Source organism: Adiantum capillus-veneris, chromosome 8 (genome assembly GCF_014529385.1).
Source record: "Adiantum capillus-veneris isolate H3 chromosome 8, ASM1452938v2, whole genome shotgun sequence".
In the NCBI taxonomy this organism is placed as follows: Eukaryota; Viridiplantae; Streptophyta; class Polypodiopsida; order Polypodiales; family Pteridaceae; genus Adiantum; species Adiantum capillus-veneris.
This window is the reverse complement of record NC_140938.1, coordinates 115,768,733-115,840,821: the sequence shown is the minus strand read 5'-3', so window position 1 is coordinate 115,840,821 and position 72,089 is coordinate 115,768,733. Positions and strand designations below refer to the sequence as shown.

Below are 72,089 nucleotides of genomic sequence, written 5' to 3'. Positions count from 1 at the left end.
GAGACCAAAATGACCACTAGGAAAGAAACCAACAAGGAAGATCGTCATGAGCCACAATGGCCAAGACCCAAGAAGAAGATAGGAACTTACCCAAACCCTATAGAGGAGATCGAGCGACTCAAGCAATTAAGGAGTTTGATAGAAGAGACCCAAAGGATCTAGAGCGAGCACTTAGGCAGATCTAGATCACAGACACAGTATTCTCTACGCAATAGCAACCTCACAAAGTCCATAGACCCCTATCCATTCCTAGTGTCATCCAAGAAGAAAGTGAATTAAAGTCATGGGAAAGTTGTCGTACTCACTTCTTGTTGAAGAGAATGTTTACAAAGGGACTACCTGACCCTTTTGAAGAAATGGAGATTTCATCTTCCCCACATCAAGGGACTGAAGCCCAAAAGGTACCATTAAATATTGTCAAATTGATGGATTTCATGGCTTTAGAAGTTAGAACCACCATCATGTCCAAACTATATAGAGACCCCGAGCTATTCTTAGCTCTTCGAGCTTTCCTCAATGGAGAACTGAAAGTCGGGCTACCACAATTTTTGCAGATGGATGGAGCTAGGGAGATGCCAATAGAGGAGGAATGCTTAGATCCACAACCCAACCTAGATGAGAACTCTGTTGTAGAAATACCCGTTAACAAGTTGGGACAATACTTTGAAGGCGATGAACCCAATGCAACCAAACCAATCACTAGGTATTAACTATGAAGAGAATCCTTGATGGTGGCACTGGGATTAGCATTGTGACTAAACATTACTGCGAAACTATGGGAAGACCTCACCTAGGGACTACAAACAAAGTAGTAAAGATGGCCAATGGGACTATTGTCAAGCCTGTTGGGATGCTAAAAAATCTCAAGATCAAGGTCTTTAGACACAAAATAAGGAATACCTTCATTGTTATGGATTTATCCAAGCACACTATGTCATCTGAGATAATCTTAGGACGTCCTTTCATGAGGGAAACAAAAATGGTGCATGACTGGTCTAAAAACCGTGTCTACTTGCAATTCCAAGATTCTGTCATTCGACTTAATCTTGTAACTGGTCGGGCACATCCTCTAGAAAACCGATTTATAATTGATCATAGATCTGACACCACAGCTCAATTGGCCCCATTACAATATTGTTACACATGTAAAATGGACACTGATGTTGGGGAAGATTCTCCTTATATGGATGCTCTACCTGGGATGACTGAGTCTGACAATGTGGATTGGGTCCACCTAGCAACAACCATAGACACTTGGAGAAATAGGAGGACGACCTGGGTAACACCTGAGGGGGATGAAATGCCACAACTTGTACCCTTAAATATGATAGGAGCAATGCATATAGCTTCTGATGACCTACAAGATGAAGACTTGACTGGCATTGGAATCAATAGCGTCTCACAAGACTATAGCCTACAGGATTTAGATTCAGAATCATCAATTGAAATTGACTCTGAGGATGAAGAATCTGAGTCAAATCTCAATGCAAATGTGGGGACAAATCATTCAGGGCCTAGTGGTATCCTAGATGACAATATATCCAGGAGAGCAGAAGACACAAGTAGCAATTCATCTAGTGCTCTTCACTAGAGGAAGGTCGCGATTGAAAACTAGACAAGAAGAGTGAGAGATATAAGAGGTGATGATATCAAGCAAATGTGGGTGCTAGAATAAATAAAAAGAAATCTACCGCAGAATGGCTTAACTTTATAGGGGCATGTGATGCTCATCGTAAGTTGGTAGATAACTGGGGTGAATACCTTCAAAGCGTTATGTGGTGTAGTCCACAACCCATTGACATCGCACAGCTAGAGGCTACAAAGAAGCCAAAGTTGAGCCGTACCGTAAGGAGACGACAAAATCAAGAGTTAGCTCAACAACAAAAGGAAGCGAAAGAGAAATCACAGTCCATAGAACAACAAGACCCCACAGACTTACACCCTGCACTTGATCATTTAAAATCCTACACCACAGAGGAGCATAAGGTTTTGTATACAAAGGCTCAAAGAAAACCTATCAATGGAAGCAATGGAATCTATGACGGTCTAGTGATAGTTAAGGAGATAGAGTTAGCAAACCTAGGAGAAGAATCCAAACTTGTTTTCATTGCCCAAGATCTAAAAGAGACTGAGGAGTATGTACTTAAAGAAATTCTCCAAGGAATTCAAGGATATATTTGCTTGGACATATCATGATATGAAAGGTGTTCCACCTTCTATGGTGAAATACACAATTCCCATGAATACCATGGCTAAACCAGCCCAGCAAAGACCCTACCCAATGAATCCTAAGTATGCAAAGATTGTTCAAGAAGAGATTGAAAAGCTTGTCAAATGTGGATTCATATACCCTATTGAGCACTCAGAATGGGTGTCTCCAATAGTTATTGTGCTAAAAAAGAATGGGAACTCAGAGTGTGTGTGGATCTCAAAAAGGTCAATGCCATTGCTAGAAGGGACCATTACCTCTTTCCATATTCAGAACATGTGCTTGAAAGAGTTGCAAGGAAAGAAGCTTATAGCTTTTTAGATGGGTAGTATGGATACAATCAAATCACAATTGCACTAGAAGACCAAGCTAAAACGGCTTTTATAACCAAATTTGAGTGTTCGCATTTTGTGTTATGGCTTTTGGCCTAATCAATGCTCTTGCTACATCCCAAACATTAATAAACATTGCTTTTAGAGAATATTTAAGGGAGTTTTGCGAAGCTTTCTTAGATGAACTTTGTGTTTATTCCTCTTGAAAAGAAAACCTATCATGTTTATAAAAAGTTTTTGAGAAGTGCAGATTGTATCGCATCTACTTAAACCCTTTTAAATGCCAATTTTGGATTAAACATGGAGTCATTTTAGGGCATATAGTGTCCAAAAATGGGATTTCCACATGTGAGAGAAAAATTAAAGCCATTACTGATTTGCCACCACCTACAACCTATAAAGGAGTTCAAAGGTTCATGGCCATGTTGGTTATTACCAACGGTTTATTTTAAACTTTGCCAAGATAGCTCGTCCTTTGTACAAGCTTCTTATTGAGTTCCACTGGACCGCGGAGTGTGACTATGCTTATGAGTCATTGAAAAAGACCTTGACAAGCGCTCCCATTCTACGAGTGCCCGATTGGAATGTAATTTTGCATGTACATATTGATGCATCGAACTTTGCTATTGGGTGTGTTCTAGCTCAACCAGGAGAACATAAATTGGACTACCCCATTAGCTTTGCAAGTCGTCAATTGAATGATGCTGAGGGAAACTACACCACTATAGAGCGGGAAGGTTTAGCTATGATTTATGCAGTAAAAAAATTCGCTGCTACCTCCTTGCCAACAAGTTTGTTTTCTATGTGGATCATCAAGGCTTGTTGTATCTAGTAAATAAACCTTGTTCAATGGGAAGAATTACACGATGGTTGTTCATTCTTCTTGAGTTTGATTTTACCATCTGATGAGACCTAGTAAAAGACATATCATGGAGGATCATTTGTCTCGCATACCCAATGGTGAAGCCCCTACTGGAGTCGATGATGAATTGCTCGATACTTCCCTATTCCTAGTTGAGACCATGCCTGAATGGAGTGAGAAGATCGTGAACTTTTTAGTTAACGATTTTCCACCCAAAGAGCTTCGTAAGGATATAGCTCAAAAACTGTTAAATGAATGTGAACCTTATTCTCTAATTGCAAGAACTCTTTACAAGCTACAGAAGGACGATATTCTTAGATGTTGTGCTCATGAGGATGAGTACTTATACATATTGCAAGAAGCCCACATGGGTATAGTTGGAGGACATTTCTCAGGGGAACTAACTACTAGAAAGGTGTTGCAATCGGGCTATTGGTGGCCTACCTTATTCAAGGATGCATCACTTTTTGCAAAGGGGTGTGATGAATGCCAACGTTATAAGATCACACGATGAAAGGATAAGATCCCTTACATCCTGTTAAAGTGACTCAACCATTTGAAAAATGGGGTTTACACTTTGTAGGCCCAATTAGTCCGACAGCTCGTAACACTCAATCTCGATATATTATTGTTGCCACTGACTATGTGACAAAGTGGGTGGAAGTGGCAACACGCAAGGTTAATGCAAGGTCAACTGTCAAGTTTATCTTTGAGAACATTATTACAAGATTTGGTTGTCCCTTTGAAATTGTGAGTGACAATGGTACTCATTTTATAAATGGAGTGATAAAGGAACTCACAACAAACTTCATGACAGCTCACGATAATTCTACACCATATTACCCACAAGAAAATGGACAAGCTGAGAGCACTAACAAGACCTTATTTCTATCTTGACCAAAACAGTGGAAGCGCATCGCACAGATTGGGATTTGAAGCTGACATCAGCTCTATGGGCTTACTGTACTTCTTACAAAGTGGCTATTAATTGTACACCATTCAAAATGGTATATAGCCCAAAAGCAGTTATGCCATGGGAGTTCGTAATTCCTAGTCTGTGCATAGCTTCATAAGAAGGTTGGGACAATAATCGTTTAGTTGAGAGTTTATACATCCTTGAGAGGTTAGATGAGGAAAGGCAATAGGCTGTGAAAAATGCACTTGTGGAGAAAGATAGAAGAAAGAAATGGTTTGACCGTCATCTAAAGAAAAAAATATCAATGTTGGTGATAAAGTCCTTATGTATGGAGTGAAAAACGAGAAGAAAATTTTGAAATATGCGGGAAAAGTACCATATAGAGTATGCAAAATCACCCCACAAAAAGGTACCATTCGTGTGGAAACTCTTGATGGAGTTGAAACCATTGGATTCCTCAATGGGAGAAAATTTAAAAGATACTATGATCCTTTAAGCTAAGAGGAGCTACGTACCATCCATTAAAAAAAGGCAGCCAAGGCACAAGTAGAATTGAAGAAGACATAAGCTCAAGATGAGGCTAAGGAGCGACAACAACGTATAAGGCGCCAAGGAGAGGCCAGCCTTGGATTCACACATGCATTTCACGTTGAAACAGAGAATGATTGGTTAGACTCTCACACACCTCTAAGATACCCTATTGAGCTAAGTAGCACCAATGGAAATGTAACATTGAATGGCCTAGTAACTTGTGTGTAGCGAAAAATTGCATGAACATAGTGAGCATTTCATTAGAATAGGTTCCTAATGAGCATAACAAGAGTGCTTGGGTGGAGAGAGTAACAAAAAGCATAACACCTAGTTAGATAGCATGAACAATACATCAAAAGAGAGAGGGAGAGAGAGAGAGAGAGAGAGAATAAGCTATTGACAACAATTGAGGGCCGGATTTACATGGAGCCGGTCCCCCCTCCAAAAGGCTTTGTATTATAGGTTTCTCTCATCAAGAGAGACATTTTACAATACAATTCTTTTTGTTCCTTCAATAACTAGCTAGTGCAATGAAGATGGAAACTTCAACCACTAAGCAAAATGCTTATAAAACACAACATCAATTCCCTCACGGTCTCAGACCCAAGACCTCACACACCTTCGAAGATGGTGAGAGCTTAGCGGGGTATGAGAGTAGATTGAGAGGAAGAAGGAGTAGTCTTACGAGAAAGATATACATCTCCTCACATAATTACTCATATTAGCATAGCATAGCTTAGTAATTAGCATGGTAGAGGAGGTGAGCATGCATTGAAGCTTGTCTCTTGGTTGGATTTGCATCACAAAGCCAAGATTTGTTGGTGTAGGCCTCCCTTCGCACAAGCTTGGAGTAGGTGATAAGCTTTCCATTAAAGCTTGAGAAGGAGAGAGAGAGAGTCTTCTTGCTTCACACATGAGCTAGTGTGAGTGTGTGTGGAATAATACCTTTGAAAAATCAGTCTCCTCCTCTCTCTTGGTCGACCCCTCATGCTATTTCCTCATGCTAGCTTCCCATTGGACCCCTCCAGGCTTAGCCAAAAGGATTTAAGGAGCATAAGTGATAGTCTTATGACATGTGTCCTCATTTCCCCTTTTGTGAGAGCTTTAGGTAAATAATTAATACAACTAAACTCTCATTGGACCCCTTTGTCTCGTGGCCAATAGGAATCAGGCAAGCCATTGGGCTGTTGAATGCTCATTGGACCCCTTGGGAGACTGTCCAATAGTCTTCTAGAGAGCTTAATTCTTATTGGTTCTTTTAATAAGTGTTTTTAAATTTATTAAACTAGATTTACTATGGATTAATTATCATTGGTCCACCTCCATGGCCATCCAATAGGAATTGAGTACATCTTGTGGGCATCTGGGCTAGGGAGCTGACATGTGTCCCTCATTCCCTTTGTGTAAAGGAAGCTTGTGAGTGTGTGTGTGTGTGTGTGTGTGTGTGTGTGTGTGTGTGTTTCTCTCTCATTCCCTACTTCAAGGGCTCACCCCCTCCTATGTAGGACTCATTGAAGACTTTTTGTACACACACAAACCATCCAATTTTCCTAAGCTTTGACCTTTGGACACAACCTTTGAATTTTGGAACCTTAGCATTTTGGAAGTCTTAATGGGCTGAACCTTAGGTTCTTTAAAGCCCATTGTTGCACATTGATCTTTTGCAGATGGCCCCCCTTTGGATCCCTATTTTCCCTCTTATGGATCCCTATTGTGACCGGTCTGCTAGCTTAACCAATATTCTAGCTTTTGCTCCCCTGGCACTCTCCCATATTAAATGATCAGTTTAACATAAGAAAATCATTTAGGAGAATTAGATATTAGTTATTGTGACAGGACAAGTGCTATATAATGCCTTATTGGACACGGGTGCTAAATATAATCTGTTGTCAGATGGGTTGGGATGTCAGTTAGGAAAGCCATCTCTATCTGAGAGTACTATCCAAGTCAAGGGTGTCCACAAGAAAAAAACCACGGTTTTTGGGATCTAACTTCTGTCAGTTATGACAACAAGGTTGTAGCTCAAGACTTTTTGGTCATGCCTGCGAGAACTATGGAAGGTAATATAAACCTAGGACGCAAGTCGAGGAATTGAACCATATGTCCCTATAACCCAACTCTCTAGAGCTTCAACTTTTGTAGTTGAAACAAGAATTGAGACACACAAGATCCATTGCAATATAACTAAGAAAACATACAAATGGGTCCCTAAAGCTTCTTGGACAACCACTATTGATGCTCAATTTGGTTCTAAATAGAAGCCTCGTAAGAGACGTCCCACTCGCCCCAAGAAATGTAAAGAAACGTTACGCTGGATCCCTAAGAGATAATTAGCAACCCAAGGCTACTATGACGGAAATGATCAAATCTAGGTACCTAAACATACCTTGTGTTCTCTCCTATCACCTACTAAAGATCCATGTAGACCAAATCATGTAACTCCAAAAAGGATTTGAAGACCACGGAAAGGAAAAAATCACAAAATGCGACACACCTACTCCAGAGCTAGTTTGGGTACCGGAAAATGAACGATTTGTTCCACCTACCTCAGGAACAAGGGAGAAGCTTCTTGCTCTTCATGTAGTGGTTCAAAAGAAACACATCACAACCTCCACCTACCATTGTACATATCCATACAAATGAGAAAGAATTTGCACCTTCCATTGTAAATTCACCACCTACAACAACGTTGCAAATAAAATCATGGCAAAGTACTTTACCACCCTTGCAACCAGATGAAATGCCTAGGACAATCGAAAACTATTGGTCAAAGTCTTCACCCACAACAACTTGGAACAATTGGTTTCAAAAGGTGACGACATCATTCCAAAAGGTATGATCTATCCAAGGAAGGGGGGAGTGTTTGCTGACATCCATCATTCACTTACTCCCCTCTTAACCTTCCTCCCTGACCTCTCAATCTTCCAATCTTAGGGAATGTATATATAAAGCCATACACACAAAAACAAATATAAAAAAGTAAAAGAGCAAGAGCCACCAAACAAAAATTTGGAAACCTACAAATTCTAGTACATGACCTAAAATCATAAAAAAACATTATGCACAAGGACACGACTCTTATAATATTTGCACTCTAGAGTCATCCACTCCTACCTTGGGTGAGAGGTACCCTCTTTACTTTTCACAAATGTTTCACATAGTCTACCCGGTGCTTGCCTGTGAATGGGATTTGGTAGGTACGCTAGCATGTGAGAGGAATTTCGAGGAGTTAGAATGGCTGATATGTCTCTTGACCACGACTGATCCATACTTAGTAGAGAGTGTCTCTCCCATTGCACAAGCCTACCCTTTTGACCAAGAAGACTATAGACGTCTAGTGACCTTCTTAGGAAACATTTGTGCCTCTAATGATGAAGAAGATTTACATGATTAGATGGATGGCACGTATGGTCTCACGGATGATGACTTTGTTTTTCTCAACGATGACGAGGATAGGGATTTAGCCTTAGGTTACCTCCCAATCTCTACAATATCCTATTCCCTTGACTCTCTAGGGAGGTGCAAATAATTAGGTTAGGGTTCCTTATGTTTTTTGATTGTGTTCAATAAAGGTTGGTGCCTCTTCCCACTGATGTGCCACCTCGAGGTATTCCTTGTGTTTTCTAGTGTATACAGGAACGTGTTGCTTTTGTTAGGATTTGGATCATCAACACGAACAAGTGTTTCTTGTCCATTAGCATTGCCCCTTGTCTTTATTTTTGCATCCATTTTTTTTGCTTTAAATGTGATTGGTAGCACAATATTCAGCACATTTGCTTAGATTAAACATTCGATCCTATATAATTTTTTGTCACCCTTGTCTAGGTTTAAAAATTAAGCATTTTGACTAAGCTAGTTTGACCAAGTTAGGCGTAAGAGATCTTCTCTTAATACCATGGGGAATGCCTTCCTAATAATCAATGGTAACTTTAGGTTCTTTATTTGATTTAGACAGCATTGTGTCTAATGTACTAGGGCTTTCTAGTGGGCTTAGTCCCTATTAACCATTAGCTTAAGTATTATAAAGGGAGTGTGTGATGAGCCTGGAGAGGGTAATAGTGTTATATGACCTCCCAAAGTTACAAAATTGAAATGCTAAAAATGAACAAAAAAAAATTCAAAACTATCGCAATGTAAAATCTTAAGCTGGAAGAGAAATCCCAACTTGATCTGGTACTTCACACACATGTATCACCTATGGTACTAGAGTCCTAGAGGTTCCTAGTGTGGGCCTTTGTCCTTGAAAAGCAAAAAACCCAAGGCATACAAATTAAGCACACATATCAAAATTGAATCAATGTGAAAATACTTTGGGGCGTCAAAGAAAAGGGAATAAGTCAAGCGACTATTTTATGAGCAAGTCCTTTTAGCGTAGCTTAACTACAAGGTCTTCTAGGGATAGCCTCTAGTCAGCCCTCGGACATGAAATACTTGGCTCTCGCGATTAAACAACTTAATTGACCAGAGAAAATTGAGAAGCTTGCCCATGGTATTAATAGTTAACCTCTAGTGCTTTTCAACTGTTAAATTAGCGACCCCGGACTTGTTTAGTTTTTGACCTTTACAATTGTTTATGCGTTTGATTATATTACAGTTTAATATTTACTACTGACAAATTGTTTAATATTTTGTTACCAATCAATTTGTGTGCCTACAACTACATATGATTTTTAATTGTATATGAGAATGCAGTTACTATGCCAATTTTGGTTGATTTTGCAGTTATTAAAGAAGGTTAAGGACATTCAATCTCGGATGCTCTTCCACTTTGACAAACAGACTTCATCTCAATAGCTTCCGAGGATGGAATCTACATCAGGAAGGGGGACATGCTAACCCTCACGAACACCCTATCACCTTCGACGGACGCATATTATTTATTTGATTGAGTCATGGAACGGATTTATCGGTCCAATAGGTGTGTAGGTGATTGCCGATGAGAGGCGCACCACTTATCTTATTTTTACAATGGTTTTGCAATGATCGGCCATTGTGGGCGCCTATATGTGAATGGGTCAAACTCTTATAAAAGGTCCATTTGACCTAAAAATCCTCATTCTTGGCGGTGTAAGCTAAGAAGTGCTCTTGCTCCATCTCTGTCTCCTTCTCCTTCGTATGCTCACGTGTGTATGTGTGTGTGTGTGTGTATACTAGAGAGAGAGAGAGAGAGAGAGAGAGAGAGAGAGAGAGAGAGAGAGAGAGTAATCAAGCATCGCGGCGGCGAGGCGGTTGAGCGCGGCATCGACGGCCACTCCTTCTTCTTTTCAACACAGAATCCTTCACATGATGGAAGCATTGAGCGGTGAGTGACACACCATTGTTTCTTTGAGCTTGCTAGGACTCTCTAGTTGTTTGCTTGTAGCCTTTTGAGGCTCGCACATAGTGCACAGGCAAGTTCCCAGTCTCCGACACGTGCGGCAAAGCGCACACCAACTCCTTGGGTAAGTATTGATCTTCTTCCTATGTTCCATGGGTTGTGTCTTTTCTTTTCTAATGGTCGTTTTAGACTCCATGGTCTCACCTAATCAAAATCATTTCCAGCGTCGTTCATATACACGAGGTCATCACCAGTCCCTATGTTAGTCTTTGAAGTGGGGTTTGACGTTGTTACCTTTTGTGATCTCTTCCTTTGTGTTTTCTTCTTCTTCTTGGATTGGGCGATTGATGCCACGTCTCTTTCTTCAAGAATATAATTTTGGTTTTGGAGCATTGATCGTGTGAGTAGATTTATTGGTACCACCAGTGAACTTTGTGATGGCACCTCAATAATCTCAATTAAGTTCAATGGTGTGATCCTTGGTGCATTCAGATTATTAGGAACTTGGACAATCAAATTATCTATGCCACATTGATTACACATGAGTCTCGGCATTGTAGATATGCTCCCTTGATTGGTATCCACTAGTGTGGTAGTTTTTTGTAGTCTAATAGGACACTCAGCTACACGATGTGGACCCTCACACTTGTAGTATTCAAGAGGTGATTTCTTGGCAGTGAGATTGATATTTTTGCCTCTTGCTACAAGAGCAACTACTTGATAAACAGGTTTGACTCATCCCCAATAGTCCTCCATGTAGTATTGTGGACACTCTTCAAGTGCATCCATCCCATAGGAAATATTAGGGTCTATATCTTCCTCACAACCTTCCAAACAAGTGCTAGTGGCTCATAACCCATATGATTCACAGGGGTAACTCTTGGATGTGGGGGTTGCAGTCCTAGCACTCGAGGTGATAGCGGTGTAGCTTGAGCAATATTTTGGGCTCTAGGAACCGTGTGTTATGATAGTTGTTCAATTGGTGGGACGTGCATCAATCCAGAAACTTGAGGTCAATCCATCTAGGCCAAGGGTGGTCTATTTTCCATCACACGTTTGAACATTATACAATCCTTAGCTTGGTGACCGTACCTACCACATGCATTCCAATTCCTATTGAATTTTACTCTAAATGTAGGCATTCACTAGTACTATGTGGACCAAAGCAAACTGAGCACCATTGTTGTTCCCTTCTTGGATACTTATGATTGTTTTGTGAAGCACGATTATATCTAAGAATTTCTTGAATGGCCTTGGTGAGATCTGCTAAAGTCATCTCAGATATCTTTGGCTCTTTAACAATAGGCTTTATGGTCATTGGCTCATGCCGCGATGCTTGCGAGCTAGTAGATTTAGGCTCAGTAGACACTCTTTCTCATTTAATAAATTGTCCTCCAATTGGATTGCATTGGTGGTGACTGCTTCCCAAGTGGCGATACCTCTAATGACTAGGCCATTATAGATATCCTCATGTTGTAGTCCCCTAATGAATCTATCAAGCAATTGGTTATTATTGAAGCGCTCATTTGGATTACAACGAGAATTCAAGTGCTTCAAGCGACTAATAAAGTCTCGCACTGACTCCCCTTCCTCTCGTTGGATAATAAAGAGCAAGAGCAATTAGCAAACGAGTATGCACAATAAAAATCAAAACATTGACCCAGACCTACACATTCACACCCGGTACACTGAAACAAAGACCTATGTCATTAAACACCTTTGATCCTCATCACTCGAGTGATGGAGGGTAGGTAGGATTAGTACAATAGGAGTGTTTCTGTTTTAGAGTTTAGTGATCAACAAAGTTATTTCTTCCCACTGATGTGCCTCCTAGAGGTATTCTTTGTGTTTCTTAGTGTGTACAGGAACGTGTTATTGTTGTTAGGATTTGGACCTTCATGGGATCTTTCTCTCATTCACACTTCAAATCAAACATGACCATCAACACAAACAGGTGTTTCTTGTCCATTAGCATTGTCCCTTATCTTTTTGCATCCATGTTTGTCTGCTTTAATTGTGATTGATAGCATAATATCCAACACATTTGCTTAGTATCAAACATTTAATTCAATGTAATTTTTTGTCATAATCACTTGTCTAGGTTTAAAAATCAAGTAGTCCGACTAAGCTAGTTTGACCAAGCTAGGTGTTAGAGATCTTCTCTTAATACCATGGGGAATGCCTTCCTAATCATCAATGGTTACTTAGGTTCTTAATCCGATTTAGACAGCATTGTGTGAAATATACTAGGTCTTTCTAGTGGGCTTAGTCCCTATTGACCTTTAGCTTAAGTATTATAAAGGGACTTTACTAGTGTGATGAGCCTGGGGAGGTGTAATAGTGTTATATGACCCCCCAAAGTTACAAAATCGAAATGCTTTCAAAAAAAAATTAAAAAATAAAAAAATAAAAAAATCAAAGTGCCACAATGTAAAATCTTAAGCTGGAAGAGAAATCTCAGCTTGATTGGGTACTTCACGCACATGTATTGCCTATGGTACTAGAGCCCTAGAGGTTCCCAGTGTGGGCGCTTTTCCTTGAAAAGCAAAAAACCCAAGGCATGCAAAATAAACGCACACATCAAAATTGAAACAATGTGAAAAGACTTTGGGGGGTCAAACAAAAGTAAATAAGTCAGGCAATGATTTCATGAGCAATTCTTTTATCGTAGCTTAACTACAAGGTCTTCTAGGTATAGCCTCTAGTCAGCCCTCAGACATGAAATACTTGGCTCTCCCGATGAAACAACTTAATTGACCAGAGAAAATTGAGAAGCTTGCCCATGGTATTAATAGTCGATCTTTAGTGCCTTTCGACCATTAAATTAACGACCCGAGACTTTTTTAATTTTTATCTTTACAATTGTTTATGCATTTGATTATATTGAAATTTAATGTTTATTGTTGTTGACAAATGGTTTAGAATTATGCTACCAATCAATTTGTCTGCCTAAAACTGCATATGCTTTTTAATTGTATATGAGAATGCAATTATTGTGCCAATGTTGTTTGATTTTGCAGTGACTGAAGAAGGCTAAGGACATTCATCTCAAATGCTCTTCCACCTCAACGAACGATCTTCAACTCAATAGCTTCCGAGGACGGAATCTACATCAGGAAGGGGGGCATGTTAACCCTCATGCACATTTCTATCACCTACAACGTACGTCGTATTATTTACTTGGTAGAGTCAGGTACTTGGCTTGTCGGTCCAATAGAAAAAGGGTAAGAGTGATCGCCGATGAAAGGTGCACTCTAACTGGAACATTCAAGGGATTAGTTGGCTAAGCATGGGCGCCCAAGTGTGAATGGGGCGAGCTCATATAAAAGTCAACTAAACCTAAAATTCACTCATTCTCTCATTTGTGCAATTGAAGAGTGCTCTTGCTCCATCTCTAACTTATTCTTCTTCATCTCCTTGTGTGTGTGTGTGTGTGTGTGTGTATGCGTGAGAGAGAGAGAGAGAGTGCGATGAGGCATTGCGGCGGCACGACGGCGGCGAGGCGGTTGAGCGCGGGGTAACGGCGTCTCCCTCTTCTTCGCGACGAGGAGTCCTCCACGATAGCAAGCGTAGAGCGGTGAGTGACACACCATCGCCATCTTTGAGCTTACTAGTTTATGCTTGTTGTGTGCTTGGAGCCATTTGTGGCTTGCACACAGTGTATCGACAAGTTCCTTGCATTGACACGTGTGACATATGCGCACATTATGTCTTCAACGATGGATATTATTTGGAAAACTGGACATGCTAAAAAGGGAGGTCACCTTATGTCTGTCAAGAGGCTTTATTCTCCCAAACAACATGGTGGTTTGAATATTCTTGACATACACTTTCATGCATTGAAATGAAAGACCTCTTTGCTGCTCGAGTTTGTGACTCATAAAACATCCGTGTGCTTTTATGTTGGAAGACTTGTGTGTTAAGATGTCTTCTACATCTTTTGGCAATCCAGTTTTTAGTCAATTTGATGGTAAGATTCCCGTTTGTTCACTCTTTACAGAACTCATTTTAGCTTGGAAAAATTTTGCAAAGTTTCTTTGTTGGACTCCACGTTTGTATAATGGTTCTAGATCACTGTGTTGTGGCAAGTATGCATTGGAGCACAGTTTTTCATAAACCATTGGCTGCCCAAGAGCCTAAGAGGGCTTATTGTCTTACAAAAAAAAAGTGTCGACTTCATTAAACATGTATTGGATGATAGAGGTGAAGTGCTATCTTTTGTAGATGATTGCGCTAAATTTGGCCTAGCTCTCATTATGTCCTTTATGGCGAAAGATTTGAGGATTTGTTGGCACCTTTTGAGCCTATTCTTCTTGTGGATGAGCAAGAAAGATTGGAGCTTATATCAAGCCACCCTTGCTCATGGTCCTTTTGCTTTGCTTCAGCTTTCTGTGCATTTAGTTTATACTTTCATCCTTCCATTATGCAAATAGCATTTGTAAAATGCATAAGCCTTTGTCGTGATTTGTTGTGGTGGAGAAAACAACTCGCGATGATATGGCCTTTAAAATGTTGGCTTTTTCTATGGAGCTATCTGCTCGCAGTTCCTCCAATTGGGTCCTTTTTTGGCAAAGCACCCTCTCTTTGTTACATTTGTGGTGAGTCTACTGAAAACGGTTCTTGATCTATTATGGAATTGTACTGCCTCTCGCAGTTTGCTGGATCTGATAGCAAGGCTTTTACGAGCTCGTTGCCCTTAGCCTTTCAGAAAATATTTTTTTGTTGCGTGGCATTCTTGCTCCGGCTTTCAGATAGCGTAGAGCATTTTTTAATTGGCTCCGGTATTGGGCCATGTGGACGATTCGGCAGTCAAGAAATCGGTCTTTTTTTGGTGAGTCATTGATTCATACCTTCTTTTTTCGAGCAATCTTTGCAGGAGTCTTGCCTGTCTCTACAAGAGCTTGACCCATCATTGTATGCCCTTATCTCATACTAGTACGGCCACCCGCCTTTGGCGGCCTCTCTCTCTCCCCCTCTCTCCCTATCGCATGCAAAGGGGCTTGTTTTTGTTTTGGACTTTAGCCTTCACGTCGCAAATTGCGACAAGTGTAAAGGGCTCCCCCTTCCACCATATTATGTTAGTAGATGTGCTTTGACTATGCCTTCTTTCACTATGAACTTGGGCATTGTGGGTTTTCCTCATTTTGAGGTTTCCAACTAGTAGTTCAAATGTGATTTATATTAAAAAAAAAGAGTTTACACACGGGCGAGAGAAAGAGAGAGAGAGAGAGAGAGAGAGATATGAATTGAAATGTTACTATGAGACTAACAAGTTACAACGCGATGAATCTGATACAATGTCTAAGTACCAAAAATAAAAAGGTACTGGAAAAAAATGGTACTAAAAAGGTGTGTGTGTGTGTGTGTGTGTGTGTGTGAGAGAGAGAGAGAGAGAGAGAGAGAGAGAGAGAGAGAGAGATGTTGCACCACCAAGACAAGGTCTAATAGATCACTTGTGAATAAGGCGCAAACTTAATGAGTTGCATGAGCCTCTTCTACACAAGCTAACACTTTCAGTAAGCCCTTTTGGATGTACAGGTGCACTGTGTCTCACTTGAGCTCGGACATCCAAAGCGCATTGTAGTGTGACCCGTTGTGATGAGGATGAAATCTATGCTCTTGGACTGATGTTCGTTCTCTTGTCCCTCTCAAGAACAGTTGAAATCAGCCTTGGTCCAGCCATTCCTTGCTCCAACATAATGAGTGGAACTCCTTGAAGGGAGTTGAAAAACTAAGAAAATAAGACTATCTACATATAATTTAGTTGCCTAGATCTCTTCCTGGTCTCATGGGGGCCTCTGCCCAGCTTATCACCACTCCTCTGTCAAGTGTGAAACCTGTGGAAGATAAAGCCTATAACAAACTTGGACACTCCTAGTCAAGACTCTACCGCGACACAACAGAGATTCACTTCAAAATAGTTCACAGAGATGGCACGGCCCGGCGTAGTTCCGTGCCCAGAGGTATCGGTCCCAAAGATTAGCACCCCTTTCGGTGTTTCTTTTTATATTAATATGTTTTCAAAGTACAAGAGAGTTGGTGGGTGCTCACTCTCAGACTCTGCGTCTAGATGCTCTGAGAAGTGAGGCCCTACCAACTTATTTATTGGTACAAGGGATGCCCAAAAGCAGAGCCCCAAAAATCTTCTATTTGAATAGCTTCTTACTCAAAAGCATTGAGCCCAAAAGCTCCTAATAAATCAACCAACGTAGATTGCGCAATTCCGTACAGCCTGCCACGTTAGTAGCATAATTTGCGGCGGAAATATCGGGCGTCCGTACTGGCTGCCACATCATCAGCGTGATTTCCGGTGTTCCATACGACCTGCACGTTTCATTAAGCATGTCCGGGACTGAGCCCGCAAGAGTGTGTGTCCAGGGGCTAGCCACGTCACCAGTTGTGACATACCCCCTCTTGAAAAAACAGGCAGAGGCCATAAACTGTCTTAGTAGACACTGACTGTTAGTACCGTTGCACTAGGCACAACACATCTAGCACATGTACCAATCGAAAGTCAAATCACCGGACATCACAGGACATCAGATGACAAATCACATTCAAATTCATTCCAAATCTCAGACCATGATTAATCGGCAACGTATTTAGTAATCGCATCTAGATCCAGTCGGGCCCTCACAGATGCCCGATTAACTAATCCATATTGCAATCATGTCTATAGAGATTTATGAGACCGAAATGACTGGACCGAAATGTTGCAGTCATTTCGTCTTTCAGTTCCTACACTCAAACAAGTCAAGTACAAATCAATCAGTATCAATTTCATAATCAATAATTTCAGTTCATAAAGTCATACAGCAGAATACGGTCAATCCAGTAGTATCCCTGAAACCCAAAGGGACCTTAGTGACTCTATATCAAAAATCGGGGTAATCTGTTGACAAAGGAGCGGAGTGACTCCCCTCTTTTGCAAACCCGCTGCAATAGATTCACCCATGCTAAAATCGAGCTTCTATCGGAGTAGACTATGCTAAGCCAAATGCTTCAAGGTAAAGTTCCACAATCTGAGGAGTATCTGCTAGGTCCTCCTCCTCCATCCACTTCGCATCCAATGCAGGATAGTACTTGAATTTAACCAAGACCACCTAATCACTTTACCTTTAATCTTTCTATCTTTATGTGCCAATATCTAATCTGGAACGAGGATCTCCTCGCTTTCCTCCACTTTGGGTTGCTCATCTGGCTCCCCATCATCGGGCACATCGTCTTTAAAAGTCTTCAAGAGACTCACATGAAAAGCATTGTGAATTCTCCAAGTATCGAACAGCTTCAGTCTAAAGGAGACATCATCTATCTTTTCTTTTATCTGGAAAGGTCCATAGTATCTCATGCTAAGCTTTGGAAAAAGCTGCTCCTTTCCCTTTTTCTTTCTCAGGCGTGCCTTCTCAAATCATAAGAGCACCCAATCGTCTTCCTTTGATTTCAATCGCAACGGTGTCAACTTGCTGCCTTCTTGTGTCTTTCTTGAGATTTTGCTAAAGCCTCCCGGACCTTGGCAAAAGCAGTGTCCAAGTCGTTGGTGTACTGGATCGGCTTCAAAAATCTTATCTTTCGTGCTTAGGAAGGGTGGAACCTTCGTAGCACCTTCGATAATCTCAAATGGCTCCTTCCCCGTCGAAGAGTGGATTGTGTTATTGTAGGCAAATTCCACCAACGGCAAAAACTTTTCCCATTGAGTCTTCTGATCAGAAATGTAAGACTTCAATAAATCCAATACGTATGAATTTGCAATCTCAGATTGCCCATCTATCTGCGGGTGGAAAGATGACGAGAACTGCAACCGTGTACCAATGTTCTCCCAAATAGCCTTCCAAACCAAACTCGTGAATCAGGGATCTCTGTCAGAGACTATTGTCTCAAGCACGCCATGTAATCTGAATATCTAGGCAATGAACACTCTCGCTAAATGATTCGGCTTGACTGTCTTCTTCACTGGAATGAAATGAGCTTGCTTGCTAAATCTGTCAATAATAGTCCAGATACCATCGTGCCCACTCTGTTTCTTTGCAAGATCGAAAATGAAATCCATAGCAATACTTTCCAGGGACGGGTGGGAATGGGTAAAGGCTGTAACAATCCCTGTGCTTTATGCATGTCAAACTTGACCTTCTGGCATACGAAGCAACTGCGTACAAACTCGGCCACATCCTTCTTGAGTCTCGGTAAGAAGGAATAATGCTCCACACCTTTCAAGGTGGTGTCAATGACACGGTGACCCGTAAATGGTGGACAATGGCATTCAGTTAGAACCTTTTCTCGCAACGGTTGTGTAATGCACAACATCATTTTCTTCATAAAGTAGCCATCCCATATGGAATATCTTGCTACTACCTCCCCATTCTGTATTCGAGTGAATACATCAGAAAAATATGGATCTGTGCCATACTAATCGATCATGTCCTCCAAGCTTCTATGACGAATCGCGGAGATAGCCAAGACTAACGGCTTCCGGGACAAAGCATCTGCCACCAAGTTCTTTTATCCCTGTACATGGACAATCTGGAAGTGAAACTGTGACAAGATGTTAGCCCACCGTATCTACTTTTCCGAAAGCTGCTTCTGTGACAAGAAGTAGCGTAAACTCTGATGATCAGTGAAGATCATAAAATTGGCTTGGAGTAGGTAATGTTGCCACTGAGTAAGAGCATGGATAACCGCCAAAATCTCTTTCTCATAAATCTGTGTTGTCAATTCCGGCCTTGAAAACAATCGGCTCTCATAGGCAATGACATGTGGCCTTCTTGCATTAAGACCGCACCCAGACTACGACCATAAGCATCACAATATACTTCGAATGACTTTTGCAAATCCAGCAAAGTCAAAACTGGTCACGTGGTCAATTTCTCTTTGAAAGTCTAAAAGGCAGTCACCTCTGTGGGTCCCCACGAGAAAGGGACTCTTTTTTGTGTCAGAATGTGCAAAGGGGAAGCAACCTCTGCAAATTTTCTAATGAACCACCGGTAGTAAGAACATAAGCCCAAGAATCTTCTAACTTCATGAACATTCTTCAAATTGGCCAATCACGTATAGTGTCAATCTTGGCCGGGTCCATCTATACTCCTGTTGCTGAGACGATGTGTCCCAAAAAGTGTATCTCCGGTAAGAAAAACTCACTCTTCTTGGCATTGATTACTAACTTGTGATTTTGCAATGCCTGAAAAACCAGTAGCAGATGGTGTTTATGTTCTGCCTCATCCTAGGAGATGACTATAATGTCATCAAAGAAAGTGCCAAACAAAAGATATGTACTCTCTGAAAATCCTATCCATCATTCGGTTGAAAGTCGTTGGAGCATTAGTAAGGCCAAAAGGCATCACCAAAAATTCATATAAACCGAAGCTCATCCGAAAAGTTATCTTGTAGACATCTCCCGGAGCAATTCGGATCTGATGATATCCGCTTTTTAAATCAATCCTGCTGAAACAAGAGGATCCATGTAGTCTATCAAGAATATGATCGATCCTCAAAATCGAAAATCTATTATTGATGTTGATTTTATTGAGAGCTCTATAATCAATGCACATTCTCCAAGATCCGTCTTTCTTTATAACAAGCAACACCGGAGAGCAGTAGGCTGAAATACTTGGTTGGATAAGGCCCTTTTCCAAGAGGTCTTTCACTTGGTTCATAATCTCTTCATTCTGGGCTCGGCTCACATGGTAAGGTGGCCAGTTTGGTGGTGTGCTTATAGGTATCATATCAATATTATGATCCTCGGGACAAGATGGTGGCAACTCGCCTGGCAGGCCCTCAGAAAAGCAATCGGCATGAGTGTGGAGAAGATCTTGGCATTCTTTATCAAGTTCAAACATATTCGTCCTGTGTTCATCATTTAACTCTTTCAAATAGATCCAGTAAACAAACAGACTGGATTTCATTAATTTGAAAATGGCCAAAGTCGATCCAATAGGGATAGACTCACCCTTCAGCTTCACATCAAGCACAATTTTTCGGCCCTTTTCATGTGTCAATGTCGCTTTCTTCTCCCGGTAATCGACATGGCGTTGTTCTTATGGTACCAAGGGACTCCAAGGAGGACATCACAACCTTCCAAGGGCATTATGTAAAAGTCCTCGTGCCCCAAATACCCCTGATAATGCAACCAAAGTTTGCCAATGATAGGTATGTGAGGCCCATGTCAGCCTATGAGACAAATCAAGTATACATGTGTGTATGTCTTTTGTCTGTCATAAAAGACAATAGTTCATCAGACTGGTACAAAATAAAAGATAGAAGGACGTCTAGTGGGTGATGAAATCTATGGGGATTGGTGGAGCACTAGTACTAGAGATATGTGCATGTCTTTATGTTGAGGGTAGTACAACCATGAAAATGCATCAATCTAGCTAGCTCCATCCTGTGCTAATGGGTTTGGAGGGGGGGTGGGGGGGGGGGGGGGGCTATCCTTGGCAATTGGCAACTCGATATGCTCGAGTCTAGATCTCCTCGTTCTGTCTGCGATGGAGTCGTGTGACCTTGCCTCTGGTGGCCCGTCCTCGTCGTCGGGCCCGGCTCACCTCAGCCTGCTTAAGGGTCACTCCACTCGGTGGGTCTGGGAGTGGAAGGGTTGTAGCTCTCTCAAAATAAATTCTAAGTTGTCCCGCCTCCCCGGGGTCTCTGTAGGTGGTTGTAGAAGTGTGTCCCTGTGCCTCTGTATCTTTAGCAAATAGCGCCCCATCTGTCTGTCTCTGATCTCGAGAGTGCATGATATCTCGGAATGTCACCAGCATTTGGCTACTATCTATCCTTTTTGTTGATTTCTTTCTTATTATTTATTTATTTTCACTTTTTGGAAACACCCCTCTGGAAATCTATTTGCCCTGCATTGCATAGCTAGTGTGGAACTGTTCAGAGGGAGTCCAGGCCTGAGGGCAAGAGAGCACTAAGGTTGGACAAGGACTATGGTTAGCCAAAGTGGGGTCATTGATTAGCCAAAGTGGAATCCTTTGCTAAATAGGCTACATTTGAGTTCTTGGCTGCAGTGTACAAAGAGGGTCAGATGACCTAGAAAGATACAATGACAGCATCTCCTAAAATTTGGTGAATTGCTATTTTGGACTTGAAAATGTGTTCGCGTCATTAGCTCTGGAATGACAAGAGGAACATTTTATTGCTCTGCTGCAAAGTCAACTGATGCACCAGTTGAGATATTTTTAGCCGGGAATGCCCAAAGTCGGAAAGTGTGCCATGTGGCACTCCGTGAGCATTCTTCTACTTCTGGCAGAGAGGGGGCACCTAAAATGAGAGAAGAGACTCATTTGCAAGTTGGACACAGGTTAAGAGCTATGGAGTGCTTGCTTACCCTCTATGTACAGTGAAGTGCAAGAATTGATGCCTTGCAGAGCTCTCACTGCTCTCTCTCTCTCTCTCCCCTCCGTGCAGTTATGTGATGCCCCTCTAGTGGGCTACTCAGTTGACCAATGTATACAGTTGTGGGTTCATGCTTTTGTGCTGAGGCAAGAGCCTCCTTAGCAGGAACAGCTATAGCTAACTGCTACACCAAAAGTAGGAACCGGTGAGGCTAAATACCTCACCAAACAAGTGCAAATTCAGCGCAGCTAGGCTGCTGATTTTTGCTGATTTGGGATTGTTTTGGTGCCCTAAAACTCTCTCGATTCAAGGGGCAGCTACCCCAAGGTGCAGGGGACAGCATAGGGGCTACATGGAGCTGAAAACAGTGAAAAATCAGAGAAAAACCAAAAATTACAGAGGCTGGTTATTCTCTGTTTTGCTCAGTTTATGGTTGATTAGGGACAAGGACAGTGGTCTCCTTAAGATTCCCTACTTGCAGACTGATTTGGGCAGAGTTCTGCACCGTTATGCTGCCAAAATTCCCACATACAGGTTAAGAACTGCGGGATACAGGTTAAGTGCTATAAGCACTCTTTGTACTTCCTCTTAACTGTTAAAGAATATAGAAATACCGAGGGGGCGCTTATTTAGGGGCCAATCTGGTGTCGGTCTTCTCATACAAGTGCAATCTAGCAACCTGTATCCCTTTCCCCTTTGTTGTGTCTTGAAAGTACAGGTAAAGTGGGCGACAAATTAAATGGGTGAAAGCAAATAAAGTTTAAGTCTAAGGCCTTCCGCCCTTTTTGGATTAAACAGGCCGGTTACACGGATGGTAGGCTGCCCTCTGAATAGGGACTCGTATTTGTTTGCAGGTGTACTTCCTCTTAGTGAGGGAGTAGGAGTAGAGAAAGCGCTATGAGAAATTAGAGCCAGATCAGCCCAAGGGTTTCGTACCCAAGTTTGGGAAGCAGATCCACGGATCGAAGAGAGGTAGAGTCTCGAGATGTGATCTGGAAGTTGAAATTCCCAAGGGAAGGACTTCGTGTCCAGCAAAGCGGAGTTATTCTGCAGGAAGAGGACTCTGGAAACAAAGTCGGAAAAGAGTTGCAGGGATGCCATGCCCTGCGCCTGGAAGGTGAGATCCAGAGGCGAGAACCTTGATTCTCGAGGATTTGGAATAAGGAACGGAAGTTCCTTGAAATAGGATTTTGCCCTAGGAATAGGAAGCCGAGGCTTCCGGGAACCATCAACTATTATTCTAGAACGAACGTGGTAATACGTTCGGTTCAAGTGCTTGTATAGACTTCTCCTCAGTAATAAAGATACTATTACGGAGGGGGACCAGCCCATCTTTTGGTCCCCAGTACTCTCTCTCTCTCTCTCTCTCTCTCTCTCTCTCTCTATCTATATATATATATATATATATATATATATATATATATATATATATATATATATATATATATATATATATATATATATATATATCCTCTGGCTTCAGTAATAAGTCATAAATCTTATATATCCGAAAGGATTTTATATTGCTATGCGCTCCCGTTTGTGACAATGGTATCAGAGCATGGTCTCCTCTCTTTCTCTGTAACGGAGGGCGACTCTAGGAAGATACGGGAAGAAGCCTTGACAAGCCAAGAGAGAAGTAAGCAGGCAAAACCCTAAGTCTTGCAATGAAAAGCTCGCAGAGTTGGGAAAATTTTTCTATCTGCAAGAAGTCAACACAAGATGTGGGACTCTCTGAGAGGGCGACAAGAGCATGATGCTCAAGAATCTAGAGAGTCCAAGGAGCGGAATGCTCAAGATGTTTCAGAATCCAAAAAATATCCAAGAACACCAATCCAGAACTATAGCCATGAAATCCCATCATTCCGAGAAGGATATGAAGTAGGTCTCTAGTGTAACGGGGACGTGGCAACTGTTAACTATGTCACGAGGATGTGGCAACTGCTAACTTTAGTTGTTGGTTTCTTTCCAAGGGGTTTTGTTTTATTTTTTAGACCCTCTTCTTGAAGTAGCAAACGGTCGGACATTGCATGGCCAATGTGAACGGTAGTTTCACCCGCAGATGGGTAGTGGTCGGCACTGGAATTCGTATGGTAAGAGGACGTCTAGGCTCATAGCAAGATCATATAGGTCCCCCCGTCGCACTTAGCAAGTTGGTGGATACTAGGAAGTGAACTCAATAAAGGCATAAAGTCAAGGTGGGACTACCAACAGAAAGTATCCGACAGTTGGGCCACATTGCACTTTTGGATGTGGTCCCAATGAGGATAGATGGTCAGATGACCACAGGGAGCCCAATGGAATCATTTCCTAGAATTTAGGGAACTGCTATTTTGGGCAGTGAAATGTGTTCGCGTCATTACCTCCGGTATGACTAGGGGAACACTTTACAACTCTGCCGCGAAGTCAACTGGGCAACCGGTCAGGAGATTTTTAACACGGGAAAATGCTTGTAAATGCGCCAAGTGTCAAATTTTCATGCACTTTCCTCCTACAGAAAAAAGGGCGCTGATTTTTTATGCTGGGAGAGGCCTCATTCACTCTCTGTCACACAGGTTAAGAGCTATGGAGTGCTTCCTTTCCCTCTCATGTACAGTGCGGTGCCAGGAGTGATGCCCTACACTCTACGCACTGCTCTCTCTCTCCCCTACGAGCAGTATGTTATGCCCCACTAGTGGGCTTTTCATTTGACCAATGTACAGTTATGTGTGTTCATGCGCGATTGCCGAGGCAAGAGCCTCTTGCACAAGTATTGGATTAACTAGCGGCTAATCCCCCGCAGGTAGTACAGGTGAATTCGGAGAGGTTTCACACCGGAAATCTCGTCTGATTCAAAGGGCAAGTAGCCCTATAGGTGCGGGAGCTCGAGGTCTTGCTATAGATGGATTGGCACGCGAAACGGAGCCCAAAACAAGGAATTACAACATTTTTGTAGGTTTAGGGTTTCGGCCCTAAATGGACCCTAATACCCCCCAGGAGGTTCGGGGACGCGAGGGGACCGCTGTACAGGTGAACTGACACATTTTCGGGGCAGAAAACAGAGAATTCAGCGTGCTGCAGATTCTCGCCAGGTTTTGCAAAGTGTCCGTATGCATCAGGAAAGTCACCTATTGCGTGGGGATACTGATTGTGAAGCGTCCTAGTACAGTTATGCTGCCAAAATCGGGCATGAACAGGTTTCTTAGCCTAGATTGTGCAGGGCAGCTTGTAGGAGATCACATGTTTTATTCCCTCTGTTAAAGAATAAAGAAATACAAAAAGGGGAGACAATTTTGGGGCCTACAGGTTGTCGGTGTCTGCTCGGAGCATTCTAGCTTCCAAGCTGTGTGTGCTTAGGTGTTAATCCTCTTACAGGTTACCTTTGCAAAGTGCTCTGTGTGTGTGTGTCTAAAGTAAAGAATTTAGGGTGAAAGCCAACGTCTACCGCCCTACGGGCCGGTTTCATGGTTCTGTTGCTGGGATATCAATCACTTTTTCCTTAAAGAGTGAGCCTGGATTGTTTTGGGTAAAGACACAGAGTGCAGGAACGCGGGATTACACTATGGCCGACAAGGGGAAGGGCATTATGGAAGAGGGTTCCTCTTCAAAGGACAGGCAGGAGATCCCTATGGTTTTTGAGATTGGCGAGAGCTCACGGCCACGTCAGTCTGTGCCTCCCGTCAACGTGAATTTCCCTCCAATAGTATAGGGATTTATGACTGGGCAACTTGAGGATGATGCGTTCAAGACTCAGTTAGTTGCCGTGGTGAATGTGTTTTCGCAGCAGCTGGTGCAGAATCCAAGGTTTATGGAGTTCTTGCAAGCACCACCAGTGCAACAGCAAAATAGGTAACCTACATCGCGTACGGAGCTTGTTGATGCTCAAGCCCAGGTACTTCATGCGGCTCAGGAAGAAAGGGAACACTCGCATGTTGCGGAGTCAAGGGCTCCAAAGTAGGTTCCTCCTGTGCTTGAACAAGTGGCTAGAACGCATATTCCACAAGTTATGCCAGTTTAGCCCGCCACCTTTCAGAGCCAACATGCTGTCTTGAATGGACAGGGAGTTGGATACTAGGCAATGCACTCAGATTTTCCACCACCCACGGTACTACATCCTAGGTATTTCGAGGGTGGATCATTGTTCCAAAGTATGGCTGGTTATGCGCCTGGAAGTCGACCTCTGACGCAAAATGTGAATGGCCAAGATGTGCCGATCATGCCTACTACAGTGCCCATGTTGCAGACCATTCCATATGACAACTTGGGGGCACTAGAGAAGCCGAAGGCTTACAAAGAAGGTGGTGCAGCGGTAAAGTTCAGTACCTTCTGTGGTTTCGAGGATAAGACAAAGGCCCTCACTTTCCTCCAGCAGTTTGATACAGCTTATGCGGGAGGGAATTTTACAGAGGCCTAAAAGGTCAGGAAAGCTGCCACTTTCTTAAAGGACAATGCGCTTACATGGTGGACGACATTGTTAATGCAAGGACAGGCACCCGCCACTTGGGTTTACTTCAAGCAAATGTTTGCATCTGCTTGGTTGTCAAATGAATTTGAAGCTGATGTCATGACAGATTGGCACCAGCTTACTTCAGCTTCGTGCAAGAGCTTGCTGGAGTACAATAGGAGGTTTTGTAAAGCGTTACTCTCAGTGACCTATAGATTTGTGTCATTGACAGAGTAGATAGAGAAGTACTGTTGTGGGCTACCTAAAGGGCTTCACGATTACTGTACAAACAACAGAGTGGCTACCCTTACTCAGCTTATGGAAGTTGCGAACACTGGTCTTGCCTTGTTGAAAGGAGAGGACAGTGGATTTCCGAGTAGTGACAAAGGAGGGCAGCAAAAGAAAAATTCAGCGAAGAATCCCTTTGTGAAAACAGCTCTTGATGCATCACATGGGTCAAAAAAGGTCACCAAAGACAAGGATTCAGCCGAGACTTCTGGAGCGCAGGCAAAGAAACAAAAAAGGAAGCCTCTTGTGCGCAAGTCGCTCGAGGAAAAGAAGGTCCTAATGGCTAAGAACAAATGCTTTATATGCGAGCAGCCTGGTCACTTTTCTATCAATTGTCCACAAAGGAAAAGACCAGCTGACTCAGAGGATAAAGAAGACCAGAAAGGCTAGAAGCCTAAACCCACGGCAGGTTTAGTGCTAGACATGGTGGGTGACAGGCCCAGCACAGATGCCATTGAGTTATGCAGGGCATGGGGTAAAGTTAGGGATCAGACGTCACTCATCTTCTTTGATCCAGGTGCCAAAGCCAACTTTATCTCACTAGAGTTAGCTATGAAGCTGGGCATCAGAGCTGAAGAGATGGTACACAGCAGAGGCAGGGTTGGCATGTCCTGGCAACTCAGAGTGTGTTACTCCCATCATTGGAAAACTGCGTCTGCATATTCAGTCGTATGTGGACACTGAAGAGTTTTACATCATGCCGCTGGAAGGTTGTGACGCCTTGTTGGGGATCCCATGGATGTTCCGAGTGCATGGAGTCTTGGATGCCTACAATTAAAAGATCACTATACAGTATAGGGGCAAAACTCACATCTTGGATGTAAAGCTTAAAGGAGAGTCAGTCCCTATTGTATCTGCTTCTGCTATCACTTCTGTAATAAAGAATCATCTTTCTGTGTACTTGATTTTTGCACATGTGTCTCAGATAGTGATCAATCAAATTTCTCTGTGTTAGATAAAGAAAGGTCAGCATTTTTGCAAAAGTTTAGTGACTATTTTTCTAATTCATTACCGTCGCAATTGCCGCCAAAAAGACCTGAGGACCATCGGATAGATTTGGTGCTAGGGTGTAGCCCACCAAATAGACCTCCCTACAGGGTTAGTGTGGCACAACAGAAAGAGATTATGGGCCAGGTTGAGGAGTTATTAGAGAAGGGGCTGATTCAGCCTAGTTCTTCACCCTTTTGCTCCCCAATGCTCCTAGTGCAGAAGAAGGATGGCTCATGGCGCATGTGTATTGATTACCGTGCGTTGAATAAGAATACCATCAAGAATAGGTTCCCTATTCCTAGAATTGATGATATTCTCGATCGTTTAGAGGATGCTGCAATTTTCAACAGGATAGACCTTAAGAGTGGGTATCATCAGATTCGTAGAAGGCCAGAGGATGTGCACAAGACTGCGTTTAGAACGACATTTGGTCTTTATGAGCTTCTAGTGATGTAGTTTGGGCTAACAAATGCTCCTGCCACGTTCAACAGAATGATAGACTGGATTTTCCACTCGCATCAACAGTTTGTTGGAACGTTCTTCGATGACATGATAGTGTATTCAAAGAATGAAGAGGAGCATAGGCGTCACTTGACCATTGTGTTCGAAGAGCTGCGCAGTCATCACAGGTTACTTGTCAATCCTAAGAAAAGTGAATTCTTCCTCGAAGAGATCCACTTTCTTGGCCATATAGTCTCAAAGGATGGTGTTAGAATGGATCTCACAAAGGTCGAAGTTATCAAGACATGGCCAGACTTGAAGACTGTGCACGATGTCAGAAGCTTCTTGGGATTGTGTTCCTACTATAGAAGGTTTATCAGAAATTTTGAAGAGATAGCATCGCCTCTTCACGCTTTGCAAAAGAAAGAGGTCACTTTCAGATGGACCCAAAAAGAGATTTCAGCTTTTAGTCTCTTAAAGGAAAAGTTGACTTCAGATCCACTTATTGTTTTGCCAGATCTCAGGAAGTCATTTGTGGTCCAGTGTGACGCGTGTGGCAGTAGCATCGAAGCAGTGCTAATGCAAGATGGACGGGTAGTAGCTTATGAAAGCCGAATTTTGCAAGGGCCAGAGAGAACTATGCAAATCTATGAGAAAGAGCTCTTGGCCGTGATTCATGAGCTTTCTAGCTGGAAGCACTACCTCTTAGGTGCTGATTTTGTTGTCCAAACAAATCATCAGACCTTGCGATACTTCTTGACATAGTCAAAGTTATCCGAAAAACATATGCGATGGGTAAACATTCTTTCCATGTTCCACTTCCAGATTATGCATGTGGAAGGTAAGAGAATATTGTGGCTGATGCGTTATCAAGAAAGCCACAAATTTCAGCTGTGTCAATTCCTTATCATCATGAGTTAGATAACATGAAGGAACAATATACTGCTAATGAAGATTTTGCAAGGATCTTTGAAGAGTTACAAGAGGGGCAACATCACGAGCACTACCTCTTCAGAGATGGTTTTATGATGATGCATGGCAAACTTTGTGTCACTAGGCCACTGCGACATAAGGTCATGGAAGAGAGTCATGTCCCACCGTATGCAGGGCATTGTGGCATTGATGCAACAGTTAAAGCGGTAGAGACATTCTTCTATTGGCCTACCTTGAGGAGAGATGTGGATGCCTTTGTGCGAGCATGCATAGTTTGCCAAAAGGTCAAGTTTGGCAGGCAAAAGGCACCAGGGTTGTTACAACCACTGCCGATTCCGGATAAGCCATGGGAAAGCATTTCTATGGACTTTATCTTTGATCTTCCAAGAACGCCAAAAAGGGAATGATGGTATATGGACCATTATCTGCAGGTTCAGCAAGCAGGCCCATTTTATCCCTGTTAGGAAGAAGATAAAATCTGATCAGATGGCACGCTTGTTCATGTACAATGTGTTTAAGTACCATGGTATGCCACAATCGATTATCAGTGATCGTGATCCTCGCATGACCAATTTGTTCTAGAGAGGATTGTTGAGAACATGGGCACTACGCTCAAGTTCTCGTCTTCGTTTCATCCACAAACTGATGGACAGTCAGAAGAGGCTAATTCTATTGTCTTAGATCTGCTGAAATGCTATGTGTCAGATAATAAGGGCAAGTGGGAACAGTATTTGCCTATGCTTGAGTATGCGTACAATAATACGGTGCATTTGTCTACTGGTAAAGCACCTTTTGAGATTGTTGAAGGCGGCAAAAAGGTTCCTCCCATTTTGCATACAAAGGAGAAGATCTTTGAGGTAGATCGATATGTTGAGAACATGGATGAGATGTATAAGAAAATTAAAGTTGCCTTGGAGAAGACTCAGGAAAAGCAGAAAAAGGCTATTGATCGTCACCGTCGTGAATTTCTATTATCACCTGGTGATTGAGTTCTGTTAAGGTTCGAAAATGCAAGGTTAAAGAAGATGAGGGGCAAGGAACAGCTATTTCCTAAGCTCATCATGCGTTACTCTGGGCCTTTTCAAGTGCTTGACAATGTGGCTTACAGGCTGAAATTGCCTGATGCGTGGAAGATTCATAATGTGTTTCACGTGAGTCTTCTTAAGACCCTTCGTGGGTGATGTGCCAGAAGATATGCCAGATGAGAATCAGCCAGAAGTTGAGGAACTTGACGAGATCCTGGTACCTGAGCAAGTTTTGGCACATAAGGACAGAAAAGTTAAAGGACAAGTTGCAAGACGCTATTTGGTGAAGTTCAAGAACTATCCACCTATGGATGCAAAGTGGATGGAAGAGCATGAACTGTCAGAGTCACCAAATGTATTGCAGCTTTACCTTGAAGCCTTTGGGTTACAGCCTACTTATGCCCCAACTTAACGTGTGCAAAGGAGGGCTAATGATAGAGCTAGTACATCAAATGTACATATGAATTCAATGGAAATGACAAAAGTATGAAGGCCTCATTAAGTCATTTGTATCTATATGTTATGACCTTTCTTGCGGATACATGCGATGATAAAAGAGTGTTAATAGCACAAGATCATCAGTGGCGTGTATTTATGGTATGCAATCGAGGACGTTTGCGATTTCAAGAGGGGGGTATGTCACGGGGACGTGGCAACTGTTAACTATGACACGAGGACGTGGCAACTGCTAACTTTAGTTGTTGGTTTCTTTCCAAGGGGTTTTGTTTTATTTTTTAGACTCTCTTCTTGAAGTAGCAAACGGTCGAACATTGCATGGCCAATGTGAACGGTAGTTTCACCCGCAGATGGGTAGTGGTCGGCACTGGAATTCGTATGGTAAGAGGATGTCTAGGCTCATAGCAAGATCATATAGGTCCCCCCGTCGCACTTAGCAAGTTGGTGGATACTAGGAAGTGAACTCAATAAAGGCATAAAGTCAAGGTGGGACTACCAACAAAAAGTATTCGACAGTTGGGCCACATTGCACTTTTGGATGCGGTCCCAATGAGGATAGATGGTCAGATGACCACAGGGAGCCCAACGGAATCATTTCCTAGAATTTAGCGAACTGCTATTTTGGGCCGTGAAATGTGTTTGCATCATTACCTCCGATATGACTAGGGGAACACTTTACAACTCTGCCGCGAAGTCAATTGGGCAACCGGTCAGGAGATTTTTAAGCGGCGAACCCGAAACACGTAAATGCTTGTAAATGCACCAAGTGTCAAATTTTCATGCACTTTCCTCCTACAAAAAAAAGGGCGCTGATTTTTTATGCTGGGAGAGGCCTCATTCACTCTCTGTCACACAGGTTAAGAGCCATGGAGTGCTTCCTTTCCCTCTTATGTACAGTGCGGTGCCAGGAGTGATGCCCTGCACGCTACGCATTGCTCTCTCTCTCCCCTACGAGCAGTATGTTATGCCCCACTAGTGGGCTTTTCATTTGACCAATGTACAGTTATGTGGGTTCATGCGCGATTGTTGAGGCAAGAGCCTCTTGCACAGGTACTGGATTAGCTAGCGGCTAATACCCCGCAGGTACAAGTGAATTCGGAGAGGTTTCACACCGGAAATCTCGTCCGATTCAAAGGACAAGTAGCCCTACAGGTGCGGGAGCTCGAGGTCTTGCTACAGATGCAACCGGCACGTGAAACGGAACCAAAACAGGGAATTACAGCCTGCTGTGTATTTTTGCAGGTTTAGGGTTTCGGCCCTAAACGGACCCTAATACCCCTAGGAGGTTCGGGGACGTGAGGGGACCGCTATACAGGTGAACTGGCGCATTTTCGGGGCAGAAAACAGAGAATTCAGCATGCTGCAGATTCTCGCCAGGTTTTGCAAAGTGTCCGTATGCGTCGGGAAAGTCACCTATTACGTGGGGATACTGATTGTGAAGCGTCCTAGTACAGTTATGCTGCCGAAATCGGGCCAGGAGAGGTGTTTCTTAGCCTAGATTGTGCAGGCAGCTTGTAGGAGGTCACAGGTTTTATTCCCTCTGTTAAAGAATAAAGAAATACCGAAAGGGGCGCCAATTTTGGGGCCTACAGGTTGTCGGTGTCTGCTCGAAGCATTCTAGCTTCCGAGCCGTGTGTGTACTTAGGTGTTAATCCTCATTACAGGTTACCTTTGCAAAGTGCTCTGTGTGTGTGTCTAAAGTAAAGAATTTTGGTGAAAGCCAACGTCTACCGCCCTACGGGCCGGTTCACTCTAGACCTAGGAACACTTCAGTCAAGTTTGATACTTTTGACGGGAGGAAAGATACCTCGAAAGCTACCGCTGTCATTTGACAGTTTGAAGTTGCCTTTGCAAACGGCAATTTTTGAAAAGCGTCGAAGGTGAGGCATGTGACCAAACACCTCAAGGGGGATTGCAAGTACTTGGTGGTATACCAAAGCTGTGCAAGGAATTCACAACAAGACTTGGATTCAATTCAAGTACGAATTTTTGGACAATTTTTTTTCCTCTATGCTTTGAGGAAGGCATCAAAGAAGATTGGGATCGGTTTGTCCGATAGGAGCACGAGCGAGTCATGGATTATGTGAATCAATATTCGTTCACTCTTTCCAAGGTGGCTCCATTCTTGAACCCCTTTGAGGAAGAAACGATAAAGAAGTTTAATGAAGGACTTTTGCCCGAATTTTGTAAACGCATCCGCCAGATTCTTTGCAGCGTATGGTGGACTCAGCAATACAAGCTGAAAGTGTACATTCAGTGTACATAGAATCTAATCCCCGTAGTGGGACGGGAACCATTGAACACAGAAACATCTCCTCGAAGGATATGTTGCTAACCGGAGAAAGTTTGGAGTAAGGGAATTCATTCTAACTCCTGAAGTTTTGAATGGAAGACTCTTAAACTTCAAGTGAGAGGGCAGTTCTGATCAAAGTTACATCTTTGAGGAAATTACAAAGTGCATTTTCTTTTTCGCACAAGGAATGTATATGTCTAACCAGGATTGATCACTCTTGAGTGTTTATGAGAGTAGGGTTGAGTCAGAACATTGTTTTATACGATGAACTACTTTGCTTAACCATCCAAAAGGTCCATGATTGATCTGGTCTCCGATAATTCTCGAACAGATTACCAGCTCTACTGCGGGTAAGAAATTATGAAGGAACCATTAATCTTGAGTACACTTTAAGCCCACACCCCCTACCCGGTAAGGGAAGATATGGTAGTGCTTTTCGCACAAGTGAAGGAATACTCTCTTTATGAGGGAAGAAGCAAGAGACGGCCTTGGCCTATGCTCGTAGAATTCCACATTTGAAATCTAAGTTTATTTGATGAGCGGGTTTTGCTCTAAGATCGAGCCAAGGGATCGTCTGTTTGAGCGTCTTCGTTATAAGGATCTTACAAAGGGAAGGTAATTTCCCAGGTTCACAGAAACTCTAACACAACTTAAGAATTATGTACACCTTTGGGTACATGGATAACACACGAAGATGCAGACCTATGCCAAGGTGGGTCATCTACCAATCAATTTTTTTTTCTGTTGAACGGAATGAGATGAACTAACTTCCTTTTCAGGAATTGGACGGGAGTTCTTTATACTCTCTTGAGCGCCTTTTTGCGCGGAAGGATATTCCGACATGAGAATCTCTATTTGAGATATGCTCGCTAGAAGAAATTTGAGTTTCTCTACGGAAAAGAGGTTTTCTGATGGTCGTTGATCGTTGAGTACGTTATGTGCTTTTACCATTACAGTAGCAACTTTTGGTTGCGGTATATGTTTCTCCATGAGCAAGTCAAGTAGCATTTACACGCTTCTGGAATAAATTCGAACATTATGTTCGTAAGAGTATAATTCGCCAATTTAGCAACATCCCTCTCGCTTATAAACAGTTCTCATCAATTGTAGAGGTCCAACTGAACTACCCGGACAGAAACCGAAAAAAACTCAAAATCTTGCTCAATGGTGAGTTGAGCTTGTCCTTTCTCAGAAGAGAACTAAAAAATTGAATTAAACAAAAATCCAAGAATTCAATACTTACCTTACCGGTTCATGTCCTTCCTCTAGTACCTCGAGGATATCTTTCACCAATCATCAAACTTCTGAGCTATGTAAGAACTCGTCATAGGATGGGTGACATAGAGCATCGTGAAAAAAAATTGTACCGTAAGTTCGGTAGGAAAGGACTAGGTGATAGGTATTCCTGATGCGTCACAACGTGGGTGACGGGTGCAACGGAAAGGGGATATCCATAGTCGAGAGGAAATTCTGAACTGTGTTGGAATTGTGCACAAGGAAAAGCAAGCACTTGAATGAAGATGGGTTCATAGGAAACTTCGAGGAAAAACGGATGCTTTCTAAGAAAGCGGATTGCTTTTCGAGAAAGCAGACGCTTTCCTGCGAGGAAGTCTATGTCTGCATTGCAACTGTGCATGTGATTGCATCCAGGGACGCCTGGGAAGTGTTGTGAAAGTATTGTTTTTAACTTATAAGGTTTTATTGAGTTTTTGGACAGATTCAAACCATTTTTAAAAGGTGACCGGCCGCCCACTTAATAAGTGGACAGCCTATGATTAAATAAAGCAGTAAAAACCAGCCAACGATTTTTCTCTCTTTTATGGCAGCAGAGCGAAAAAAAACAAAAAGAAAAACAAAAACGACCGCGATCTCTACGCGAGCAACCAATGCTCTGCTATCTTTGCCGTGGCCAGGGAGCTATAAAAGCATCACACGCCCTCTCCCAGAGGGAAGATCACTTTTAGCAAGAAGAAGATGCTGCTACCAATTTCATCCACAAAGAAGACGTTGTCGGTGATGCCCATGGCTGATCCAAGTATACTAGATGTCGCCAGGACCCAGTGCATGAGTGCCCTCACAAGGAAGTGCCTACGGAGCGTGCTTCCATCGCGACAAGCTGCTGTTTTTCTTTGTTTTCAGCCCATAAACATCATAGACGGGGCTGATTTACGAGAAGGAACGCGAGAACACCTCTTTTATATGTAGGATTAGAAGAGAGGATTTTCTATGTAGAGATCTCTTCCAGGGAATTGCTTTTCGAGAACCGAGTCGCATTCGAGCGTCGAGACTTTGAAGGTAACGATTTTCATGTTATGATCTCCAAGTATTTGTTTACAAGTGTACTTCCTCTTAGTGAGGGAGTAGGAGCAGAGAAAGCGCTCTGAGGAATTAGAGTCAGATCAGCCCAAGGGTTTCGTACCCGAGTTTGGGAAGCAAATCCACGGATCGAAGAGAGGTAGACTCTCGAGAAGTTGAAATTCCCAAGGGAAGGACTTCGTGTCCAAGAAAGCAGAGTTATTCTGCAAGAAGAGGACTCTGGAAACAGAGTCGGAAAAGAGTTGTAGGGATGCCATGTCTTGAGTCTAGAAGATGAGATCCAAAGGCGAGAACCTTGATTCTCGAGGATTTGAAATAAGGAACGGAAGTTCCTTAGAATAGGATCTTGCCCTAGGAATAGGAAGCCGAGGCTTCTGGGAACCATCAAGTCTTATTCTAAAACAAACGTGGTAATATGTTCGATTGAAGTGCTTGTATAGACTTCTCCTCAGTGATAAAGATACTATTACGAGGGGAGACCATCCCATCTTCTGGTCCCAGTACTGTGTCGATCCTCTCTCTCTCTCTCTCTCTCTCTCTCTCTCTCCATCCTCTGGCTTCAATAATAAGTGATAAATCTTATTTATCCGAATGTATTTTATATTGCTATGCGCTCCCGTTTGTGACACTGACCAATTGCCACCCGTGAGTTGTAACATGTAGGTGTCCACATAGCATGGTCGATGTACGAACCCATCCTCCAATATGGTAAGAAAATGATCTTTGTAGTGTGACATTTTCTATCAAAGGGGGGATGTGATCCCAGTCTGTCTGATATAGAGCTGCCAGAGATCCTATGGAATCAGTATGTTTCTCTCACTACGTGTAAGTCGGGGTCGTACTGGAAAGGTAGCAAACTCTCCAGGTCAAGGTCATGTGCTACGAACCATGCTCAGTCATATTCGATCTCAAATATCTGTATAGCTAACTCAAATGCTCGTCATGTGAGTGATGATCGAGAGCTCTCACTCTCTCGATGAAGCAAACCGTCTGGAAGAGTGCCTCCACTACCATGGGGGGGTGGCAAGCTCTACCCTGATGATGTCCAGCAACACTATGTGCTTGCCTCAAAATAGGCAAGAAATCACATAGATTTGTGGTCTCTCAATCCGTGCCCATTGGATATCTATCAATCCGGGTGCCCACATTGTTGTTGCATACATCAGGGCTGGAGTGACGAATGTGTCGAATAGCCACCCCTTCGTGTAAGGCTCCTGAAAGTGTGCATGATGGCATCTTCCCTCTAGCATGACCAATGTTGTATATCCTCCAGTGAGTCTATCAATGGCGGCATGTGCCATGGAGAAGGGCCCCTATCTGCTGGTGAATTTGACTCCCAGGTAGATGTAGGATGTGACCACCTCTATTGGTCCTATTGTTGTAAATGTGGCTGCTCGTGAAACTGCTCTGGAGATGTGGAAGATCATGATCTTGGTTTTCCCAAGATTCGTTGTGACTCCCTTGTCTGTGCAAAACTCATCCAAAGCTCTCAGATGGCTCTGTAGGCCCTCCGGTGACTCTGAAATCGATAAAATGTCAACATATAGCATAATGTGGACTGGGTACTTGCCTGCTCGTAGGACGTAGTCAGAGATCTCGTCAATGTAGAGTCCGAAGAGGGTTGGGGAGAGGGGGCATCGTTGCTTCACACCAATGGTGTGGTGCTAGCAATAGACCCTAACATACCGCCTGAGAGTAGATCATCTCCGAAGGTATCCCCAAACTTTGGAGCTGTCGAAAGAGCCTCTCCCATGGGACGGTGTCAACGACTTTGAAAAAATCCACAAAGCAACTAAAAAGTCTCTGCTTCCCCACCTTTGCCCCATCAATGAGGCAACCCAAAACGAAGATGTGGTCGATAGTAGAGAAGGTCCACTTGAACCCTGTCTGGCCAAGAGCCCGTAGGCCGATAGTAGAGAAGGTCCGCTTGAACTCTATCTCTGGCCCTCAACCTCCCCATAAGAACTAAGTTCAGCCCCAAGAACTGCCCCATATAGCTTGGCCATTGTATGGCCAATCATAATAGTCCTGTAATTCCCAATCATAATAGTCCTGTAATTCCCTGGGCCCAAAGTGTCTCCAGTCTTGTGGATCGGCACAATGGTGTGCCTAGTCACTCCTCTGGGAAGCCCTTCCCTATAGCCCCGTTGAATGCATGTACAATCAACGAGGTTGTCATGACGGCGGCTGCATAAATGAGGTGCTCACTTTGTAAACCATGTATGGTCTGATGATTGGCGGTGCTATAGTTGGTGGATGGCCTTCTTGACCATCTCCACTGAGGAGGAGGAGGAGGAGCTCGTGGATCAAGGCCAAGGAGGTTGTGGAATCGGAGGCTGGTTCGGCACCTCATAGAGTTTCTCTGCATAGTCGTGCCATACCTGTGGATCCTAAATGGGGGTAGTTGATCCTGGAGAGTGTGCCATGTTGTGACATTGTCCCTACTCATGAACGAGTGATATAGCTCTAGCGTCTGTGCCTCCTCGAAAGCTCGCAACTTTCAGAGTGTGTCTAAATCTGGCGTCTAGCCTCTCGCTCAGTGGTCTCTCCAAGAGCCAATTGTGCACGCAATCGATCGTAGAGATCTCAACACTCATCATTGTACCAACGGTTATGTGGCATGGTCCCTGTGGGGTTTGGGGGGGGGGGGCAGAGCGAGAGAGAGAGAGAGAAATGAAATGAAATGAAATGTTATATTGACGTCCTCAAAAGGCCAGAGTGACCTATGAGACCAAAAAGTTACAATGTGGTGGATCTGATACAAAGTCAGAATAACAAAATGACAAAACAAATATACTATGGAATGGAATCTTGGGTGTGAACAAGACAAAGCAACTAGCTGGGGTAGCTAAATCACAAGAGATCCAGCATCGGCCGTTGGCGGATCTCATCAATCTCCTCCATGGTCAGAGGGGGGGGGAGAGAGAGAGATGATTTTAACATCGTAGAAAAATATCCCAAGAGACCTCAAAGATCTATCTGACGAGAGTTGAACTCAAGACCTGTTATTGAATAGGAAAATGGCATAACCAATCTACCACACGGGTGATAGAAAGGTTATACCGTTTTCCTCTTTTTATTAACACACACACCCGCAAGAAGAAGAGGATTTTGACGTCGTAGGAAACTATCCTAAGAGACCTCAAAGATCTATCTAATGAGAGTTGAACTCAAGACCTGTTATTGAAGAGGGAAATGGCATAACCAATCTACCACACTTGGTTGATAGAAAGGTTATACCATTTTCCTCTTTTTGTTAACACACCCACACACACACACGAGAAGAAGAGGATTTTAACGTTGTAGGAAACTATCCCAAGAGAGAGAGACAGATTACAAGGAACACATCATTCAGATTTTAAGATTCAAAAAGAAAATGTCCCATGCAAAACCGCCTCTCAAGATTGCTTTATAGGCAACCCTGCCATGTGAGACCGTAAAAAACAGGAGTAATTTCAAAGTCTGTTTGTGAGTGCAGTATGTTAGCAAAAACGACTAAACTACAGCCATCAAAAAGCCCTTTTGATTCCTCTTTCAACTGACGTGCATATGTCCTGAAGTCATTGACAAGATTACAACAAATTGGTAAAGACTTGCCTCTGCCATATGAAGGTGAAGGGATCTGTTAAGATGCCTGATTTCAAAAAATGCCAGGTCTGGGGTCCCTCATTAAATATACTGAGGTGCTACTACAGGCAAAATGTGATATCCTCAGATTTAGAAAAGCTAAAGAAAGCACAGGGTGTCAAATACCAAAATTGCCTTCTGCATGACTCCATCCGAGTGTGAAGTTTTTCCACAAAATCTGCTCTCATAGCATACAACTCCAATGTTGTCTACATAGTGCCATCGCAGCTCCTTTCCTTAAGGTCATTTCCATCTTGTGTAGATTCCCCATCATTGCAACACCTCCGAGGCGAGTCACTTGAAATAGCCAAAGATGGCACAGACAGAGGAACCTGTCCATTGCAGAAATCCCTAATTCAGCTACAACTTTTCCTCTAACCAGAGATTGTGCGTCATACAATATTAGTGCCCGTATGTCAAAAAAAACAATCATTCTGTGACGGGCAAAATTGAATTGAACTACATAACATCAACCTTCTTCATGAGCAACTTACATCAGACACATTGGCAAACGATGGCCCAACAACACCAGGCAAACCGCTAAGTAGGGTGCCCTCAAAACCTCCTTCCAAAGACGCTGTGTCAGTATCCTGCACATAAAGTTCTTCTGATACAAACAAGATCAATCATTAGGTTATCTCTTAACGCCTACAAAGCATAAGAAGATACAAACATGAAGAGCCCACACACAAAGTTTAAAGCCTCCATTTACAACAAGTAACGACCCCACAACTTCTGAAACCTTCACAAAGAATCACCATTAAGACATTCCCATGTATCAGGTTACCTGCTATATCACGGTTCTCATGCAAGCCCGTGTCCAGTACCCAAAGATGAGCACCAGGTAAAATGTTTAGGTCAGACATTGTAGCCCCCTCATCAATCAACTCGTTTTTGCAGAAATGTAGACGTTGATTTTCCTTGACGATCTGCAAAAAACGACTCATCTTGACATAGCACTTCAAAGATCATCTAGACAACATCTCTTTACAATGAATTTCCAGTCTGATAAAGAGTGTATTGAAAGAGAAACTAGTAGGCTTATTGATCTCCATGTCTCATTATAGTTGATTTGGTCAATTGGCTCAACTTTTAAGTACTAAAACTTTCCTTGGCAGAGATGAAGAAATAAGAGTACAATGTACATACGTAATTGCTGCCCAGCACAGAGGAAGAGTTTCAGATTCTGGAAATACATCCCATGATAGTAACAGGAAGAAGGAATCTCAAGCGTCTGTGTCAAGGAGCAGAAGATCTGAACCTGCTCTATTCACAAGGCATGAGAGCTAAAGTGCCTTTCTTTTCAGGACAGGCAGCAACGCTTCAAGAACGACAGCTTGGCTTGTCGGCAGTGATTTCTTCCTCGGGATGAGCTTCAGCGCAACACACAAGCTGTACAGCCTACGAAGTGTGACCTATAGAAATGGCAGCAGGATGCCATTGCAGGCACAATAATAAGGCATAGCAGTGTAGCACTCTATCAATGTCTCAGACAGGAGAACAAGGGTGAGAATTGTGAGAAAATTTGATATGACAATGGAAATGATACAAATCAAGTAAAGGATATGCCAATTTTTAGAAGTGCAAAATGGTATGCCAAATCATCATGAGTAAAGGGGAGAGAAGGGAGAGTGTTCTAAGAAATGACATCAGCATCAAAATGATAGGAGTGCAGTTACAGATACGACAATTTTCAGAACAGGAAAATGATGCGCCACATCATCACCAACAAATGTCATCTCCGCATTGTAGGAGAGGGCACCTAGTCTAGGACACTCTCAAGATGGGTATCCAATGTCCAAGCGAACACCAATGTGAGCACAGCCAGTGAAAGAGGCCACACACTTCCTGCTCTGATTCATGAAGCTATGCGCCTGACCTCAGTTGGCTAGAGTGGCCTATTTTTAAAGAAGAGTTCCCACCAACTTACGGGACCCCGTCCAATGGGGCCCAAGTGACCTAAAGGCATTAAAAATAAAGCACCTCGCTCTACTGACGTGGTAACTTGTATGGAATTCCCGGATTTTGCGCTGGCATGATAACGTGGCAGTTGTACACATTTTCGCAATTCGTGTTGACATGCTCACGTGGCAAGTGTACGGATTTCTGTGGTTTACGCTTAGCAGCTATGGGCGGCAGCTTTTGAGGCCAGATGCTTTTGAGTTTGATGCTTTTCATGTAACTGCTTTTCATAGGCCAAGGGCCTTCAAATATGTGCTATAGGCTCATTCTCTGGCACGCTTCCGAGTGAAGGTGCAAAGCATGGAGTACCGGCTTGTACCGAGTTGAAGCAAGATATAGAAATACCAAAAGGGGCGCCAAGGTTTAGGGCCAGTGCTCTCTTGGGGTGGAACTCCGCCACTCCCGTCTCGTGTCGTGCATCTCTTTTTGTTCACTTGTTATTTGAAGTGCTTAAAGTTGTTCAGTCTCTTCTTTTCTGTCGGCACGTGGTGCCCATCCCCCGACGGCGACTACAATGATATTGCACCACATACTTCACAATATTTGTTCTGAATTATTTTCACAGTGAATGAAAATGACTCAGGAACACGGGCGCTTGGGATATTTCCTCCTTGACGTGTGTCAGCCTAGATCCAGGTGACTCCAAGAGGCATCAACAGTGGATAGGCACACAGACACCTAGCTGGTTTCTCTCAGCCAGCAGACACTACACATCTATACGGAATCATTTCACAAGGGGTGACCCTTTAACTAGCAGAGATCTGAACCACCACAAAATGGAGGATAGAAAGGGTGATAATGGATTGAGTATTAGTTGCTCAATAAATAGATGTTTGTGCCAGTAGTGTATAAAGTGTGTACAAAGCATGGGAGGTTCACATTGCATAATTTGCATTCCTGCCGCATTACCAAATTAACTTTATCCAGCGTACTCAAATTGCGTGGACCTTATGCACTACCGTCAACCAAGTTCAGCTACACCAACAAAGCACCCAAGATTCTTTGTCCCCACTGGTTGAACCCACAAGTTCAGAAAGTGAGCAACCACACAAATCTTGGTTTTATGACATCTCATCTCTTTACCACAGAGGTTGTAAAAATTGCAGCAACTTCAAAGCTTCAAGCTGCAAGGTTCAGCAACTAGATTGGCAGACAGGCTACTCGGAGCAATCAGCAATGAGAATACCTACAACATTTCTAAGCAAAGACATAGTCCATATCACGCTGCAGAACCTCCGATAAAATCTTCAATAGATATGCATGCTGGTAATAAGACTAACTTACTGAAGAAGCTTCCCATATCATAAGCTTTAGCTGATAGACTGTCGTCACTCCAGAAACCTTTAAAGCAATCCGTTTGTTGGACGTGGGGCCTCGTCGTGCTCGTTTAGATACACGCCGCTCACCTTTTACAGGCTCAAGGAGTGCTTTTGGAGGTTCGTTCCCTTCCACAATATCCACATAGATTTCTTCATCAACATATTGAAGCTTTTGTATAAGTTCCGTACTTTCCCTTTCCTCTATACAAACATGACATACCTGTTGCATGGTACTAATCAAAATTCACAAATGCATCATAATTCAATAAGCTTTTACCAATCAACAAACCTCTGGCTTTGTCAACAAAAAAGGAGCACAAGAATCATCTTGAACCAGTTCAGATTTTTCAATTTCCTCTGAGCCAGTCGTAGTGCCTTCTTGCTTTGTTGGCTCCATCACAAGGGCTTGAATAGAATGGGAAAAATCAGCATTCCATCGCGGACAAAGGTCTAACCAATCCTCCTCTTGAACAACTGTGAAAATGTCGTCCTGGTAAAGATACACTATTTGTGAATGGCACTAAACAATGCATTCTGCAGACATATATGTTGAAATGCAAGAGCTTTGCTAAAATGAGCTGAAAAAATATTGACCATTGTTAAGAGGATAGAAAAATAAGAATGGAAAACTGATACAACACAAAAACATAACAGTAAATTGCTCAAGTACAAGGACGCTAAATTCTATAAATGACTGCTCCTACGGGAGGAAGAATTTTGAATAAGACCGTACTTCTCAGCCAGACAATAAAGAAGATGAAGTCTTTAGTAGCAGGAAACTAATACCAGAGGATCATGGACCCTGATTACACAGTTGCAAAACTTTAAGGTTAGTTAGCTTAACCTTCACAACAGCATCTCTACCACCTGAACATGTGGCATATGGAGAGGGAAAAACACATCCCTACTACCATTGTCAGCATGCTTGTATCAAAGATTCTTGTGACTTCCTTCAAACTCAGGCCCAAGATCTCTTTCTAGTGCTAGAGCAACTCATCCTACAAGAGATCTTTGTTTATATCAAGCTTCTTCAAATGAGCTTTGGCCATTCCCTAAGAAAAAGCTATATGCGTATATTCCGCAAGCATTTTTATTCAAAATTGTTAAACCTGCAAATTCAAACTCTCCCACTAGCAAAGAAATACACAGATTTAATCCAAACCATCAACTGGCATTCGTCCAAGAAGGTTTGTGCAAATTGTTCGCAAACAAACCTGCTGGCAGACCAGATAATTGGATTTTCAATCACAAAGCTTAAAATAACCTCTTTCCACCCCAGTATGTATAGCTTTTTTTAGCTCAGCCATCTTCACCACAACATAACTATATGAATTCTAAACAAATCAACCTCAGGGATAAAATGAAACTTCTGATCTGACCAAAAATAAAATGTCAAGCTTACATTTGGATTACTCTGTATAAGCTCGCCACGCCTATTCCTCTGCAAATTTGGGGGTCTGAACAGAAGTCCTTTATGCTGCAAACAGTAAACTAACTAATTAAAGTTGTTGAATGTGCCACACCTACATCAAAAAGAATCCTGCAGAGCAAGGTTGGTAAGCAATAAAAAATAGCACATCTTCTTATCCACCTTCTCACAAACAAGCTCTCGTAAGCTCTCCTGAAGCCAAAAAGGCTCTTCAGATTTATGAGACTTTTTGCCAATGCCTCCCAAGTAAGAGCGCCAATGATGCAGCCAGACTGTAGGCACTAGATAATATGCTGGTCCTGATACCAAGGCAATGCTCCCTCCACCAAAAAGAGTTTCATGTTTCTGTCTCTCTTCTAATTTGGTAGCCCTAACAGAAACCAAAAGCATTGAGATCTTTGAAATTTGCTTAGGAACACTAAAAGTGTAGCAGGAAACCAGTACCTGAGATCTTGCTGCTGAGATGCAGACTCGACAAGTTTTGCATCACAGATGGAGCAAGTAGGAGTCTCTATTGAGAAGCTGATGTAGCCTTCATCCACACCTTTGTGCACCTGTTGAGCTACATGTAAAAAATAGTTCCAAGCTTCTTCAGGCACCGCCTGACGCTTCGCACCTGGATAATTTTCAGGAAGTAAACCCTTGTGGGGGCATGTTATTGAAGCAGTTGGGGAAGCATCAATCTCAGTGGGAGCTTCAGCTGCTTTGCGACGTAACCAGTTTTGAAGCCTGCATCCGCATGGACAAATCAAACGAGGGTTCAAATGCAAGATTTTCAAATGCTTGATATTTGGTAGGAACCTACCAAGCTCTGGAAACAAAATAAAACTTTCCAGCTCCAGTGGAAGCATTGGCATTTTCAAGCAGCTGCATAATCCTTGCTCTCTCACTTTTGAAGGACCTGACTGATGCAACATTTTTGGCATTCTCCATGACACATTCAATACAACAATCATCTGCAGAAAGTTGTGGTCCACCTCTGTACTGCTGACCCACAACCAAGATAAAAGTGCGGGAAAATTGGTTAAGAGTCTTAGCATAATGTTAATGCACTAACATCGATGGGAGTTTTTCATGTGAGTGTCTGTAATATTCAGCACCATCATAACTAAGAACGCTGCACCTTCAGTGGTTTGATTAGTCACCATCCTAAACCAGACATCTTCCACAAAGTGAAAATCAAATTGCCTTCTCATTTTGAGCAAAGCATGAGTCCAATATCGTGCAAGTAGCTTCAAAAAGCATGCACATCCAAGTAGAAGATTATAAGAAAATGGGAGAATGAGATTTTGAAGGCTTTGAGACATTAAGTTGGAGTTATTTGTGAAAAATTTACACCCAGAACACTTCGTGCTGTTCCAAACGTACTAGGATATAAGCATGAAGAGCACAAGCGTTTGAAAGCAATCTTTATGATAAAGCACCTGACTTGTCCATGAGAAGTCAATACCTGTGACTGTAAGCTATTCCAAGCTTTTTCAGAGATTCGCTTCATTGCAGTGACACTGGATGGATGAACTTTGCCATGTTCACATAACAAATTGCTATTGTCAATGGGACTGTAAAGCAAGTAAGAAGAGCCTCAAAAGCTTTGAACATGAAATGTCCTCGACATAAAATGACACACACTTCATTCCACAAACAGATTTCTGAAAGTTCTTACGGAGGATCAAGCTCGTCAGCCCACGTCCGAAGCCAGCTGGTAGATATCCAGAAATAATGATTGATGTGACTTTCTACTGGCATCTGGGCTAAAAGGGTCTTTATCCCTTTCTTCCTGTCTGCCCTAGCTGAGAAAGTTTTATCTTTGTTCAATTTGTACTCCTGACATTTTTCTTGCAATTCCTTATTTTGAACATCTATTATGTGACGCAAATCCTCAGGCAACTGAAAAGGTTCATCCCTTGTCGAGGCAAGTGCTGCAACATGTGGTTCCCTCACACTGTAAATCAGCATGTATGCATCTGCAGATGTCAAAGAATTTTCCGGCTGATCATGTGCTTCCTCATGTGTTTCCCCATTTGAGGCTATTGTGTTATCTCCTGCTGCCTTGTCAGATGATTCCTCTAAATCAACAGCCTTTCCGGCTCTGACATCCTTAGGCCCCTCATTTGTAGGTGCTTTTACAGGAGCGTCCCCCATTGGATGGAAGCCCAAGCTTGAGACAGACTCATCATCAAACTGCCACCATTCTCCATTAGCATCATCCTTGATGTTTGCGATGAAATGCCCCCTGTTTGTTGCGCTTCCTTTGTGAAGTAGAATACAAGATAGATCGTACATAAGTGTGCCTTCTATATGTGAGGCACTCGTTCCATCGATGCTGAGCCTGGAGGACATGTCAAGCACTAGAGGAAAGCTGAATTTCGAAGTCACCTTCTTCATTGATGCAGTCTGTGAAGTGAGATGAAAAGTGAACCCTTACTTGCTAGACTGTTCAACATAAAATGGCACCACATGTTTCAATATAATAGCAAATAAATAAAAGAGGACATACATCAGCGAAAAATGACCTTGGCATCAAATACAATGCGTTTGAGTTGAAAAATTAGCACCGGAGGCAGGGACCTCAACTTTGTACATCGAGTTGCATCCACTAAAGTCTTGCAAAATTCGCAAATGTACTGATTTTCTCCGACCATATGTTCAACACTCAAATAATTATTGAGGCTTTCTCTCAGACTTGCCAAATCCTTTACATTAAGCTCAAGTTCATAAAAATCTACTACTTTCTGAGATCCTGAAGAATCCTGCCCACAACTTGAACATCTAACATTGCCAAAAAAGAAACGAGTTGGCATTAGTCAGCAGCCCCCCACGCCAAGAGGAAGAGTACAAATGAATGATGAAAAGAATTTAGCTCAAGAGCTCCTTGAAAAGATTATTTTTAAAGATAAACAGTCCGTTTTAGCTAATCACAAGATGTGACAGCAAGATTACATTTATCATATTTGTTGGTGGTGTGAAGGCCGTAACAGCAAGACTATACCTGTCAATGCCTTCACACCAACAGGCTGCAGCTACCAATTTGTAACAAGTAAAACACGTCAAATCATTGAAGTTTCTTACAAGCTTTTCTTGAACGAAGTTTTTTTGACCAGGGTATGCAACATGCATACAGAGTGGAACACGGCTCCAACTCATACGTAAGGAGCCAGTTTTTTACAAAATCAATCACAATAATTATCATTCACATTACATTAGAGTCTTGAACCACTCAAACAACCTCAAACTTCGAAAAGCCCACTGCTTCTTGTCTCACCATTCTTCAATTCAGCAATAACCTGCTTAAACAGTCAAACCATCTCCTAAGACTAGTTCACCCAACAGTGGTGCCTAAGGTATCAAATCAGGCACACGCACATAACGATTGCCTACTTGGTCAAAGGTTAAAGATGTGTTAACAACTACACAAGGCGACACAAAGCTACAGCAACTTGCACGTCACACTTGTTACAAGTGTATTCACAGGTAGCAGAACATTAATCTTTGTGTATTACTTTCATGCCTTGAAACAGCAAATTCAACTACTGCAGATTTAAAAACTTCAAAAATCATCTAGGAAATGCTCAAAAGTGTGAGAGTGCCAACAGCAGCAAAGAGCATAGCATACCTTGTTATATGCGACAACGTGCCTCGAAATACGTCTTGCACGATGGTTCGCACTGAAGCATGCTTGGACAGACCCAAGAAGCCTTCCAAAGACGACAACAAAAGCTTAAAAAATTCTTGTCCATCTTGCTGAATAGAGTTATTTAGTTGAAGCACTGCCGCAAAAGGAGCAGAATCAACTGCTCTCTTAATCCCATGTCGCAGCTCACCAAAAAGAAGCGCAAGCTTTTGTAAAACAGCCTGTCCTTCAAACAATTCTGGCTCAGCTGCAAAGAATCCTCGCATAAACGGTTTGATCCTAAACAACCATTGCAAAACTATGTTCACATAGCAAGTTGCGCCTAGATTTGTTAATCCTGAAGGAGAACTCATGGAAGGGCGAAGAATTTCATGCGGATCAGGTCCCATTGCTGCTTCTAAATCAGAATCCTTTTGCCACAGTATTCCAGTCTTGCGTGAACCCCCCAAAGGAATCAGTGCACAGAAGCAGTTCGGAGAGTCTTTGTTATTCACTCGGCAGCCTTCGCAAGGTGGCCGGTTGACTCCATAGAGCTCCCAAATATCTTCATTGCTGACTTCATTCCTTTCATCAATTTGTCTGTACCAAAGAGAGCACAATACAAGCGAAAAATCTCTTGCAAACAACATGGGATTGCATTCCACTGACGAAAAAAAAATATTTACTTTGACAAGACCTGTATTATCTTCTAATAATTCTAGCCTTTGACACGCGCTGTTTCTTAAAGCGACCTCTACTCTGCTAATGACAACTCTGCCTAGGGGAAACCTAAATTGGCAAAGCTTGCTCGTGCAAAAATACTGTGGAAGTTCCTGTCAGTGATAAAAATATACTACACAAAGCAACCGAAAAATAAGTGTGTCCTGATAGCAAAATGAGCAAACCTAGGAATGCATGTTTGGTTGAAATATTGGAAAAAGAACAGGATTCCTTAAGATCCTTCCATGCATATAAAAGCTCGAGTTATCACGCAATATAAGGTTTCTATGACAAAAAATGCACACACATGATAAAGCAGGTCATACAAGAGAGAAGAAACCCTGCATAGGTCTTCCATACCTGAGAATGAAAGTTTGAGGATCTTCTGCAGCATTGCGTTGCCTTTTGTTCTTGTGACGGCCGCCTCCCCCGCTCATAACGTGCATGCTAAGCAGCTAATACGAGGACGTTCAATTGTGTGGGTTCAAATATGCATTGTACTGACTGATGACTCGCTCCTAACTGCTCTCAGAATGAAGCTTTCCATAGAAGCTTCAAACTACGTGAGATGTCGTTTCTCAGATCTTCTGCAATCGACTGCTACCGCAAAGCTCCATAAGGGGACAAAGATCAAGGATGAATGGGTTCTTGCATTCAAATCTTCGAATCGATTGCACACACCACTCCCCCACACAGAGATCCTACGGTCAGCTTTCACATTTGGGCGGAAAGGTTCGGCACCCGAAATCACAAGAAATTGATGTGCCCAGTGGCCACTACACCTAATGATAACTAGGAGTGTGTTGATATTTTTTTAATGTGAGCCATGCCAATCTTTTTTTGCACAATAGGTTTAAACTCATACTGGTAGTAGGGTAGTGGTACCCCCTACTACTGGCAGACTTCTTATTTATTCATAGAGCGGAATCTCATCTCGATTTCCTCTATAGAGTGCGCTAATGCAGCCTTTAGTCGAATCAAAATTGGCCGTTGAGGATTGAACCCGCGCGTAGGGATCTACAGAGCGTTCGACTTAGACCAACAAAGCTTACGGCCTTGTTGGAACATTTCTGTGTTTTTTGTTAATAGAAGACTACAGACCCCCCCCCCCCACCCCTCCCTCTTCGTTCCTTGTTGCGACAGCCTATGACCTCTCTCTCTCCCCCTCCAATTGCTCTCAGATTGGTTGGTCCTCTCCTTCTCTCTCTCTCTCTCTCTCTCTCTCTCTCTCTCTCTCTCTCTCAGATTCAAGCCTAGCGCTTCAGCACACTCACATACGACATCTTCTGAGGATCTTATTAAAAGATTTTTCCAAATTGGGTACCCCCTACTAGTAGGTTCTATATTTTATTAAGCATAAAGATTCTACATCTGAGAGTGCACTTGATATATAATTTCCAAAACAAGGACATGCAGCACATGTCGATAGATCTCGCAACCTGTGCAGTTGTGCAATTTGAGCTAAGCCAACTCATCGAGAGACCTCTCGTGCCTGCATGATCTCGATTTACGAGTTTAAAAAATTTGTAGTGCCTCCCCCTTCTGTCATGCACGTTGCCCTGCCAGCTGGTGTGTTGGTTCGACCTGCCTATCACCAAGCGCTTTGCCTGCACGCCCTTTGCTTGCCCCTCCTGAATGCGCCCTACACGGCCCTGGTTCAACTTGCCCATCACCAAGTGCCCTTCGCTTGTCCCCTCCTCAAGAAATCTCCCCAGATTATATGCGCATGTACGCGGCCCCTCCTCAAGGGATCTCTCCAAATTCTACGTAATTTTGCTTTTTTTTTAATCATAGGCACATACTTAGATAACGTCTTAAAAAAAGGGATATTGTCAAGCAATTGTTGTGTTTAGGCCACAACCAATGGCGATACCAACTAGACATATCTACTTCGCTGAAAGCGTTTCCAAAATTTTCTAATAGAGTATTGACAACACCTCTTCTAAACCAAACAAGCAGAGGCAATGCTTACAAGAGGGGTTGTCCTACCCGTTCTATTTACTCAAAACTAGAGAAGCCTAAATAGTGATCAAATATTGAATCGACTGTACATTTTTGAAATTGGAAGTGGTCTTTTAGTGACTATTGATTCTTAATTACTAAATGCAATAACCACCAAAGTAGCCACAATCACCACCATAATGCCAGATGAACAATAAAAACATACATGGATTTACTCAAGCCTTACTTTCTCCTACTTTTGATTGCATTCATGTATAAGCAATATGCATACAGTTTGCATATAATTTCAAATAAGAGTGATGTGAATTGAATGCTTTACACACTTTGAACCATCTACTCTCATCTTTCTAAGTCAACTCGTAGTGTTAAGAAATTCCAATAGTTTGTAGCTGATTGGAATTCTTTTCATCTCATAAACTACTCCAAGCATGGCACTCGTGCTAGTTAAGTGGATTCTCTTTGACAATGGGACACGCGGAGAAGCCCTCCTCCCCATCTCATGTCATAATGCAATATGTCTCAGCCCTAGTATGCAACATAATTTTGGCCCAAGAGCTCTATCCCAACGTATACCAACTGAACCTAGAATGCTATCTGATACACAAATCCATATGGACCAAGCAAGCAAACAACGGACAAAGGCAATAACAAAAACATGAATGCTTCTACACTCAAGGCCACACGCATGCACGCACGTACACACAAGCCAATCCTCAAGCCCACACATTGAATGCTCTACCTATGTCTCCATCACCTAAAAATGATGTAAGTCAGTTGTTCAAAAGTTAATGCCATTGGTGTCATGATTTTGGGTTGTTTTTATTTAGTAGATGATGCTTTTATGAATCAAGATTGCAAAGCACTATGAAACGTTTCCTTTTTACAATATAGCTTAACATTTGATTATGATGTTTATGCCCATCCACTGGTTTTTAGGATGCCCCGTCTTTAATGGCATCATTGAATCACACACTACAATGTGTTGCATACTTGGAGGTAGAAATTTGCCTTTGTTGAGGATTTATGGGTAGAAGGAAGCCATATCTAGGAGTGCCTTAACTAACATTCGTCAAGGCTTATGGTGCCCTTCCCGATGGTCCGAGCTTCTAAGCTTCACATTTTCCCACTTTGACAAGCATTTGTAAGAAGAAACCAAACAAGAGTGTGAGGCAAGGGTATGTGGAACCCGATACTCCAACCGGCGTGCTTGCCTAATCTAATAGGCAGCTCCCATGTTGGTCCACACCTTTCCCTTGGCCTCACATTACTCCCCCCTTGGAGAAGTGTTTTCGTCCTCAAAAACTAAAGTGGGATACTTCTTCTTAAGAAGACTAATGTTTTCCCAAGTGGCACCTTCTTCATGTCTATCTTTCCACTTAATGTTTGACCGATGCACGTGATAACGAGTTTGTAAATAATGATAGTCAAGAATGCACTTGAGTTCATGAGGGTGAGTTAGAGGTTCAATGAAATCGACCAAAATCTGATGATCAATTACATTGTCATCTCTATGCAAGCGTTTACATAGACTTACATGAAAAATCGGATGAATATGAGAGTTCGCACATAGAGAAAGTTCGTAGGCCATATCACCAACTTGCACGAGTATTTTAAACGGCCCACAATATCTTGGAAATATTTTATACGTTGGCCCAATTTTCAAACTTTTCAAATGCTCCAGAACACGTAAGAGTACCTTTCTCCTTCTGTAAAGGTTATTTGTCGATGTTTCTCATTAGCATACTTTTTGTATTGATCTTGTGCTCGTCGAATGTTTTGACAAGCAATTATATCCTTATGATTTTGGATAAAGTCCTTGACTTGCTGAATTTTCTCAATAGCCAACCCCACTGTAATTGGTGATCTAGGTTGAAAACCTTACATAAGCATGAAAGGACTAAAGGATGTTGTAACATGCTTAGCACTAGTATAAGAAAACTCCAAAAGTGGGAGTTAATCTTCCCAATTGAATTACTTCTCTCTAATGTATGCTTGTAGCATATCCTCTAGCGCTTGATTAACTCGTTTGGTATACCCATCCATTTTTTGATGATCTGCAGTATTGATCTTGAGTTGTGTTCATAGGCATTTAAAGACATTCGTCTAGAAGTGACTATTAAACTTTGGGTCACGATCACTACAATGTTGGTGAGCAATCCATATAATTTGTATAGATTGTCACCGAATAGCTTGGCTAACTCTAAGTTTAAATAATGGACTTGGTTAGAATAAACTTACAAAGTTTAGTTAACTGGTTTACAATCATCCACACCGAGTCATGTTCATGTATGGTGGTTGGTAGGCCCACCATGAAATTTGTTGATGCATTCTCCCCATTTCCATAGGGAAACTCCAATGGATGCAAGAGGCCTCCTACCTTCAAGCGCTCTTGTGAGACCAGGGAGTATGTAACCTACCTCACTTCCCAACCTCTTTCCCCTTATATAGTCAAACCCCTGAGCTTGGTTTAGACTAGCCCCTGGCCTGAAATTACTCCCCCTTGGAGAAGCGTTTTCGTCCTCGAAAACAAAAGTGAAAATTCTATTCTTAAGAATACTAATGTTTTCCCAAGTGGCACCCTCCTTAGGCCTATCTTTTTTACTAATGCTTGTTGATGCACATGATGACGTGTATGTAGATCATGATAGTCAAGAATGCGCTCATGTTCATGCGGCTGGGTTGGAGATTCAATGAAATCAACCGAAATTTTATTGGTTGATGACATTGTTGTCCCTATGCAAGTGTTTATGTAAATGACTTACATGGAACACCATATGAATACGAGAGTGCACAGGTAAAGAGAGTCTATGAGCCATATCTCCAACTTGCTTGAGTATCTTAAAAGGCCCACAATATCTTGGAGATAATTCAGGAATTGGTCCAGTTATTTGACTTTTTGAATGCTCTGTATAAAAGTACCCCCATGAAGGTTACTTGCCAACGTTTCTCATCAGCATAATTTTTTTGTATCTATCTTGTGCTTGTCAAACATTTTTACGAGCCAGTTTCAGCATATCCATGTGATCTTGGAAAAAATCCTTTATCTACTAAAGTTTCTCAATTGCCAACTCGAAAAGAGAATGAATACTGAAACTGGGAAGTGAAATTGGGATTGTATAATCAGATCAATAGACAAGTACAATGATTAGTCAATGTTAACCCTCACGGCTCACGGACACCCCATCACCTACGACGGACATGTATTATGTATTTGGTAGAGTCAGGTACTGGGCTTGTTGGACCAATAGGAAAAGGGTAAGAGTGATCGCCGATGAGAAGCACACTCTAACTGGGACATTCAAGGGATTAGTTGTCTAAGCATGGGCGCCCAAGTGTGAATGGGGTGAGCTCATATAAAAACCAACTAAACCTAAAATTCACTTATTCTCTCATTTGTGCAATAGAAGAGTGCTCTTGCTCCATCTCCATCTCCATCTTCTTCTTCTTCACCTCCTTATGTGTGTGTGTATGTGAGAGAGAGAGAGAGTGTGTGTGTGCGATCGAGCATTGCGACGACGGCACGGCGGCGGCTCCTTCTTCTTCGCGGCGGGGAATCCTCCACAAAGCTAGTTGTGTGCTTGGAGCCGTCTGTGGCTCGCACACAGTGTTAGGCAAGTCCCTTGCTTCGACAGTGCGGCAAGGAGCGCACATTTTTGGCGCCGCTGCCGGGGAAATGCCCTACACTACGCTCGGATAAGCACCTTACGCTTTCTTGTGATGCAATTTCAATTGAAGGATTTGTGAAGAAGGAAGGTGTGTGGTTGTGTGGAGAAGGATTTGTGAAGAAGGAAGGTGTGTGGTTGTGTGGAGAAGATTTTTGTTACACTGTACTGTCTTTTTTGTTTTCTGTAAAGAAGGAGTTACAATTTTTTTGCAATGTACTGTTAGAATTAAGGTATTAGCTATGGAATGTTAGTTCTGTAAGGTTCAATGTTAGTTCTGTAAGGTTAGTTTTGTAGATCTGTTAGCTACTGTAGTACTGTGTAAACAGTGTTAGAGTGTGTGTGGCAGTATCTCTATTAGTTGTAAGTAGATAAGTTAGGTGTAGGTTAAGTGTGCGTGTGCGCGTGTGCGCGGCGCGGCCGCAGCGACTTTTTCAGGAAAAAAAAAAAAATCTTAAAAAAATAATAAAAAATAAAAAATAAAAGAAGGATCGGGCTGGGAATCATTCCCCAAGCCCAAGCTCAAACCCAGACCTCAGTCCTCAGTTTTAAAATATAGTTTATACACCTTTTTATATTTAAAAACTATTTTTAGGATTTCGAGGACTATAAAGACTATTTTTAGGATTTCGAGGGCTTCACGTAGCCGAATAGGGAGCAGGGAGTTGTAAAGCACGGCACGTTCCTTTAGCCAAAACGCTCATCTTGAGCTATTACACGCCATATTTTGTGGTTTGGTTACAAAAAATAACCAAGAGTAACGAAAACTTGGGTTATTAAAAATTAAAAAAAAACAAACTAAGTGAGCGGCCTTCACGGGCACTCACCAGCGCGTTTAGAGTGTGGAGGTCACATGTACCTACACTCTGGACGAGTGTTAGAGCACGAGCATATTGGTAGTGCCTCCATTTACGCGGGCACCCATTATTCCTCCACCCTAGGTTCTGGACCTTCAGCCGGGACTCAAGGTAGCGCGAACCAAGATCCTCATATCGCGTCTAGTGATTCTTCCTCTGACTACGAAGTCATGGAGGGGTATCCTACACCAAACCTTGATAGTTCAAGTCAAGACATGCATGCCATGGGCCCACGGCCCGGGTCCAATGTGTTTAGCCGCTTAAAAGAGACCCTTAGTAGAGCTACTCGCTCTGAACATGCGGTTAATGAAATAAATGAAGGGAGTGGGGAAGTAAATTCGTCATTCATGCCTAAAATAGACCCTATGCCTCTCGAGAGTGTGCATGTGAATGTTCCATCCACTGCACCTCCTGATCCTTTAGGACTATCTCCCTCTGAGGTTCTACTACCCGATGGTAGGAGTCTTGCCAAAGTGCAAGAGATCGAACGCTATATGCAAGCAACAAGGGAGAGGGAAATTGAGAACCTACGAAGGCTAGAACAAAGTCGAGCCCTGAAAGCAAAGGCTCCTATGACAACAATCATGCCAACCGAGCAACCGAGTGCTCCCAAGGTAGCAGTCACGGAGGGGCAAGCGATGGGGAGCAATAATGCTTCCACCTTGAGGGAAACCTCCAGCACGCCAGGCCTAGATGGGATATTCCTAAACGAAAATTGGGAGTATGACCTACAAGCGGAAGCTTTAACTGATCGGTACACAGGACACACCTATCATGTGGGTTGGTTAGATGTTCTACAATCCACATCGGGTGCTACTAGCATAGATGAGCAACAACAGAAAGTCTGTGATGTCCTCCATAGGATTGTCGAGTTAGAAAGACAGAACACAGGGATCAACATGCCTTCAACATGCCTAATGAGATTCTTAGATACGGGAAAGGCCAACCAACCAACCCTATCACAAATGGAGACTCCCTCAGTGAGCCCCATTGATCCTCCATATGTTGTTTCGCCAAGAGCCTCAGTACAATCTGAGCCCACAAGTGGCAGCTTTACCTTCCTAGATCTAGCTTATCTTTCTCTTAATGACACTACGGCTACCATGCATATCCCAGTGGTGAGCATGACAAGAAGTACACCATGGAGGTCATTTGTTAATACTACGCCGATGCCTAGTAGCACAGTGCCCCCAACTATACCTACATGTATGTATCAATCATGTGCACCTGTCGTACCTCAACCTCATGTAGCTCCTACACCTCCGATTATTCTAAGAGCTTACAATACACAATGGCATTATCCAAGCTCTTATACAAGTGGAGCCATGCCATTTAATAATAACATGCCATATCAGGCACCCCCTATGCTTAGGGCCACGTCTGTAAACTTTGGACCACCGTCTGGTACACCACCATACGAAATATGGGACCCAAGAGCCGCGCGTATGCCAAGGCCAAGGCCAACTCCCATCTCACATGTGGTTCCAGGAGCACATACACCCATTATACCTGCTCAAATAGGAGATTTGGCAGCATTTGCTCAAACTATCGGTCGCTCTATTGCGGAAAACATGCGTAGTGCGCCTGCTAGAGAGCCTAGGAGCAAGGCAGTTCAAGTAGCTAAGCTCACATAGAAATTCAGTGGAGACGGAGATGCTAGAAAGCATATGGAAGTCTTTGAACATGTGTGCGATTCCTTGGAAGAGCACGATGAGCTACATAAGTGTAAGGCTTTGAGTTTGACCCTAAGCAGAAAGGTTGGAGATTGGTATAGAACCTTAAGAGTAGAAGAGAAAACGATCTACTCTACTCTTAGGAGATTGTTCTTGAAAGAGCACATACGAGAGGGAGTACTTTGGGGTGTAGCCTCTCAGCTCCAGAAAGCCCAACGAGAAGAAGGTGAATCCGTGAGAGACTTCATTAGTCGCCTAAAGAATTTGAATTCTCGATGCAATCCAAACGATCGATTCAACAACAACCTATTGCTCGATAGAGTCATTAGGGGACTACGACATGAAAGTATCTATAATGGCCTAGTCATTAGAGGTATCACTACTTGGGAAGCAGTCACCATGAATGCAATCCAATTGGAGGATAATTTAATGATTGCAGGAGAAAGAGTGTCCGCCGAGCCGAAGTCTAGTAGCTCGCAAGCGTCAGGGCATGAGCCAATGAAGATAAAGCCAATCGTGAAAGAGCAAACGATATCTGAGATGACTTTGGCAGATCTCACCAAGGCCATCCAAGAAAGCCTTAGGGGTAATCGTGCTCCACAAAACACTCATATGTATCCAAGAAGGGACCAACAATGGTGCTCAATTTGCTTGGGCCCACATACTACGAGTGAATGCCCTACTTTCAGAGTAAAGTTTAACGAGAATTGTAACACGTGTGGTAGGTATGGCCATCAAGCGAAGGATTGCCTAATGCTTAAACGCATCATGGAAAATAGACCGCCTATAGCTTGGGCAGACTCACCTCGAGTTCCTGCATTGATGCCTACCCCACCCATGGAGCAACAGTTGCCATTACAGCACATGGTCCCTAGAACCCAAAATGTGGTCCAAACCACACCGTTGCCACCTCCAGTGCTAGGACCGCAACCCCCTCATCCAAGAGTTACACTTATGAACCAAATAGGTTGCGAGTCATCTAGTACTTATGTAGATTGCGAACAGGACATAGACTCTAGTATCACCTATGGAGTCGACATGCTTGAGGAGTGTCCCATGTACTATATGGAAGACCATTGGGGACAAATCAAACCAGTATATCAAGCTACTGCGCTAGCAGCAAGAGGCCAAAACATTAATAGTTTTGCCAGGAGACCACCTCTTCAGTGCTACGAATGTGGTGGACCACATCGAGTAGCTGAGTGCCCCATTAGAATGCAAAAGAATGTTGCACTAATGCAAACAAGTCAAGGGAGTGCATTGGCAATGCCAATACTCACTTGTAATCATTGTGGCATAGATCATTTGATCGCACAATGTCCTAACAATCCAAACGCACCGAAAATCACACCATTGAACATAATAGAGATTGTTGATGGGACCCCACCAACTATAAACATAGCACCAGTGAATGCACTCACACGGTCGATGCTCCAAAGCAAAATTACATCCTCGAAGAGAGAGATGCTGCATCCATTGGCCGAGCGAGAAAGAAGAAAACACGAAGAAAGAAATTCCTTAATGCTTCTAGCTCAAAACCTAGTTCAAAGACTAACATAGGGACAGGAGAGGATCCCGTGTATATGAATGACCCTCAGGATGACTCAGATTCGATAGAGACCCACGGAGACCAAAACTGTTACTACAAAGGAAAAAGCCAGTGAGAGGATCACGAGAGGGAATTACGACGAACACCAAAAGAGTATTCAAAGTTAAACCACCCAGTTGCGAACCCCCAAGATAAGCCACGAGAGACAAAAAATTGAGGATTGCAAGAGAAAGATTGGAACCTATCCAAACCCAACAGTGGAAATTGAACGAGTCCAACAACTGAGGGGTTTGGTGGAAGAAACTCAACGAAAATTAGAACCTGAACCCAAACATATCCAGATGTTGGACACAGTGTTTCCCACACAAGTTCAACCTCACAAGAACTACAGGCCGTTAGCTATACCCAGTATCACTCGGGAAGAGAGTGAGGGTAGGACATCTGAAAGTGGACACACACCTTTCCTACTAGAGAGAATGTTCAATGAGGGAATGCCCGACCCCCTTCAGGAAGTGGAGATTCTATCTTCACCATTCTCTTGTCAAGGTCCTACGTCCCACAAGATGCCATTAAATGTTGCCAAGCTGATGGATTTCATGTCCTCAGAAACACGTACGACTATCATATCTAAGTTATACGGAGATCCAGAATTATTCCTAGCACTGCGAGCGCTTCTCAATGGAGAATTACAGGCCGGATTACCACAGTTTGCACATATGAACAAACCTGACTCGGTGATGAATGATGAGGAACATTTAGCACCACCATCTGACCTAGCGCGACATGAATCTGTAATTGAAATACCCGTTAACAAGTTGGGGCAATACTTTGAAGGTGATGAATCTAATGCTACTCTACCAATCACTACTAAAGGATTAACTGTAAAGGGGGTCCTTGACGGTGGTGCGGGAGTTAGCATGGTGACAAAGAGTTGTTGGGAGTCTATGGGGAGACCTCACCTTGAAGCCACAAGCGTAGTGGTAAAAATGGCTAATGGATCTATTGTTACGCCTATTGGAATGCTAAAGGATCTCAGGATCAAGGTCTTCGGACACAAGGTAAGGCAGACTTTCATTGTTATGGATTTTTCCAAGCATCCTATGTCATTTGAGATGATCTTAGGGCGTCCATTAATGAGGGAAGCAAAAATGGTGCATGACTGGTCCAAAAACCACGTCTACTTACAGTTCCAAGACTCTGTCATTCGACTTGATCTTTTAAGTGGTCAAACGCATCCTCTAGGAAATAAATTCATCATTGATAATCGATCAGACACAACAATTCACTCAACTCCATTACAGTATTGTTACACATGTAACGAAGACACGGATATTGGGGAGAACTCTCCTTATATGGATATCCTACCCGGAATGGCTGAGTCAGACAATGTCGATTGGGTGCACCTAGCGGCAACTATAGATACATGGGGAGCTAGAGGAACAACTTGGGTAACACCAGATGGGGAAGAGATACCACACATTGCACCAGTAAACATGTTAGGTGTAGCGCATGTAACATCCGATGATAAGGAAGAGGCACACCTACCTGAGAGTGAAACTGATGATTCCTCAAAGGCTTCAGGCCAATACACATCGGAAACGGAATCTCAGGAAGAAATGGATTCAGAACCTGAGGAAACATCGAGTGAACCAAGTATAGAAAATAAATACTCAAGGCCTAGTATGACCGTCTATGGTAATTTATGTGAGAGTGAAGAAGATACAAGCGAAGACCTATCAGGCGAGTCGAGTTCAAACATTTACCAAAATCAAAACCTTAACAAGAAACAAAGGTCATATAAGAGACAACGATATCGAGCAAATGTGAGAGCTAGGATAAACAAGGAAAGATCTACTGTAGAATGGCTTAGCTATCTAGGGGCATGTGATGCTCATCGAAAGCTAGTAGACAATTGGGGTGAACATCTCCAGAGTGTCATGTGGTGCAGCCCGTGACCCATTGACCTCGCTCAATTGGAGGTTACAGAGCCGAAATTGAGTCGAACTATAAGAAGACGTCAAAACCGAGAGTTAGCTCAACAACAAAAGGAGGCAGAACTAAAAGAAAGGTCTCTGTCAGGACAAGAGCCTGCTGATTTACATACGGCTCCTGAACATTTTAAATCTTATACCACGGGGGAGCGAAAGGTTATGTATGCCAAAGCCCAACGAATACCTACCAATGGAAGCAGGGGAGTCTATGATGGTCCAGCGGTAGTTAAAGAGATAGAATTAGCAGAACCAGGTGAGGAGTCTAAACCAGTCTTTATTGTTCAAGACCTTACCGAAACTGAAGAGGCTGTACTTAAGGAGCTCCTCAATGAATACAAGGATATCTTTGCTTGGACATATCATGACATGAAGGGCGTTCCACCTTCTGTGGTGCAACATACAATTCCCATGATCAACACGGCTAAACCCGTCCAGCAACGACCCTATCCAATGAATCCTAAGTACGCCAAAATTGTACAAGAGGAGATTGAAAAACTTATCCAATGTGGATTCATATACCCTATTGAGCACTCAGAATGGGTTTCTCCAATAGTCATTGTGCCAAAAAAGAATGGGAAACTAAGAGTGTGCGTGGACCTCAAGAAAGTTAATGCAGCCACTAGGAGAGATCATTATCCCTTGCCATATTCAGAATATGTGATTGAAAGAGTTGTGGGCAAGGAAGCTTATAGCTTTTTAGATGGGTACTCTAGTTACAATCAAATCACAATTGCATTAGAGGACCAAGCTAAAACTACTTTTATCACAAAGTTTGGAGTGTTTGCATTTCGTGTTATGGCTTTTAGCTTAACAAATGCCCCGGCTACATTCCAACGATTAATAAACACTGCGTTTAAAGAATTTCTAAGGGAGTTTTGTCAAGCTTTCCTAGACGACCTTTGTGTTTATTCTTCTTGGGAGAAGCATTTGTTATATCTACGAAAAATATTTGAAAGGTGCAGATTTTATCGCATCTCATTGAACCCTTTCAAATGCCAATTTTGGGTTAAGCATGGAGTCATTCTAGGGCATATAATGTCCAAGAACGGGATATCCACAGATGAGAGTAAGATTAAAGCCATTGCCGATTTGCCACCACCTACGAACTATAAAGGAGGTCAAAGATTTATGGGCCATGTTGGTTATTATCGAAGGTTTATTTTAAACTTTGCCGAGATAGCGCGTCCATTGTACAAGCTTGTTATCGAGTTTCACTGGACGGAAGAATGTCATCAATCTTATGAGTTATTAAAGAAGGCCCTAAAAAGTGCTCCAATCCTGCGAACACCTAATTGGAATGTACCTTTTCATGTGCATATTGATGCATCAAACTTTGCTATTGGGTGTGTTCTAACTCAACCAGGAGAACATAAATTGGACTACCCTATTAGCTTCGCAAGTCGCCAATTAAATGATGCCGAGATGAACTACACTACTACAGAGCGCGAAGGTCTAGCTATGATTTACGCAGTAAAGAAATTTCGCTATTACCTTCTTGCTACCAAGTTTGTGTTTTATGTGGATCATCAAGCATTGCTATATTTGGTAAACAAGCCGTGTTCCACAGGTCGAATTACACGATGGTTGTTAATTCTTCTTGAGTTTGACTTCACCGTTGTTGTGAGGCCTGGGAGAAAACATGTCATGGCGGATCATTTATCTCATATCCCTAATGGCGAAGCTCCTACGGGGGTTGATGATGAATTGCCTGATACTCCTTTGTTCATTGTTGAGACAATGCCTGAATGGAGTGAAAAGATTGTTAACTTCTTAGTTAATGGTTTTCCACCCAAAGAGCTACGAAAAGATATAGCTCGAAAATTAAGCAAGGAATGCGAACCCTATTGCTTACTGGCGGGAACTCTCTATAAGAGAGGAAAAGATGATGTTCTTAGATGCTGTGCTCGCGAGGATGAGTATTTATATATTCTACAAGAGGCACACATGGGCGTAGCTGGTGGTCACTTTTCAGGAAAGTTGACTGCCCGAAAGATCTTACAGTCAGGCTATTGGTGGCCCACTCTGTTTAAGGATGCATCACTTTTTGCAAAGGGATGTGATGAATGCCAACGCTTCAAGAAGCCACAAAGAAGTGATATGATGCCTCTACATCCCATCAAGGTAACCCAACCATTTGAAAAGTGGGGCTTAGACTTTGTAGGACCGATTAGTCCGGTTGCACGTAACACGCAATCACGATATATCATTGTGGCTACCGACTATGTAACCAAATGGGCTGAAGCAAAAGCAACACGAAAGGCGGATGCAAAAACAACAGCTAAGTTCCTCTTTGAGAACATTATCACACGTTTTGGATGCCCCTTTGAACTTGTGAGTGACAATGGAACTCATTTTATAAATGAAGTAATAAAAGAACTCACATCAAACTTCATGATATCTCACCACAAGTCTACACCCTATTATCCCCAAGCAAATGGCCAAGCTGAGAGTACCAACAAAACTCTCATCTCCATTTTGACAAAGACAGTTGAGGCTCATGGCACTGATTGGGACCTAAAGCTTACATCAGCTTTATGGGCTTATCGTACTGCGTATAAAGTTGCTATTAATTGCACACCGTTTAAGATAGTGTATGGCCAAGAAGCAGTTATGCCATGGGAGTTTGTCATTCCTAGTCTTCGAGTAGCTTCTCAAGAAGGTTGGGATGGTAACCCCTTAGTGGAGCGATTATATATCCTGGAAAGGCTAGATGAAGAGAGGCAATTAGCTGTGCGAAATGCTCTAGTGGAGAAGGATAGGAGAAAGAAGTGATTTGATAGCCATTTAAAGGATAAAGACATCAAGGTTGGTGATAAAGTTCTTATGTACGGGGTACGTAATGAAAAGAAGAAATTGAAATACGCTGGTAAGGGACCATATGGAGTGTGTGAAATTACCCCGCAAGGTACCATTCGTGTGGAGACTCTAGATGGAGTTGAAACCATTGGATTCCTTAATGGGAGTAAATTCAAAAGATATTATGATCCTCTAAGCCAGGAAGAGTTGCAAGCCATCCATCAAAAGAAGACTACCAAGGAATAAGTAGAGCTTAAAAAAATCCAAGCAAGAGTTGAGGCTCAAGAACGACAACAACGTCTTAGACGCCAACGAGAGGCTAATCTGGGAATCACGCAAGCATTTTTCGAGGACACAGATGACGACTCATTAGAATCAGAGCCACCCCTACAATACCCAATTGAGCTTAATAGCCCCTATGGGAAAGTACTATACAATGCCTTATTAGATACGGGAGCTAAACACAATTTGTTGTCCTATGGAGTTTGGTGTCAATTAGGGACGACCTTATCCCCGAGTACGATGCAAGTCAAGGGCATTAATAAAAAGAAAACTGCTATTCTTGGAGTCCTTCAGACCCCTATTGTCTATGACAATGGAAGCATAGTGCAGAGGTTTCTAGTCATGCCCGCGGGAGCTATGGAAGGCAACGTAAACTTGGGACGCACGTGGATGTTGGCAACCAAATACACTATTGATTGGGATACTGGTAGTGTCACGACGCGACCACCGACTCTTACCCCTATCATTCAAGCAAAGTCACCTATGTTGCAAAATCTGGCAAAGTTGAAGGATAGCCAACATTCACAAGCCAAGGTGGTTAACTCGTCTTTGCCGGCTACCCATGAACCTAGCACTTCAACACTTGTAGTTGTAGCAAGCAGTAATATTGCAAGTACTCAACCTGCACGACCTAAGAGTACATATCAATGGGTCCCCAAGGCCTTACTTCCAACTACCCCTCCCATCCATTTCAAGAAAAAAATTCCCTGGAGAACCAAGAGCGCGCTCTAGGAGAGTCAAGACCAAATCACGATGGATTCCAAAACGACTATTAGAAGCCCAAGGCTACTATGATGGAAATGAGCAAATTTGGATACCTAAACGTAAAATGTGTCCTTCCCTATCGACAACAAACCCATATGAGTCAAACAGTGTAACGCTAAAGCCAATGGCAGACCGTGGGAAGGGAAAGATCACAGAATGCTACACACCTAGTCCAGAGCTAGTTTGGGCTCCAAGGCAAAACCAATTTATTCCACCTAGCTCAGGAAGGGGGGAGTTCCGTGAAGCTTCTAGCTCCTCATGTAATACATCCATAGAGGTAAAAGCTTCTACACAGCCTCCATCTATAGTAGTGGACCTCCATGAAGCTACAAAAGAATCCACACCTCCCAGTGTTCAAGAATCACCTGATGAACCACTTCAAGTTCGATCCTGGGAGAGTACCTTACCACCCTTGCAACTTGACGAGGCACCTAGGGTAATAGAAAACTACAGGCAAAAATCCTCACCTATTACCAACTGGAACAATTGGTTTCAAAGGGTGACGACATCATTTCAAACGGTATGATCTACCCAAGGAAGGGGGGAGTGTTTGTGGACATCCATCATTCACTTGCTTCCCTCTCAACCTTTCTCCCTGACCTCTTAATCTCCGATCTTAGGGAATGTATATATAAAGCCTTATACTCACAAAAACAAGATAAAAAAGTAAAAGAGCAAGACCCATAACACAAATCATAAAAAAAAATTATGCACAAGAACACGACCCTTGTAATATTTGCACTCTAACCATCATCTATTTGCGTGTACAGATATGGCTAGTACGCTAGAGTCATCCACTCCTGCCTTGGGTGAGAAGTACCCTCGTTACTTTTCACAAATATTTCACATGGTCTTTCCAGTGCTTGCATGTGAATGGGATTTGTTAGGTACGCTAGCATGTGAGAGGAATTTTGAGGAGTTAGAATGGCTGATACGTCTCTTGACCACGTCTGATCCATACTTAGTAGAGAGCGTTTCTCCCATTGCACAAGCCTACCCTTTTGACCAAGATGACTATAGGCGTCTAGTGACCTTCTTAGTAAACATGGGCACCTATGATGAAGAAGAAAATTTACACGACTACACGGATGGCACATATGGTCTCATGGATGATGACTTTGTTTATCTCGACGACAAAGATAGGGGTTTAGCCTTAGGGTTTTCCCCCAACCTCTACAATATCCTATTCCCTTGACTCTCTAGGGGGAGTGCAAATAATTAGGTTAGGGTTCCTTATGTTTTTTGTTGTGTTCAATAAGTGTTGGTACCTTTTTCCACTAATGTGCCTCCTGGAGGTATTCCTTTTGTTTCCTAGTGTGTACAGGAGCGTGTTGCTATTGGTAGGATTTGGACCTTCATGGAATCTTTATCTCGACTCACTCTTCAAATCAAGCGCGACCATCGACACAAACAAGTAATTCTTGTCCATTAGCATTGCCCCTTATCTTTTTTGCATCTATGATTGTCAGCTTTAATTGTGATTGGTAGCCTAATATTCACCGCATTTGCTTAGTATCAAACATTTAATTCAATGTAATTTTTTGTCATAATCACTTGTCTAGGTTTAAAAATCAAGCAGTCCGACAAACTAGTTTGACCAAGTTAGGTGTTAGAAATCTTCTCTTAATACCATGGGGAATGCCTTCCTAATAATTAATGGTTACTTAGGTTCTTAATCCGATTTAAGCAGCATTGTGTGAAATGTACTAGGGCTTTCTAGTGGGCTTGACCCTATTGACCTTTAGCTTAAGTATTATAAAGGGAGTTTATTAGTGTGATGAGCTTGGGGAGGTGTATCAGTGTTATATGACCCCCCAAAGTTACAAAATTAAAATGATAAAAATGAACAAACAAAAAATCAAAGTGCCACATTGTAAAATCTTAAGCTGGAAGAGAAATCTCAGCTTGATTGGGTACTTCACTCACATGTATCGCCTATGGTACTAGAGCCCTAGAGGTTCCCAGTATGGGTGCTTTTTCTTGAAAAGCAAAAAACCCAAGGCATACAAAATAAGCACACACATCAAAATTGAATCACTGTGAAAAGAATTTGGGGGGTCAAAGAAAAAGTTATCAGTCAGGCGATGATTTCATGAGAAATTCCTTTTATGGTAGCTTAACTACAAGGTCTTGTAGATATAGCCTCTAGTCAGCCCTCGAACATGAATACTTGGCTCTCGCGATTAAACAACTTAATTGACCATAGAAAATTAAGAAGCTTACCCATGGTATTAATATTCGATCTCTAGTGCCTTTCGACCATCAAATTAGCGACCCCAAACTTGTTTAATTTTTTACCTTTACATCTGTTTATGCATTTGATTACATTGCAATTTAATGTTCATTGCTGACAAATTGTTTGAAATTTTTTTACCAATCAATTTGTCTACCTAAAACTGCATATGCTTTTTAATCACTTATGAGAATGCAATTACTGTGCCAATGTTGTTTGATTTTGCAGTGACTGAAGAAGGCTAAGGACATTCATCTCAAATGCTCTTCCACCTCAACGAAAGAGCTTCAACTCAATAGCTTCCGAGGACGGAATCTACATCAGGAAGGGGGGCATGTTAACCCTCACGGCTCACGGACACCCCATCACCTACGACGGACGTGTATTATGTATTTGGTAGAGTCAGGTACCGGGCTTGTCGGACCAATAGGAAAAGGGTAAGAGTGATCGCCGATGAGAGGCGCACTCTAACTGGGACATTCAAGGGATTAGTTGGCTAAGCATGGGCGCCCAAGTGTGAATGGGGTGAGCTCATATAAAAGCCAACTAAACCTAAAATTCACTTATTCTCTCATTTGTGCAATAGAAGAGTGCTCTTGCTCCATCTCCATCTCCATCTTCTTCTTCTTCACCTCCTTGTGTGTGTGTGTGTATGCGAGAGAGAGAGAGAGAGAGAGAGAGAGAGAGAGAGAGAGAGAGAGAGAGAGAGAGAGAGAGAGAGAGAGTGCGATCGAGCATTGCGACGACGGCACGGCGGCGGCGAAGCGGCGGCTCCTTCTTCTTCGCGGCGAGGAATCCTCCACGAAGCAAGCGTAGAGCGGTGAGTGACACACCATCGCTTTCTTTGAGCTTACTAGTTAAGCTAGTTGTGTGCTTGGAGCCGTCTGTGGCTCGCAAACTGTGTTAGGCAAGTCCCTTGCTTCGACAGTGCGGCAAGGAGTGCACAGTCAAGTATACTCAATGTGTGATTAAGATTACAAGAGCGTAGCAGCTCCAAGATACAAGGTACATGGATTAATGGTCCCAAAAATGAATTAGTGGGCCCTATTTATAGCTTTCCAACTGGGCTTCTAACAGACTATGCACTGTATCAGTTATTGTCGTAAGTGGTCGTAGTAACTGCTCCTGGAGTTACCCGTCCAGCTGCATACCAAGCAGTTGTCCCTGCCATCTACATTCCTTCCCCCTTTTCTTTGAATTTTGATGTATGCTAAAATTTCCCAAAAGTAGTAAGAAGTTAACCATTATCAGCCCAATGGACCCACTTCTTCTTATCTGGAGCCTTCTTCTTTGGGGACCGGTACAAGACTCTAGGTGACTCTGGCATGCTAGGACCAGCGTTGTTCTCTCTTTGAATGAGCCGGTACAATGCCTCTTGTTCTAGTTGATCCTTCTTGATTCTCTTCATTTCAAATTCATTATGAGGGTGCTAACTTAGCTCTTATCACCACCGACACCAAGAGGATCGCAACAAAAGTTGAAATTGACATGGTAGAAGCAGGTACCAATGGCACCACGAAGCCATCTTAAACAAAGCAGAAGACAACTGCTTTCTTAAAACCAAACTAAAGTCAAAACAAACGCTTCCAGCAAAGCCTATGGAGGGACAAGGCCAAGGGGCTTTAGCAGACACACCCATTAATTTGGCCCAAACTCCATCAGATACGGCACAACAATAAACCACTAACACACAATAAGTCCATTGGTGGACATAGGGGCCAAAGATGTTTTTCAGTCCCATTTAGATCTGCCAGTGCCTCTAGTACAACAGAAACAATTGGATCGGCTGCAATGCCTTCAGAAGAGGCCACTACATGGGAGGATGGTGGTGCAGCAAGTAGACAAAGCATTGGTTCCCTACCCCACCCCTCTCATCGTATATGAAACTTCACAAATAGACCTTGATACCATAACCAATGGATGTGTTTCCATCATGATGATAGGGTGGAACACAAGGTGCATCACAAGTAGACAAAGCACTAGTGCCCTACCCACTCCTCTCATTGTATATGAAACTTTACAAACAAATCTTGATACCGTAATCAATGGATGTGTTTCCACCATGATGACAGGGTGGAACACAATGGTCAATGTCATGGGCCAGCTAATTAAAGCCCAACAAAAGACCCCTGGCTCGTCAGTGCTTGCCCTTCAAACTAAACTTCAAGAAACAAAGACTAAGTTGGAGAAGGCAAAGCAAGAGATGGTTGAGCTTAGATCTAAGATGTTGGGGTTGTCCATTGACCACAACAACAATGTCAGAATCATGGCTGATCAGCAAAAAAATATAGCAACACTTAAGAAAAGAAACCGAAGATAATTTGAAGAAAAAAGATTTGCTAAAGAAGAGAAAGAGGATATTTAGGGTAGACTGGAGGAGAAGAAATCCGCTCTAAAGTCATTAATGGCAAACCATCACACCCTCATGCAAGCAATAATAACTAAAAAAGTATATCTATCAGTCTTTAGTAGATATCACAGATCCCGAGGGCAACTTGACATTTAATATGAAAGATTTTTAGAACTTACTTGAATCTATGAAATTTGATATTGAGGAGAAGTTTGAGTAGTACACGGGAGCCTTGGTCAATCAGGTCTTGGTTGAATATATCAAGAATCAAGATGTTGATAACGATGATGAAGATGATGATGATGAAGACGATCATCCACCTCCTAACTCTGCAACAAGAGGGAATAAATCTACTTAGAACACTAGTTCCAACAGCCATACTGACCAGCTTGATCACCAGACTCACAAGCGAGGTCAGAGTCAGTCTCGTCAAGACGAACATTAAGGGAAATCCTAGACACAAGGTACATCTGGTTCCTAAGGGCCAACAACATAGCAAGCCATCATTATATATACATCAGGGATTCAGGACAGGGATAAGCGTCTTCAAGGGGAGTCAAGCTCCAACTCAGACTCTGAACAAGATCACTCCACTGAACTGCTGGCACTACGCAAGAAACTGAGAAGACAAAAAGCCATTCAAATCAGAGAATTCCTTCAAGATGAAAGATCATACTCTGATTTAGAGTGCTTTTAGATGTTGTATGTGGGAGCCAGATGCATGATCAATGAATGGAAATAACTCAGCTACCACGATGAGCAACTTTGTCATCTGCCACCTCATCCTGGCTATGTTCGAGTACTGGACAAATAGTCTGCATGCGTCCTGATACATGAGGATATTAAGGTTAATCCTCATCTCAAGAATCCTTCCACCGTGAATTTACAGAGTCTTGGCTTAGAACTGGAAATGTTGTTAGGAGACAAGCCAACCTACAAATGTATGAAGGATATCAGAGTACAAATAAAAGATGTGCTAGTGCACCTACAGAGTGTCAGGAAAATCTTAGATAATAAGATTCATCTACTTCTAGAAGGCCAAGCCACTACTAGCAGGGGACCAAGGAGGACCAAAATGAGTTTGGGAGAGCATGAGAGGAATTTAAAAAGCCTCTACCACCTGGTTCGGATCGCTAGGAAATGACGAGAGCAAGAAAACCACGTAGTGATGAACTTTATAGAGTTTGTCCCGGATTCTCGAGCATTGCTATATGTCATACTTGATAAGGAGGCTGAGTTGCCCAAATTCTTCCCATCTTCCTATCCAACATATCAAGAACCAACTGACCAGCAAAGCTATGCCAAGATAGTAGATGAGCTCAGAGATTGGTATGAAGGAGCCACCATTGAGTGGACAACTTGGAATCAAGTGGTGGATGAGGCTCTAAAAAAAAGACCAAGTTCATGATCTGATGAGAGCTCTACACAATTTCCATATGAAGATGGGCCAATGGTGAATATAGATTTGCAAATTGATCAAGATTACTAATCAGCTGCTGCAACTCATAGTGGAAGCATCCAAAATACCTAAAAAGGATTTGGCTAATAAGGCATCCTCTGAACCCCAATTCAGAGAGATGGCTAAAATTCTCCTTGAGGCCAGAATTAAGTGCAATCAGTCTCTACCTCAAGGATGGATACACACAACCTCTTACTATCAAAAACTCACCAGAGCTCAACTAACCAGAGACAAGAGGACCTTGTAATGACCCTGATACAAAGACTTGGAATGCACTCACCCTAGTGTCCTACTCAGTTTGTTGGCCATCAGAATCTTGTTGCTTAGTGGTTGATTGTTGCCAACCCGAGTGCGCCTGTTGCCTTATCCCACACCTTATGGGCATTAGGGTGTGTTGGAATGAAGCTCGCCCAGTATAAGAATTGCCAGGCGTACCATGCCTCGAACACATGCTAGTTATGAGACTTCGCTTTGGCTGCTTGTTGAATTAGGCTGTTCTGTAGCAATGTAGCCAATTTGATTTTGGCTTTGGAGTTCTTCAGTCTGTGTAGCAGCATGCCAAATAACTTCTCAAAAACATATGTAGGGTTGTTTTTCAGAATGATAGCCTCAACAATAAACTTGTACATTGGCCCATATTCTAGAACTGCTACTTGGACTCCTCCTGAGCCCCCCTTTTGCATTTCTTAGTGGCTTCAACGTCTTCTTTTATGTGTTTGATGACTTCCTCAATTGTGCACAACTTGGACTTGATATGGCATGGCATTCTGAGAACATGCCCCATAGTTGATGCTGTTGCCTGAATTTCTCGACCATTGATTTCAGTAGTGCCATGCTCAAGGTTAAAAGTATCAAGAACTTGATTGATGAGCTATACATCACAGTCCATTCTAGTGGCCTCAAGCACCATCTCTAAATCATGGAGCTTCAATAATGTGCATTCATTTAGATGAAATGCATATAACCCAATCTTAGTGTAGGGTACTGAGCAATCTTGCTACGTGTGGTTGATCTGTTCTTCAATGAACTGTGTGGCCTAGTCCACACTTTCCTGCATTTGTTCAGACACTTTCTTTGCCTTTTCCATATATGCTCCTTCTGAGTGTTCCGATGAAGATGAGGATGCAACTGTGGTGGTGGAGAAAGAGAAAGAAGAAAGTTTTGATGTGTCGGGTTTGGAACCAAAAGGTGTAGAAATGGAGGGTGACGATAGAGAGCTCGATGTATGTTGTGTAGACAACAAAGGTGTAGAAGGTTTTGTAGGAGAGGTAAGGCATGCAATAGCTTAAGATAGAAGTGCAGGGTCACACACCTTTCGCATAGTTATGTTTATACGCACCATGAATGCTTCATGATCCTGCTCTCTTGGTTTTAGGACCGTCATCTGCCACATGTTCTTCATGCGTTGGTCTAGCCGTCTACTTATTACCTAGAATATTTTGACCTTGATTGATGATTGCATGTTACCATTAAGGGTGTCAAACTTTACTGGTTCAAGTAGTCTAAGATTCGGAACTACATTATATTGCTCAACTGGTTTAGTTAATTGATGGCACGTCTCTTGAACTGGCCTCATGTGGAACAAGTCCAGTGGTTCACTTTTTTGATTCAAAATGGTTTTCTAGTTCTAGGGCTACTCGGATCTCTTTTGATTTTGCATAATACAATTTGATATTTGCCTCATTGTAAACTCGAGGAAACAGTAATCCAAATAAGTCCCTTAATTTGATTGTTCCATTAGAGAATACCTAGTCAACCTCATACGGTCCCGACCAAGCTATCTTCAAATTTGGCCCTAGTTTTGATTGATATGATAGTACTAGATCCCCTTTCTTAAACTCCTTGACCTTGATTTTATTATCATGCGAGTGTTTTCTTATTTGCTGAAAAACCTCCTATTCCAACATAGCTCAGTGTCCAAGTTCATCCAGCTGTAACAACTCATACAACCTCCATTTCAAATTTTGATTGAAATCCACGCTGTGTTCTATTGCCAGTTTGAGACTGGGAATTGCAAACTCCATCCAAACTACTACCTCTACTCCATACACCATTATGAAGGGTGTCATACCTGTGGTAACCTTCTAGGCAGTCATATAGGCCCATAATGCTTGTTGTCTAGAGTTTGGCATCCCACTGATGTGGCTCTTTATGAACAAGATTTGTGAGAATAGTCTTAATGGTCTTTTTGCTACTTTCTGCTTGACCATTGCACCTTGGATAATATGGCATTGATTTCCTATGCTTCACTGAAAATATCTCAATGAGTATCTGAATTGTTTCATTTATGAAATGGGTTCCTTGATATGAGACAATCTCAATGGGACAACCGTATCTACAAATGATATTCTCATACAAGAAAACGCTTGTTGATTTGGCAGTGTTATCTGGTAAGGCTTTAGCTTCCACACAGTTGCTAACATAACAGGTGGTCATAATGATGTACCTATTTTTCTTGGGGTGACTTTCTTAAATGACACCATGAAGTCTAATACCCACTTCATAAATACTCCAAGTGACAAAATTGGAGAGGGGTGTCATGTCAGTTTCCGTTGTTGGCCTTCCCATCCTCTAACAAATGTCACAAGTCTTGTAGAATGCTCTAACATCTGCATCATAGTTTGCCACTAGAGGCTTGCTTGTAAAATTTTATAATAAGCGATATCAATGGAGAAATGTCCACCTGCATCTCCACTATGAGCCTCAATGTGATGACTTGCATCCTTCCTTCTTGCATTGGAACACACCACTATGAGCCTCAGTGATGACTTGCATCCTTCCTTGCATTGGAACACACATTTGAAGGACACCATCAATCCCTAATTGGTAAAAAGCTCCTCCAATGATGGTAAACTTTAGACTCTTTATAATCATTGCTTTTTCCATTGCTTGAGACCGGTCCTTTAGAAATCCTCCCTTTTGAAGGAAATCATATATTTCCAACCATTCTAGGTCTGGTTCATCTTCAGTTGTGCTCTAGAACAATTCAACATCTATTGGTTTGTATCTTAATGATACTTCTGAATAGCCTTTTGTGCTTTTGAAAAGAAAATCAGCACCACAATGGGTTTTCCCTGGCTTATGGAAGATCTTGAATTCATATTCCATTAAAGACATCATCCATCTCATCAATCTTCCCTGAATAATGACCTTGTTTATCAGAAAGAGCAAAGCCTGATGATC

At 42.5% G+C, this 72,089-nt stretch overlaps 1 protein-coding gene across 3 annotated transcripts; it reads right to left on the bottom strand.

Annotated features, from left to right (window-relative positions):
* Window positions 1-38,161: 38,161 nt before the first annotated feature.
* UBP26 (ubiquitin-specific protease 26) lies at window positions 38,162-48,071 on the bottom strand. 3 transcript variants are annotated; one of them, XM_086518401.1, is made up of 14 exons: window positions 47,688-48,071; window positions 46,611-47,207; window positions 45,511-45,766; window positions 44,661-45,391; window positions 44,448-44,556; window positions 43,803-43,984; window positions 43,442-43,726; window positions 43,160-43,367; window positions 42,971-43,045; window positions 41,858-42,058; window positions 41,534-41,788; window positions 39,075-39,216; window positions 38,782-38,891; window positions 38,162-38,619 (listed from the first exon to the last, which is right to left on the bottom strand). In XM_086518401.1, the coding sequence occupies exons 1-14, from the start codon at window positions 47,771-47,773 to the stop codon at window positions 38,497-38,499; spliced, it is 3,360 nt and encodes a 1,119-aa protein (XP_086374527.1). In that variant the 5' UTR covers window positions 47,774-48,071; the 3' UTR covers window positions 38,162-38,496. The 3 variants fall into 3 exon arrangements, with proteins under 3 accessions (XP_086374527.1, XP_086374525.1, XP_086374526.1); XM_086518399.1 differs by having other exon boundaries at window positions 38,782-38,894; window positions 47,688-48,070; XM_086518400.1 differs by having other exon boundaries at window positions 38,782-38,894; window positions 43,803-43,981; window positions 47,688-48,070.
* Window positions 48,072-72,089: the final 24,018 nt, after the last annotated feature.

What these genes read in the sequence shown, in the direction of transcription:
- UBP26 (XM_086518399.1), bottom strand. Translation starts at nt 47,773, where the DNA reads ATGCACGTTATGAGCGGGGGAGGCGGCCGTCACAAGAACAAAAGGCAA. An exon ending in CCTCAAACTTTCATTCTCAG is followed by an intron (nt 47,208 to 47,687) that starts GTATGGAAGACC and finishes TCTTTGGTACAG; the next exon opens with ACAAATTGATGAAAGGAATG. An exon ending in GCATTGTATTTGATGCCAAG is followed by an intron (nt 45,392 to 45,510) that starts GTCATTTTTCGC and finishes CTCACTTCACAG; the next exon opens with ACTGCATCAATGAAGAAGGT.